This window comes from Mastacembelus armatus, unplaced genomic scaffold (genome assembly GCF_900324485.2).
Source record: "Mastacembelus armatus unplaced genomic scaffold, fMasArm1.2, whole genome shotgun sequence".
Lineage (NCBI taxonomy): Eukaryota > Metazoa > Chordata > Actinopteri > Synbranchiformes > Mastacembelidae > Mastacembelus > Mastacembelus armatus.
Window position 1 is genome coordinate 1,507,241 of NW_022872938.1, and position 60,948 is coordinate 1,568,188.

General features: G+C 40.9%; 2 protein-coding genes and 1 long non-coding RNA gene across 7 annotated transcripts; 2 read left to right on the top strand and 1 right to left on the bottom strand.

Annotated features, from left to right (window-relative positions):
* The first annotated feature begins 14,594 nt into the window (after positions 1-14,594).
* On the top strand, positions 14,595-17,170 carry LOC113129716 (uncharacterized). Its single transcript, XR_003295632.1, has 4 exons — positions 14,595-14,762; positions 15,283-15,405; positions 15,685-15,811; positions 16,383-17,170. It is a non-coding gene; the product is annotated as an uncharacterized LOC113129716 (long non-coding RNA).
* A 14,211-nt stretch (positions 17,171-31,381) lies between these two features.
* LOC113129703 (uncharacterized) lies at positions 31,382-39,847 on the top strand. Of its 5 annotated transcripts, XM_026305754.1 has the most exons (12): positions 31,399-31,504; positions 31,655-31,687; positions 31,946-31,993; positions 32,117-32,140; positions 32,234-32,364; positions 32,522-32,648; positions 33,107-33,273; positions 33,882-34,035; positions 34,141-34,224; positions 34,463-34,633; positions 34,844-34,906; positions 39,161-39,847. In XM_026305754.1, exons 3-12 carry the CDS (start codon positions 31,987-31,989, stop codon positions 39,238-39,240), a joined length of 1,008 nt encoding a protein of 335 aa, XP_026161539.1. In that variant the 5' UTR covers positions 31,399-31,504; positions 31,655-31,687; positions 31,946-31,986; the 3' UTR covers positions 39,241-39,847. The 5 variants fall into 5 exon arrangements, with proteins under 5 accessions (XP_026161538.1, XP_026161541.1, XP_026161539.1 ...); XM_026305753.1 differs by lacking the exon at positions 31,655-31,687 and having other exon boundaries at positions 31,382-31,504; positions 39,161-39,846; XM_026305757.2 differs by lacking the exon at positions 32,117-32,140.
* A 4,796-nt stretch (positions 39,848-44,643) lies between these two features.
* Positions 44,644-50,845, bottom strand: LOC113129708 (phosphatidylinositol 3,4,5-trisphosphate 5-phosphatase 1-like). Its single transcript, XM_026305768.1, has 4 exons — positions 50,453-50,845; positions 49,209-49,272; positions 47,150-47,546; positions 44,644-47,055 (listed from the first exon to the last, which is right to left on the bottom strand). Exons 1-4 carry the CDS (start codon positions 50,596-50,598, stop codon positions 47,012-47,014), a joined length of 651 nt encoding a protein of 216 aa, XP_026161553.1. The 5' UTR covers positions 50,599-50,845; the 3' UTR covers positions 44,644-47,011.
* Between the last annotated feature and the right edge of the window lie 10,103 nt (positions 50,846-60,948).

Consider the following 60,948-nt stretch of genomic DNA (forward strand, 5'->3'; position numbering starts at 1 on the left):
CTGCAGGGTATGGTGCTGTGAATATTTTCGCCCTGGATGGGATACTATGGGCTGCTTCATCCGGATCAAAGCCCAGTAGCCTAGCAAGCCAGCCTTTAAATTTCAGTACCAGTCCTTCAGCACCTGATATTTGAACTCTGTGTGAAATCTGATTGTAGCGCATTTTTATAAACATAGTGTTTGCGTCTAGCGCACACGCATTGTTGAATTCCTGTGTTATTCTGTCTACACTGTCATAGTGTCCTACAGGAATTGTGAGTGTATTTCCTTCCCGGTTCTAGGGGCTCTTACCAATATGGATGCATCATCTTGGGAGAATGTTCCTTTTGATCCCTCAAGCCTTTAAATCACAGTAGGTGTTTATCCACCTCACCCCAACGTTTGATATATGACAGTGGTGTGGCGGTGGTGGCGCTGGGGCGCTCTTGATTACGGTGTGACCATTGTGTCCTATGGTGTTTATCTCTCAGATGGTCTGAATATCTCTGGCATCCACCCAGGTGTTAAATTTTTCAGGTCACCCGAGCCATTTCACCAAAAACTTCCCACGTCGTTTGGCTCTTATTTCCTCTATCTTATAGGGCTTGTCTGGATCTACAAACAGCTGGAGCTCTTGGTGATAAAATGTCCTTTTCACAGTCTCGCCAGCTAAAATCGCACCGTGTGTACACGGTGGGGGTTGTCGGACGGCGTCCTTTTATAGTGAAAATTTCATCTGTGAATGTTTGCTGGTACCCCTTCCTGAAAACTCCTCTGTGTTTTAAAATCCTCACTGTGTCGCCTATCTCAAATTTGAATAGCGCCGGGTGGTTTTCATCCTTGGTCTTGTACAGTGCCTTGATCACCTCCTTCTCATTTTCTCTGGTCACAGATACCGGAGATCTTTTAATTGATCTGTGATACGCCGAGTTATATGACCTCACCAGATCGCGTATTTTATCAATATATCTTCGTGAATTAACATCTGTTAAATAGCGCCACATTCGCCCTTTAAACGTTCTGTTAAACCTCTCCACGACGCTGGCTTTAGTTTCATTATATGCAGAGAAAAGTACAATGTCATGCTTTTTCAACAACCGTTTAAAGTGACGGTTGTGAAACTCTGTTCCATGGTCAGCCTGAAGCCTAGGTGGCACCCTACCTTCATCCAGTATGCTCTTACATGCGTTTGCTACAACAGGTCCACTCTTTGATGTTAGACACCGAACCCATGCATATTTTGAAAATACATCGATACACATTAATAGATAGCGCACTATCATTCTCTGCAGCGTATTCGCTCATGTCCACAAGGTCACACTGATGCTGGCGGTCAATCCCTCCCACCACCACTCGTCGTCTGAGGAAATTTTTCCTGCTGGGTGCGTGTAATGTGTACGCGCATAGATATTTTTTGATATCAGATAATGCAGGATTAATCCCTGTGGTTGCTCTAACTGCATTGCGCAGCTTGTTAATACCTGATAGACCGGCGGGGTGGGATGGATCATGATAAATTCTGTGCATCACCCCCTCCATTGTGTAAAATAATGACTCGTTTCTTTTCAAAACTGTTTTTTATTCACAATCATCAGCATGGTACCCAGACAGTGTTGTACGATAAAACATACATACCATAATGCTTAATGAATGAATACAGAAACGTTTAATGAAAAAAAACATCAAAAACAGATAATGATGGAGAGCTTCACAAATATTTAATGAATACAGAGACGTTTGATGAAAAAACAACAAAACCTTCACAAATACAGAAGTATTTAATGAAAAAACACAATGTCAATACCATAACAAATACAAAAGTATTTAATGATAACAACGGTTAGGCATGGTACAATGCTGTTTTCACACTAGCCCTGCTGCCCAGGCGTCAAGGAGGACTGACAGATTTTCAATTTCCGCAAAATTCTTGAAGCCTCAGACTTCTTCGCCTTTGATGCGTTTCTCTGAAGTCTTCTGGTATTGCAGAATAACTTTGGCAGCCCCTGCGATCCTGGCATTTTCAACAACCATGCCATTCTTGCGCAGGTATGCTGAGAGAGCCGGAATGAATCGAGCTGTCCACAGTTTCTCCATAACAAAGTCAAAACGACGCTCCATGAATTCTGCAGGGAACCCTGTAAGACACTCGTGATTTTCCTGGGACTAACAGTCGATCTCGCAGGCATAGCACCATTTCTCCCGGTCGATCCAGAATTGGGCAAGCGCTCTGCACAGCAGGTGTACCACGGCCTGTTGCATCGTCTTCACAAAGGCCGCTGACTGCTCTTCATCTCTGGGACGCGGCGATGATGTTGGGTAAATCCCGTGAGACAGTTCCTCCTCCTCCAGAGTCAGGGGCCCGTCAATCTCTATTTCAGAAATATGAAATACAACGTTAAACACAGTCGAACACACGCACGCACATACACATACACATATACATACACACCTAACCATCATACTTAGCACCGGCGTAGGACTGCAGATTCTTACCGTCCTGTCTCACAGGCTCTGAGTTGCAGCTTGCTCAGCAGGCGAGTGACACATTTCCTCACCAATTTCCATGTCATCATAAAGCAAGCATCTCCTAACCCCATCAGGATCTGAGATACCCTCGTCCTCTCTGAATGCTTTGTCAATCTTGGCGAACACATGTTGCAGTCCGTACCGGTCAGCCCACTGGATGAAATAAAAATCCTTGAACCATGAGACACTGTCGCTGTACCACACCGGATTGGGGTGTATGCTCCACTCTGTATGATTAGGCCGCGGTAGGATTTGCTCTCTATCATCACATGCTCTTATCAGAATAAAATCTGAAGCATACGCATCAAAACAATTGGCGAATACCCTGAATAACTGCTGACTGTCAGGACTGGCCCACTGTATGACATAAGCATCGTTCTCATCACCACGCTGGTTGAGATCGGTGCATATCTCATAGCAAAATATCAACCAGTCCTCTACACCCATACTACGTGTACCGCCCTGACCCCACTGCTCAACGGTGCACACATTTTCCACATACAACACCACCCGTCCCTCACTATATTTAAACCTGTAAACGTACCCTATCGCACCCTCATACATCCACTCGCGGGGACCTGCAGCACGGCTAGACACATGCCTTCTACAGCAGCACCACATGTACCTAGGTCACACGACGCATGCCATTGTTTCCGCCGCCGCATCCACCCCTGATAACGACGTAGCTAGGGATTCCACTGCTGCCCATGGTTGCTTGAAGTCGAACTTAGACAAAAACATACTGAATGAGACACATACATCAACATTTATACACTGTAACAGACACATCCCACAAAAACGTCATGACCAATAGGAAAATTGCGCCGCCCGGTGGGTGGAGAGCGTGACGATGATTTTATGGTTTTTATTGTTTTTATGGCTGTCATAAATAACGATCATAAAAGTGACCCCTCCTGCTTATGCCCACAAAACAAACCATTTATATACTACTGACTGCTTCTCTCCCATAGATCTCTCTGAATTTACATCAGTAGTTGGTTCATCTAAATCATCAACGTGTCTCTTAGACCCCATCCCGACTAGACTGCTTAAAGACACCCTGCCATTAATTAACTCATCTTTATTAGACTTAGTAAATTTATCTCTAGTATCAGGCTACGTACCACAGACCTTTAAGACTACAGTAAACAAACCCTTACTCAAAAAGCCTAGTCTTGATCCAGGAGTCTTGGCTAATTATAGACCAATATCCAACCTGCCATTTATTTCTAAAATCCTTCTCTTCATTGGCTCCCTGTAAAATATAGAATAGAATTTAAAATCCTTCTTCTCACATACAAATCCTTTCATAATCAAGCTCCTTCATACCTTAAAGACCTCATAGTACCATATTATCCCAATAGACCACTTCGCTCTCAGAGTGCAGGCCTACTTGTGGTTCCCAGAGTTCTCAAAAGCAGAATGGGAGGCAGAGCCTTTAGCTATCAAGCTCCTCTCCTGTGGAACCAGCTCTCAGCCTGGGTTCAGGAGGTAGACACTCTCTGTACTTTTGAGGCTAGACTTAAAACCTTCCTCTTTGACAAAGCATATAGTTAGGGCTGGCTTCAGGCAACCCTGAACCATCCCTCAGTTAGTTATGCTGCTATAGGCCTAGACTGCCCGAGGACCATCGGTGCACTGAGCTCCCCTACCCTAACCCCCCCCCCTCTCCCACCTCATGTATATTCCACCATTGAATGTTACTAACTTTGTGCTCTCTCTCTCCCCTAGTTTGTGCTCTCTCCCTCCCTCTCTCTCTCTCTCTCTCTCTCTGTACCTTCCGCAGGTGTCCCTGGTCCTGGAGCTGTTTATCGCTGATGTGCAGTTACTGGCCCCACCAACTTGCAGTGTCTATTTGTTGTTTATTGTTGCTGTTCTTTTCTCTCTGCTCTATCCACTCACCCCAACTGGTCGAGGCAGATGGCCGCCCAAACTGTGCCCGGTTCTGCTGGAGGTTTTTTTTCTTCCGTTAAAGGGAGTTTTTTCCTCTCCACTGTCGCCAAGTGCTTGCTCATAAGGGATTTGTTGGGTTTTTAGTTTTAGTTTTTGTAAAGTGCCTTGAGATGATTTGTATTGTGATTTGGCGCTATACAAATAAAATTGAATTGAATTGAATTGAATTGAATTGAAAAAGCTGTTGCTAAGCAGCTATCAGACCACTTACACAGGAATGAACTATTTGAAGATTTTCAATCAGGATTTAGAGGACATCATAGTACAGAAACAGCACTGTTGAAAGTTACCAACGATCTTCTCTTAGCCTCAGATAATGGACTTGTTTCGATACTTGTCCTCCTAGACCTTAGTGCAGCATTCGACACCATTGACCACAACATCTTATTACAGAGACTGGAGCGTGTGATTGGTATCAGAGGAACAGCGTTAAAGTGGTTCCAATCCTATTTATCGAACAGATTCCAGTTTGTTCATGTCCATGATGAACCTTCCACACAAACAAAAGTTAGTTATGGAGTTCCACAAGGTTCTGTGCTAGGACCGATTCTGTTCACCCTGTACATGCTTCCTTTAGGATATATCATTAGGAAGCACTCTATTAATTACCACTGCTATGCGGATGACACTCAGTTATATCTATCTATTAAACCTGTTAACACAAACCAGTTAACCAGACTTCAAGCCTGTCTAACTGACATAAAGGCCTGGATGACCAGTAACTTTTTACTTTTAAACTCAGAGAAAACAGAAGTCATTATATTTGGGCCTAAAAATCTCAGACATAACTTTTCTAAAATTATAGCTACTCTAGATGGCATAGCCCTGGCCTCCAGCACTACTGTAAAAAACCTTGGAGTTATTTTTGACCAGGACATGTCCTTTAACTCACACATAAAACAAATTTCTAGAACTGCATTCTTTCACCTGCGCAACATTTCCAAAATTAGGAACATCCTGTCTCAAAATGATGCAGAAAAACTAGTCCATGCATTTGTTTCCTCAAGGCTAGATTACTGTAACTCATTACTATCTGGATGTCCTAATATCTTAATAAAAAGCCTCCAATTAATCCAGAATGCCGCAGCCAGAGTCCTGACAGGAACTAGCAAGAGAGATCATATTTCTCCTATATTGGCTTCTCTTCATTGGCTCCCTGTAAAATATAGAATAGAATTTAAAATCCTTCTTCTCACATGCAAATCCCTTCATAATCAAGCTCCTTTATACCTTAAAGACCTCATAGTACCATATTATCCCAATAGACCACTTCGCTCTCAGAGTGCAGGCCTACTTGTGGTTCCCAGAGTTCTCAAAAGCAGAATGGGAGGCAGAGCCTTTAGCTATCAAGCTCCTCTCCTGTGGAACCAGCTCTCAGCCTGGGTTCAGGAGGCAGAGACTCTCTGTACTTTTAAGGCTAGACTTAAAACCTTCCTCTTTGACAAAGCATATAGTTAGGGCTGGCTTCAGGCAACCCTGAACCATCCCTTAGTTAGTTATGCTGCTATAGGCCTAGACTGCCCGAGGACCATCGGTGCACTGAGCTCCCCTACCCTAACCCCCCCCCCTTCCCTTCCCCTCCTCTCTCTTCTCTCCTCCCACCTCATGTATATTCCACCATTGAATGTTACTAACCTTGTGCTCTCTCTCTCCCCTAGTTTGTGCTCTCTCCCTCTCTCTCTGTTCTCTCTGTACCTTCCGCAGGTGTCCCTGGTCCTGGAGCTGTTTATCGCTGATGTGCAGTTACTGGCCCCACCAACTTGCAGTGTCTATTTGTTGTTTATTGTTGCTGTTCTTTTCTCTCTGCTCTATCCACTCACCCCAACCGGTCGAGGCAGATGGCCGCCAAAACTGAGCCCGGTTCTGCTGGAGGTTTTTTTTTCTTCCGTTAAAGGGAGTTTTTTCCTCTCCACTGTCGCCAAGTGCTTGCTCATAAGGGAATTGTTGGGTTTTTAGTTTTAGTTTTTGTAAAGTGCCTTGAGATGATTTGTATTGTGATTTGGCGCTATACAAATAAAATTGAATTGAATTGAATTGAACAATTCCCATATATGTATAAGTCTATGATTACCAAAATGTTCACCCAAGCCTTTGTGTCCTATACTCTCCTACAAACAATTCTGTTGGAGGAAGAGGACCGAGTGTAAAGGAGATGTGAATGTTTGTCTTTTATCTATGTAACGTTTTAGGTAGCAAGCCATAAGGTGACTGCCCTGGTGAGGGAGTCGGCTGGGAATTTTCCCCTGAAGGAGGGGTTTTTCGCCCAGCCTTGCTACATACATATCTATGTGTGTTATTCATTTTCATTTTAGCATTAACACTGTTAGATTAGGACCAATGTGATTTCCTCCACTCCCTCCGTGGTCTGTCATGAATGATGGTGACTCAGAAAATCTTATGAAGTTGGGTCAGCCTGATGTATGTTTCACAATGACAAACAGGAGGGAAATGTTGGGGTTATAAGGACAAAATTTCAAATTGTTGCCATTGTGGAATTAGATCTGAAGATAGGATGTTTATGTGAGAGGTCTGTTTCTCCAGCTGACCTCCATAACCTTATGACCCATGATGAACTGAAGTTTTATTGCACCCAAGAATCCTGTGTCTGGTTTTGTTCCCCACTATACAAATAAAGGACTGCTAAGTGAAAAGAAGGAGAAGGGTGAAAGTCGCAGGGGGAAGAGAAGAAAGTCTCTTCTCTCCGTTTGCAACTGAGGCGTTTTCACTTGCAGACAGATACTCGGTACAAAGTTATAGTGTGTTTCATTGCCTTCAGGGAAAAGAGCCATGTCAGTGTAGCGTAAACCTGACAAGCTCAGTGCACCGATGGTCCTCGGGCAGTCAAGGCCTATAGCAGCATAGCTACGGGACGGTTCAGGGTTGCCTGAAGCCAGCCCTAACTATATGCTTTGTCAAAGAGGAAGGTTTTAAGTCTAGCCTTAACCCTCTGGGGTCTGATGGGGTTTTGGGGGCCTGGACAAATTTTGACATGTCCTGACATTTGTGCTTTTTTCAGTGTTTTTTAAACATGAAAGTCATCTTGTTCACACATTCACAGTAAACAATACACTGATTTAAATTTTCTAAGACCAGAAAGGCCATATGCAAGAGGGTGTGTCTCAGGATGAACAGTCATGTGATTTACCTGAGAACACAAAAGACGCACTGAACGACCAGACAAAGACGTACGTAATGAGCCTTTCAGTCAATGTAGATGGAAGGGGATTAGTACAGCACAATACAAAACAACGAGGAGCCAAACGTTCCTCATTTGAGTTAAAATCAGTGTTTTTACTCTGAGAACAAACTAAAGTATTTGTCTCTGTGTGGAATACAAGAAGCGCTTCTTCAGGTCCATGATGCGCCATCGTCCAAACGCGCAGAAAAAGTGAGTAAATTCTATGATGAAGTTTGACGTTTTATGCCATTTCTCGGGGGTATGCACATATTTGCCTGGTTCACCTGAGATTATTTACATGTGAACAGTGAACAGAGTACAAGGCGGGGTCGCATTACCTGTAATGAGGTGAGACAGGACTCCTTACGTTCATACGGATTAAATAAAAAGTGATGATTTGTTTTCGACTTGGATTGTTTCATTTAAAAGAAAACATTTCAAGCTTTCTAGCCATATAAATCTTATTTTTATGAGGAAAGTATTCGCTGAGATTCTGGTTGTTTTATTTACGTGTCTGTGAAGAGAAATGACACAGACAGAAAAGACAGACAGCACACCCTGTTGGCTTTCTTTATTTAAAAAAAGCACAACGTTTTGTTGTTATTATGATGGTATACAACTAAAAGTAGACCCTTTACAGATTTGAATCATATATTTCTTTTATCTGTACGATCAGAATTGACGGAGTAATTTAAGCGTGTTTCGGCATTATCAGGAAAAGATGCGTCAAAAAGCGCCGGCACGTGCGTCGACCCCAGAGGGTTTTAAAAGTACAGAGAGTGTCTGCCCCCTGAACCCACACAGGGAGCTGGTTCCACAGGAGAGGAGCTTGATAGCTAAAGGCTCTGCCTCCCATTCTGCTTTTGGAAACTCTGGGAACCACAAGTAGACCTGCACTCTGAGAGCGAAGTGGTCTATTGGGATAATATGGTACTATGAGGTCTTTAAGGTAGGGAGGAGCTTGATTATGAAGGGATTTGTATGTGAGAAAAAGGATTTTAAATTCAATTCTGTATTTTACAGGGAGCCAATGAAGAGAAGCCAATATAGGAGAAATATGATCTCTCTTGCTAGTTCCTGTCAGGACTCTGGCTGCGGCATTCTGGATTAACTGGAGGCTTTTTATGGAGATATTGGGACATCCAGATAGTAATGAGTTACAGTAATCTAGCCTTGAGGTAACAAATGCATGGACTAGTTTTTCTGCATCATTTTGAGACAGGATGTTCCTAATTTTGGAAATGTTGCGCAGGTGAAAGAATGCAGTTCTAGAGATTTGTTTTATGTGTGAGTTAAAGAACATGTCCTGGTCAAAAATAACCCCAAGGTTTTTTACAGTAGTGCTGGAGGCCAGGGATATGCCATCTAGAGTAGCTATAATTTTAGAAAAGTTATTTCTGAGATTTTTTGGCCCAAATATAATGACTTCTGTTTTCTCTGAGTTTAAAAGTAAAAAGTTACTGGTCATCCAGGCCTTTATGTCACGTAGACAGGCTTGAAGTCTGGTTAACTGGTTTGTGTTAACAAGTTTAATAGATAGATACAACTGAGTGCAATCTGCATAGCAGTGGTAGGTAATAGAGTGCTTCCTAATGACATATCCTAAAGGAAGCATGTACAGGGTGAACAGAATCGGTCCTAGCACAGAGCCTTGTGGAACTCCATAACTAACTTTTGTTCGAGTGGAAGGTTCATCATGGACATGAACAAACTGGAATCTGTCCGATAAATAGGATTGGAACCATTTTAACGCTGTTCCTCTGATACCAGTCACATGCTCCAGGCTCTGTAATAAAATGTTGTGGTCAATGGTGTCGAATGCAGCACTAAGGTCTAGGAGGACAAGTATAGAAACAAGTCCATTATCTGAGGCTAAGAGAAGATCGTTGGTAACTTTTAAAAGTGCTGTTTCTGTACTATGATGTGCTCTAAATCCTGATTGAAAATCTTCAAATAGTTCATTCCTGTGTAAGTGGTCTGATAGCTGCTTAGCAACAGCTTTTTCTAGGATTTTAGAAATAAATGGCAGGTTGGATATTGGTCTATAATTAGCCAAGACTCTTGGATCAAGACTAGGCTTTTTGAGTAAAGGTTTGATTACTGCAGTCTTAAAGGCCTGTGGTACGTAGCCTGATACTAGAGATAAATTTACCAAGTCTAATAAAGATGAGTTCATTAATGGCAGGGTGTCTTTAAGCAGTCTAGTCGGGATGGGGTCTAAGAGACACGTTGATGATTTCGATGAAGCAACTACTGATGTAAATTCAGAGAGATCTATGGGAGAGAAGCAGTCTAAACATAACTGAGGTCCTACAGATGATTCAAGAGCTACTGTAGTAGAAGATTCATTTATTGCAGGTATAGGAATTTTGTCAGCCTGGCTACAGTGCTGAAAAGAAACCTGGGATTTTTCTTATTTTCCTCTATTAGTGATGAATAGTATGCAGTTCTGGCTTTACGGCGAGATTTTTTATATGTTAATTGACTGTTTTTCCAGGCTAGAAAAATTTCCTCTAAATTTGTGGTCCGCCACTTCCTTTCCAGCCTTCGTGATGCCTGCTTTAAGGTACGAATAAACATCGGATAAACATCTGCTGTAGTGGGATTTTCTTCCAAACGCTGCATGATCCATCATTTTAAATTCAAAAGTTATTAAAGAATGATCTGACAAAACAGGATTTGGGGGAAAAACTATTAGATGTTCAATTTCGATGCCATAGGTCAGAACAAGATCAAGGGTGTGATTGAAACAGTGGGTGGGTTTATTAACATTTTGAATGAAACCAATTGACTCTAATATAGAATTAAATGCAATTCTGAGGCTGTTATTTTCAACATCTACATGAATGTTAAAATCTCCCACTATAATGACTTTATCTGATCTAAGCACTAAATCAGACAAGAAGTCAGGGAATTCAGTTAAAAACTCTGAGTAAGGGACAGGTGGACGGTACACAATGACAAGTAGAACTGGTTTTTGTGTTTTCCAGTTTGGATGCGAGAGACTAAGAGTGAGGCTCTCAAATGAGTTATAACTGTTCTGAGGATGAAAGTTTAATAATAAGTTTGAGTGGAAGATTGCAGCTACTCCTCAACCTCGACCTGTGCTTCGAGGAACATGATAATTTTTATGACTGAGGGGTGTTGATTCCTTCAGACTCACATATTCATCCTGCTGTAGCCAGGTTTCAGTAAGATAAAGTAGGTCAATTTGGTGATCAGTTATCAAATCATTTACCAACAGAGATTTAGATGAAAGAGACCTGATATTTAATAATCCACATTTGACAGTTCTGTTTTTCTGTTCAATAAGAGGATTGGTCTTAATTTTTAGTTTTAGTTCTTAGTTTTTATGAATAACTCCTCTTCTGTTAACTTCTGATTTATTTGATTTATATGTTCGAGGGGCAGACACAGTCTTAATGTGGTTTGAGGGGGGCGGCGGCTCTAAGGAAACTGCAGAGAGGCGTTTTAGACTGAGTCTTTGCGTCCCGGTCCCAACTCTGGATTGTCAGGCTTTAGGTTGGCTAATAAACTCGGCCAGATTTCTAGAGATGAGAGCTGCACCATTCAAAGTGGGATGGATGCCGTCTCTCGCTATCAGACCGGGTTTTCCCCAGAAAGTGGCCCAATTGTCTATGATCGTTTGCTGGACACCACCTAGACAGCCAGCGACGGAACGACGACATGCGGCTAAACATGTCATCGCTGGTCAGATTGGGGAGGGGTCCAGAGAAACTACGGAGTCCGACATTAATTTAGCAAAGTTACACACCGACTCAACATTAATTTTAGTGACCTCCGATTGGCGTAATCGGGTGTCATTGCTGCCGACGTGAATAACAATTTTTCCATATTTACGATTAGCCTTAGCCAGCAGCTTCAGATTTGATTACATCTCTGTCAGTCATTAAAACAGCTTCATTCATTTTTATACGATTTCTATGTCAGAACTTTATCTGCAGTTTAATTAAATGTAATAAGAGAACCCCAGACCACTTACATAAAGGTTTTTCAAGTGTAAGAGAGTTGGAGAGTGTGTATGTTCGAATCCTCCACAAAGGTATTCCCAGAAACATCTTCATTGGAGTGGAAGAACTGCCAAATGCCACTGCACCTGGACACTACACTGCCATAAAAAATTGTGATATGTAAACACATATATTGCAAGAAATGTGTTGTAATGATGCAATGTTAGTGACCTCTTGTCTTACCTCAACCCTTCAGAAAGCAGATCTTCGAACGCTTGGTTGTATTTGGCTCAGACGTTATGGTGGGAAGCATGGAGGTGTTGCAACATTGCTGAAGCAGGATGTTCCACACCTTGTTAATATCCACTGTTTAGGACATGGATTAGAGCTGGCTGCTCTTGATACAATCAATGCCCATGTAAAGATGAAGAGAGTAAGTAATGATAGTTAATCTCATTTTGTTTAGTATTTCTCTTATATCAATTGACACAGACTAACAAACATTACCTATTGCAGGTGACAGATATGCTGAAAGGGCTATATAAGTAGTGTCATTTTTCTCCAAAAGCTGAGAGTTAAAGGAGGTGGGAAATATGCTAGAACAAAAGGTATGGAAGCCCACTAATTTAGGAGGAACAAGGTGGCTGCCCCATATGGAGAGGGCTCTTAACATGGTGATGAAAAACTACAAAGTAATGTTGACACACATGGAGAACACAGTAGCAACAAGGCAAGTCTTATTAACATATAAAAAGGAAGTAATTATAATAATGGACAGTTGACCAAAAATTAAACATAATCAAATTTATTTATTTCCTCTTACCCTTTCTCCTGGAATTCAATAGGTAGATTAGTTAAAAAGATGAGGGAACGTGATGGTGTCTGTTATGTGATTCAGTTTAGAAATCTATTGCAAAATTATTATTATTATTACAATTTTTTTGTTTTTGTTTTTGTTTAGAGTGAAAACAGAGCTCCTGAGTGCAGTGGTGGCCAGCCTGCAGAGGAGGTTTAAATGTGTTGAATCACAAAAAGTCCTACAGGCAGCATGCTGCATCCTGGATCCAAGAGAGTGGCCAAAGGATGCAGAAGCATTAGCTAGCTATGGAAGCGAAGAGCTCCTGTTGCTAACAAACCATTTTGCTCTAGTCCTGGATCATGTGGGCTGTGACCATGACACTGCTCGACACATGGAGTGGCCAAGTGCTAAGGTGCTCATAAAATTTTGAACCATCTGAACCATCCCTTAGTTATGCTGCTATCGGCCTAGACTACCCGAGGACCATCGGTGGCCCTGAGCTCCCCTACCCTAACCCTCCCTTCCCATCTCTTCACTTCCCTTCCCCTCTCTCTTCCTCTCCTCCCACCTCATGTATATTCCACCATTGAATGTCACAACCTTGTGCTCTGTCTCTCCCCTAGTTTGTGCTCTCTCCCTCTCTCTCTCTCTCTCTCTGTACCAGGTGTCCCCGATCCTGGAGCTGTATATCGCTGATGGGCAGTTACTGGCCCCACCAACTTGCAGTGTCTATTTGTTGTTTATTGTTGCTGTTCTTTTCTCTGTCCTCTATCCACTCACCCCAACCGGTCAAGGCAGATGGCCGCCCAAACTGATCCCGGTTCTGCTGGAGGTTTTTTCTTCTGTTAAAGGGAGTTTTTCCTCTCCATTGTCGCCAAGTGCTTGCTCATATGGGATTTGTTGAGTTTTTAATTTTTAGATTTTGTAAAGTGCCTTGAGATGATTTGTATTGTGCTTTGATGCTATACAAATAAAACTGAATTAAATTTAATTGAATAGGGTAGGTTAGGGAAGCGGTCGGTTTAGGTGTCACTTTGTGACTTCTGTGCACTGGTATCAGGGGTACGTGCCCACTGTTACCCCACTTCAATAAAAAGGGACAAGTTTGGATGGGGTGGGGGTAGAGAGTAGGATGGGATAGGGTAGGAAGTTTAAGTGGGGTAAAGGCTAGAATTAGGGAAGGCTATTTGTCAGGTTAGGGTTAGGGATGGGAGGGGGGGCAGGTTAGGGTTAGGTGCTGAGGAAAGTTAAAGTTAGGGTTAGGAGAGGTACAGGGTTGGGGTAGAGGGAGGAGTGGGGGGTTAGGGGTTGAAACGGGTTGTCTGTGATGGAGGGAGGGAGAAACAACATGGAGGCTGCAGATCTCCTGTTTTCCACAGGCCACTTATTGGTGACTGAAGGGGAAAGGGGGTTAGTAAGTGCTTGAGGCATACATGAAAACAATACAACATATAAAAGAAAGCCACTTAAGGTAAGGAAGAACATTATTAAAAAATATTTTTTTAAAAACCAAACTATGCAATTCGTAAGTATAAAATAAATATACACTATAAAGTTAATAAGAATAAATATTTATTTATTAAAAGTTAATGTGCTATATAATAATATAAAATAGGACCAGGTGACCAAGTTCTGCTTTTCAATGTGGTAAGTGCTCTAAAATCAGATAAAAAGGGAATAAAATAAAGAACAATCAAAGAGGAAGGAAAAAGAAGGGATGAAGAGAGAAAGGTTATTTTATTCCACATATCTTATCTGTCTATGTATTAATTTTAGGTTGTTATTTAAGCCCCTGGATCTTGGGATACAAGAGATCCTCCATCAATCAGTCAGATTGAGTCCTGCAGGAAACCTGGCTTTGAGTCTCCTGATCCACCATCTTTTCTGTCTCCTCCGCTGGCCCACCATCCATGTGGGACAGGTTTGTAAGCCTGTGATGATCAAGTGTTATGTTGAATGAATTTGAAAATGTTGGATCAAATGTGTGTTCAGTCAGCCTTCCCTAATGTTATATAAATGCTGTTTAAGCCTTGTCAATAAAGTATTTACCATCTCGCCCACATAAACAAAGAGGCAGCATTGGCAGATTATGCCATAGACGAGGTTCCTACTTGAAGAGTGGTCTGTAATTGGAGCAATGGCTCCCCCGTGTGGATTTGAAATAAAGTGCATGCGTTTAAATGCCCAGTGGCTGTCCTGTTGTGTACACTGGACCTGTCTGTTAAATGTGGCTCTGACCAGCATATCTTTGATATTTTTTTTCCTCCTCAAAGCGGAGATAACCTTATAATGTCTGAATGGGATGTGATGCGACAGTTCTCTGAAAGTTGTTTTTAAAGACAACTTGTAGGGGAAGGTAAGTTTTAGAAAAAGTTGTCACCAAGGGGATTAATTGGTTGGGATCAGCGGTGTTGTTTACTTCCTGCAGCTGCTGCTCGGTGGCTTAGTTGGAGTGTCTATCAGGTGAGTTGGTGGGAGAGAGAGACGCCAGAGTGGTCCGCTTTATGTGACGGAGAAATCGTATGGAGTAGCCCCTCTGCCGAGGCTACGGAAAAGAGTGGAGATGGAGTTCTGTAAGTCTATTGTATGGGAGGATATTCTGTAAAACCTAATGATTTGGGACTTGACTATACCACGGAATGTATGTTTGGGATGGTAGCTAGTTTTATGGAGTAAAGCGTGTGTATCTGTTGGTTTGAAATAGACCGTGGTAAGTAATTTCTTATACTCCTTGTACTGTGGGTGGTCGAAAAACACTCTGGTGTCGAGAAAAGTGACTTCATGTGGGTCTAGTTTGAGTTTAATTTGAATTTGTTTATGATGACTGTTGAGGATTGTGATGAATTGGTTGAAGCTATTTTCGTCATGTCCCCAAGCACAGATGATGTCATCCAGGAAGCGAAGGTAGAAGAGGGGCTTCAGCGGACATTTCTCCAGCGCCTCTCTCTCCCACTCACTCATATACAGGTTGGCGTAAGACTACAGGTTGGCGTAAGACGGTGCGTATCTGTGATCCATCGATGTGCCTTGTACCTGTAAATATTGTTTATTATCAAAGGTGAAGTTGTTATGTTTCAAGCAAATTTGCAGTAACTGTATGATTTCAGTGTCTGGCCTATGGTTATCTGGATTTTTATTAAATATATTCCTGACTGTCTGGAGTCCTGTTCTGTGTCAGTGTTAGTGTATAAACTGTCAATATCTATTGTAAAGAGAAATGTGTTGAGAGGTAATTCCATAGGACGGATGGTATTGAGGAAATGATACGTGTCCTTCAGGTAACTGGGATGCCTGCAGGAGAGGGGACCTAAGAAGAAGTCTATGTACTAGGAGACGTTGTAAGTGACGCTACTACAGTTGGAAACTATAGGTCTGCCAGATGGAACTGCGCCAGGGATTGTCCAGGTATGTGGTTCTTTATGAATTTTTGGTAGGAGGTAAAACTGTCTGTTTCGGGGATTGTCCAGGCCAAAGAGAAAGTCACGCTGTTTGGCATTTATGAATTTTTTAATGTATAAATTTTGAATAATATTTCTGATCTGGGACTGGGATTGTGCTTAAATACTTTCTGTTAGAGAAATTAAAATGTTTATTCTCCTGTGACCTCCTATGACCTGATCCACCTTACTTTAGTATAACTGAAGCACTTCTGAATAGGGCCTATTGTGTATTGTAGAAATATAATTGTTGCTCTCAGTGAGCACAGTTTGCTCTAACCTTGACTGTTTGATAAGGGCCCAGATGTCTTTCTGTGAGAAATCCCCTCCCTTTTGTATTTCCATGAAAACTGATGTGTTAGGCTGCAAGCAGCCAGTGATCCTCATGCTGTACCAAGGTGCTGTGTGATTGTTACTCCTTGCAAGTAAAACTTCTATATAATCTTACCGAAGTTCGTCCTCTGAGTCTATTTGTTAAAAGGATTTACCTAACAACTTGGGGGCTCGTCCGGGATCGCAATATCTCCTCTTCCTTCCAGGTTCGGACCTAAAAACCGTGCACGGGGGAGTCTAAGACTCCTGACTGAAAGCCCTCCGCCCCGGTCCCGTAAGGGAACGGTTTGGAGCATTGAGAGGCTAGGATCTGCTGTGAGGGGAGAGGAGTGACGTGATTGAACTTCGAAAAGAGAGACTAGAGACGGACTCCTGTAAGGTAAGAGAATTTTAATTTGCTTAAACTGAGTAGAGTCTCAGTGGGTCTAATTCGAACAAAACCGTCACCTGAGTAGAGTCTCAGGGAGTCTGTGAGATTCAAACAAAACCGTCCCCTGAGTAGAGTCTCAGGGAATTACAGCCAAACAAAACCGGTGCGGAGTCCCTGGGAGTTTCTGGCTCTCTGGGAGCCCCCGGGTCCTTCGGGTCACGCAAGCTGAGTAGAGTCTCAGTGAATTGCGGTCTCATATCAGGCTGAGGGGTTGGTGATTACAAAACGGATCACTGACTAAAAATATCATTGACTTGACTTGAGTTCTGAAATTCAAACAAAACCGAAATTTGTGTAGCCTACGGGACACTGGGTCAAACGTATTCGGGTAAAACCGAGCAGGGCTTTCAGGAAATGAGAAACTTGGGATGAACCCGTGGTCTGTGGGAGACCCAAAGTAAACTAATCCCGCGGTCTGTGGGAGACCCGGAACAAAAAGAACCCCGGTGCGCGTCGATAGTGCTTTTGAGCATAAGGTCAAGAGAGAGTATTGGTACCATAAAAGAATATAAAAGCATAGAAATAATTAATGTGACATAAAGTGAGTTAATCAGCTGCTCCATCTCCTCCAATCAGATCAGTAACTAAACAATAACAGTAATTACAATAATTAACAAAAAAAAAAAAAGGGGGGGGGGATAAGGAGCCTGTTAAAATAATAAAGTGTAGGCCTACAATAATTATAATAATAATAAAATGGGTAATAAGAATACTAAATTAGAAGAACTAGTCACCGGTGACTCAAAATTGATGCATCAAAAGGATCCTAAAAATATAGAGAAATTAGGAGAGTGGAAAAACAAATATGGGTTTTCGGGGAAGTTAAACTGTGAGGACTGTAGAAACTTAGTGAAGGACATAAAAAATAAGACTAAGGGAAATCAGAAGGATCAGAGAAAAGAAGGGCTGTTTGCAGCAGAAGAGATGGTTAAAGTTTAACGTGGTTAAAGAAAGTTAGAGTGGGACAGAGAGAGAAAGGAAAGAGAAAAGAGACAGAAGCAAATAGAAAAACAGGTAAAAACCTCTTCATCAACATTGTATTTAAGGCAAACTGTTGAATTTACAGATGAACAAACTATGTCATGCTGTAGACCACCTCCTCATCCTAATAATCCACCACCGGCTTAGCTTCCTCCATACGCCCAGGGAGAAGAGGGTGCTGTCGGTGGGGCAACATCACCTCCCACAGCTCCTTCTGTTCCTGTGCCTCGGCCTCAACCTCCTTATGCAGAAGACAGTGAGGGAGTGCTGGCTTATTTTAACAGACTGAAAGAGCCATTTAACACTCATAGTGGAATATTGGTACCTGAAAGTGCTGCAGAAAATGGGGATGGGCCTTATGCACAGCAGTTAAGAAATGCCTTCTTTAATGGTTCAAACCTGAAATTTCAGGTTTTATTCAAAAGCACCAGATTGGTTGGCAAACTTGTGCCCTGACAGGTACAAAAAATTATGCTGCGCATGTGACCACTGTTCTCCAACAAAGAGCAAAAGCACAAAAGAAAGTTAGAAAAACAGCTGAAGTGTTTTTCACTGACTGTGATAATGAAATGGTTTCTGAGTGTTATTTTCAGGGGGACAAGCTATGGCTTGATGGCCGGGGCAGGGGGCGGGGACGAGGTCATGGCTGGAGACCTGGCAGACAGCAGATAGTTAATCATGACTACTGCTACGTCTGCGAAAAAGCAGGACACTGGGCCAAGAGCTGCCCACAGAGAAAGACACACCCTGAACACCAGGATGGAGGAGCAGGTTACTCTGCATGACTAGACAGCAAAAAAGGTCAGATGCAAAATACACACACTGAACAGAATAAAGAGATACGAGACACACATCTGACTGAAGCTAAGATTTTGAGCTTAGAAGGAGTAACTGAACTCATGCTTTATGAAGAAAAACCAAAAGTGACATTGTTGGTGCAATGAGTTAAAATAAAATTCCTGTGTAACACAGGAGCTTGTAGGTCAGTTCTTAGTAATCCACCAGACAAACTCAGACTGACTACAAAAGAACATATTTTAGTAAAAGATGTAGGAGCAGCATGCGGACAACAACCTGAGGAAGAGAAACTGTTCAAATTGTGGGTGAGCCCACACATTTCACTTGCTAAACATTCAACAGCTGAGTGGAAAGATTTAGGAGCATTTGTAACCAGGGCTGAAGAGGTGGGGACCGCCTGGGAGCCAGTCCCAGGTGACCCTCATGTTTTCTACAACCGCACTGTAGACACATATAGCAAAAAGTTGAACTGGTGTACAATCACAACAAAAGCTAAACATCTAAGTGTAAAGAATGAGTAGAAGTGTTCACTCTAACAACAGAGGAAGAAAATCAATTAAAGGAAGTTCCCTCATATTTATGGTCTACAGGAGCAGCAGACGTAGGAGAATCAAAGGAGTAGAACCAGTTAAAATAACACCAAAAGCTACCTTCAGGCCCTTTCAAAGACAATATCCACTAAAACCTGAGGCTGCTGAAGGAATTAAACCAGTATTTGACTCTACTAAAAGCAGGCATTATCAGAGATACCTAGAGCTCCACTGGTACCAGACCCACACACCCTGCTGAATGACGTCAAGCCCAGCTCAAAGTGGTTTACTGTCATTGATGTGGCAAATGCATTTTTCTCTATTGAAGTTGACAAACAATGATAATTCTGATTTGCATTTGAGTTTTCAGGCAAAAGATGGACTTGGACATGGATTCCACAGGGTTATTGTGAGTCTCCTACCATCTTTTCCCAAGTAATGTCTGCTAACTAAGCTAAGTTTTCACCTCCTGCAAGAAGTCAAATACGTATTTGTATGTAAATGAAATTTGGATATGCTCTGAAACACAAGAACAATGCAAAACAGACACCATAGCTCTGCTTAAGTTTCTAGCAGAACAGGGACACAGAGTGAGTAAGAGCAAATTAGTTGTAAAAAAAAAAAAGTTAGTTAGATATCTAGGTCACGACCTTTCACAGCAAGGGAGAGCTCTAGACTCAGACAGAAAAGAAGCTATACTTAAAGCACCAAAACTACAAACTAAAAGACAGATGATGTTTTTCTTAGGTATGACAAACTTCTGCAGAGCATGGATACCAAACTATTCAGAGTTGTCTAGTCCATTGTTGAAATTGATTTATGACACAGCACCTCTATTTTAGGACTGTCTAACTATGAAAACTGTTTTATGCAAACTGTTGATTGTAAAAATGGTCACATGACTTCAGTGCTGACAAAACAGGCCTATTGCTCATTATTCTGCCCAATTGGATCCAATAGCAATGCCTGTGTGTATTCAAGCTGTTATTGCAGCTTCCATGATGGTCCAAGCTTCAGCAAACATCAAGTTGTTCCATCCTCTGACACTAAAGGTTCCACATGCAGTCTCTGTCCTGTTGTTGCAAAACAAGATAGCATATATGTTACCAGCTAAACATCTGTCCTGCATGACTACATTGCTTTCACAGCCACATCTCACTATTGAACGATGTACGACCTTTAATCCTGCTACATTAATGCCTATAGCTGAGGATGGTGGGCCACGATTGTATTGCTGAAACTGAGAATAGAGTGTTGCCCAGGCTTGACCAAACTGACACACCTTATAAAGATGCTGAAATGACAATGTTTGTAGATGGATCTTGTAAAAAACAAGAAAGAAATCAGATTGATCTAATTCTACAGGAGATACTGTTGTAACCCTTAAAGATATTTTAAAGCTGAATCACTACCATCTCATTTATCATTGCAGGCAGTGAGACTTATTGCCTTAACAGAAACTTCTATATTAGGAAAAGGAGAAGTAGATAATATCTACACTGATAGCAATTATGGATTTTCAACTGTACATGTGTTTGCTCAGCAGTGGAAGAACAGAGGAATGATTACATCATTTGGTAAGCCTATCACACACAAAGACTTTCTTTTCCAGCTGTTAGATGCTGTGCAGCTGCCTAAAGAGGTTACTAATTGTGTGACATAAATGTGAGGACTAGATATGATTTCTTTTGTTAATTGTAAAGCTGACGAAGTTGCTAAATCAGCAGCACAGAAACCACTGCCTTTCCAAGCTACAGTTATAGTTGAACATCCTGATGAGCAAATACTTAAAGACATGCAGAACAGTGAACCTTAGAAATGAAAAGACTCATGGGTAACAACAAAAACAAAGGGAAAAGTGTAAATTATGTAAAGATGAAAAGTAGTGTTAGCTAAAAGTTTATTTAGATATGAAGCTGTACTGACGCATGCTAATGTGCATACGTCAGCAGGAGGGATGGTAGATTAGTAAACATAGTGTTTACAACATATGGTTTTACAAACTACTCAAAAAAAAAAAAAAAATTTATTAACAATGTGAAATATGTGTAAAAATAATCCACAGGGAGAGATTGTGACAAGAAATAGTGGAAAGTTTCCACTATCTGAATATCCATTCAACACATTTGCATGAATTTTATTGAACTAAATAACTGTGAGGGAAAGAAATACTGTTTAGTGATCATTGATGCATTAACTAAATGGACTGAAGTGTTTCCAGCAAAGCATCCTGATGCACTGACAGTAGCTAAAACACTGACAACTACTATTATTCCTAGATTTGGAATTCCAGAGAAAATCTATTGTAATAATGGTACATATTTTGAAAACCAGGTAATTAAACATCTTACTGCAGTGTTATCATCCTCCTGAGCTAAAACCATTTATTAAGGAGGATGCTTACATGACTGAGACCATTGCTGATTACATGGCAAAAATGTTGAATAATAAAAATGTTGTCAATGTTGTATTAATGCACAACAGGAGGGTCCTGAGCCTGAACCTGACTCTAGAGTAAATCCAGGAGACTGGGTCTTTGTAAAAATCATCAAGAGGAAGTATTGGTTTTCTCTGTACTGGGAAGGACCTTACCAAGTACTGCAGTCTATACTCATGGTTGTGAGAATTGTTGAAAGACCTTCCTGGATTCATTTAACACACTGTAAAGAGGTAAAAGTACTGTCTGAGTAATTCTGTCAAACCAGCAGGGACTCACTCTAAACTCCAACTAACCTGTGGTGAAGTCTGGCTACAAAGGGGGGTGGGACCAATAGGGACCACTCGTCTCAAACCAGTGAAGAAACCAACCACACCCAGGGGAATTAGGTGAGTGAGGAGTAGAGTGACCTGGGGAGAAGACTGCTCAGAAGTACATTTTGCCATGGAGGGTCCAATATATCGACCCTGGCACCCCTTTAGACTATTTTGTGGGGTGACACTGACAATAAGCGTATTGACTGTCATATCACTGACCACAGTTATGTTGATTTTGTTTCTCTTTGAGAAGGGTGTGCAACAGCCGGAGAATGCTACTCACTCCACTGAGATAAGACCTGGTATCTTTTCCTCCCTTGAGAAGGAATTGCTACAGCCAGGTAATGAACAACACCAAAACCAAACCTAGGCCAAAGAGAGCTAATGATGTGCCCACTTTTATCTTTTGGGCAAATGAGACTCAAACTGCCCAGTTTGATTTTTGTAAAGTAGTTAACTGTGGTAATGTGTGACAGGAACAGCTGACATGAGCAGACAAGTATATTTATGTCACTAAAATATGTAGGTTACACTGATAAGACTCGATCCACACAATGATCCAACAGGCCTGGACTGCACACTGCAGCTGTTTACTTCCACCTGCCCTCCAGCCAGTAAACAATGTCTTTGCATTATTTGATGCCACCTATTCCTGCTCTTACTCCACCTTTCTTTACACCTTATAGTACTAATTATACCTGTTTTTGAGAAATTCCACTTCAGGGAGAAAGGTCGGTGATCTCCACTGGTGCAGCTCTACCACCAATGTGACCACTCCTGGGGCAGGCTATGACCCTTCCTGGTTCAGGAACCATGTTACTGCACGTGCTGACCTGTGGTGGTATTGTGGTGGAAACCAATTGAGTGCTCTCACCTGACTGGCAGGGAACCTGTGCTCTTATACAATTGGTGATGCCATTTTATGTGTTACCGCTGTCTGGTTCTTCCCTAGACAGCCCACACCGTGTGAAAAGAGACACTGCAGCAGCCGGTAGTTTTGATAACTGAATGTACATTGATGCCATCAGAGCCCAGAGGAGTTCCTGACGAGTACAAAGCTAGAAACCAAGTTGCAGCAGGGTTTGAATCTTTTCTGTTTTGGTGGTCAACCATTTATAAAATGTTGATTGGATAAATTATTTGTATTATAACCAGCAGAGATTCATTAACTACACTAGAGATGCTGTCAGAGGCTTAGCAGAGCAGTTAGGTAAAACTAGTCTTATGATCTGGCAGAACCGGATGGCATTAGACATGTTGCTGGCTAAGGAGGGAGGTGTTTGTAAAATGTTTGGATCTGCCTGTTGTACCTTTATTCCTAACAACACTTCCCCAGATGGATCTGTCACTCGAGCTTTACAAGGACTCCAAGCCTTATCTGAGGAGCTCACTGAGAATGCTGGTATTGACAACAACTTCACTTCTTGGCTGGAGGGAATGTTTGGTAAATGGAGCGGCCTGATCCAGTCCATACTCATCTCAATGGCTGTGATGACTGCTATTTTGGTTACCTGTGGTTGCTGTTGCATTCCATGCATTAGAGGCCTTTGTCAACGCCTTATTGATACAGCAATTAACAAACAAATGTATCAGTCCATTTCACAGGATGACCAGGAACCCTGAAACTCTTCCAGAGCCAGTGGAGAAAGACATGACTATGACCTTCACGGACTATGATAGATTTGTCTTAACTTCTGAACTGTAAGGCATGAATGACTCCAACGTTGAAAATTCCTTCAGAAAGTGATGTTGTGATGATGACTATTTGCCCATAAAGACAGAAAGTTATGACGATTGTTTTTCATTTTTACAAGTTATATTTTAGCATGCTAATCATTTTAGATTTGTGATTGTGATCTTGTTTGTTTGATCATAGTTATGATTTATGATTTTACTGTTTTTCCTATAATAGTAATAATTCTCATCTTTCTGTGTTTTACCAGAATAATAATCATTAATGATCTGCTAAACATTTTCATATAGTAGTTATGCTAAGCATAAACAGGAGGGATGTGTTAGAGAAATTAAAATGTTTACTCTCCTGTGACCTGATCCACCTTACTTTAGTATAACTGAAGCACTTCTGAAACCAGTGAAGAAACCAGTGAAATATAATTGTTGCTCTCAGTGAGCACAGTTTGCTCTAACCTTGACTATTTGATAAGGGCCCAGATGTCTTTCTGTGAGAAATCCCCTCCCTTTTGTATTTCCATGAAAACTGATGTGTTAGGCTGCAAGCAGCCAGTGATCCTCATGCTGTACCAAGGTGCTGTGTAATTGTTACTCCTTGCAAGTAAAACTTCTATATAATCTTACCGAAGTTCGTCCTCTGAGTCTATTTGTTAAAAGGATAAAAGGAACACTTTCTTTTATGGGTTTATAGTACATGGTGTTGTTAAGTTGCCTCTTGGCCTCTAGGGCATATTGATGTTTGTCCATGATGACAATTTTAGCTCCCTTGTCAGCAGGTTTTATAATGATGTTTGGGTTTAGCTGCAGTTGCCTGATTGACCCATGCATCCAGCTGGTCCCAGGTCAGTTCCCAGATGGATGGTAGGGTAAAGGGCACCTCGCTGTTGGGGGAGTCCTGAAAATGATATATAAGTTTTATCCTCCTATGGTATTTATGTAAATCCCTCCATAGTTCACTTCTATTAAAATTATTGGGGGTGGGGATGTAAGTGAGTCCCCTCTCTAGCAGGTGATTGTGTCTGGTCTGAAAAGGGTGGAGAGGTTGAGAATACTGGATTTTGAGCTCCAGGTGAGGTCCACTGGTGGAGTTGAAGTGGACAGACCATCGGGAGTTGAAGGGCCAAGCGGGGTCCCTGTTCGTGGTGAGACCTGAGGAGGAAGGGATGAGGGAATGGTGATCAGCCCTGCATCTGTCGAGGTCACCCAGGGGCCACCGATCAGCAGGTCAGCTGTCCAGGTACCCAGATTGGGTTGTGTAGAAACTATAAATTTATATGTAGTTGTGTGCACCACAATTTAAATATTGCCAATGCTGTGTTGTGTGGGAGAGTGAGAAGGTCCAGCAGGGTGGGGGGTGTAGTAAGGGGAGAGATTCCGGTTCTGATTGGGGTAACGGGCTGGAAGGGGGAGGAGGCTGACATGGAATCATTAAATTAATCATTAAACCACCCTCTATCTTCCGAGGGAGTTTACCACAACAATTATAACTGCTGCATACATCCCACTGGATGCTAATGCTAGGACAGCTATCAAAAAACTGCATGAAGCTATTAGCAAACAGCAGACAGTTTATCCTGAGGCTGCTTTCATTGTTGTGGGGGATTTTAATCACTCTAACTTGAGAACAGTACTCCCAAAATTTTATCAACATATTGAATGCCTTACAAGAGGAAGCAAAACACTGGATCGTGTCTATACAAATATAACTGAGACATAAAGAGTTTTAACCCTCCCCCACCTGGGACAGTCTGATCATCTTTCATTGTTCTTACTGCATCCCGGTCCAGGGTGGGGTCCGGGATGCAGAGACTCAGTCTAAAACGCCTCTCTGCAGTTTCCTTAGAGCCGCCGCCCCCCTCAAACCACATACAGACTGTGTCTGCCCCTCGAACATATAAATCAAATAAATCAGAAGTTAACAGAAGAGGAGTTATTCATAAAAACTTAATAAAAATTAAGACCACTCCTCTTATTGAACAGAAAAACAGAACTGTCAAATGTGGATTATTAAATATCAGGTCTCTTTCATCTAAATCTCTGTCAGTAAATGATTTGATAACTGATCACCAAATTGACCTACTTTATCTTACTGAAACCTGGCTACAGCAGGATGAATATGTCAGTCAGGAATCAACCCCCCTCAGTCATAAAAATTATCATGTTCCTTGAAGCACAGGTCGAGGTGGAGGAGTAGCTGCAATCTTCCACTCAAACTTATTATTAAACTTTCATCCTCAGAACAGTTATAACTCATTTGAGAGCCTCACTCTTAGTCTCTCGCATCCAAACTGGAAAACACAAAAACCAGTTCTACTTGTCATTGTGTATCGTCCACCTGTCCCTTACTCAGAGTTGTTAAGTGAATTCCCAGACTTCCTGTCTGATTTAGTGCTTAGATCAGATAAAGTCATTATAGTGGGAGATTTTAACATTCATGTAGATGTTGAAAATATAATAGCCTCAGGATTGCATTTAATTCTATATTAGAGTCAATTGGTTTCATTCAAAATGTTAATAAACCCACCCACTGTTTCAATCACACCCTTGATCTTGTTCTGACCTATGGCATCGAAATTGAACATCTAATAGTTTTTCCCCCAAATCCTGTTTTGTCAGATCATTCTTTAATAACTTTTGAATTTAAAATGATGGATCATGCAGCGTTTGGAAGAAAATTCCACTACAGCAGATGTTTATCCGACAACGCTGTTAATAAATTTAAGAAAATGATTCCATCTTTGTTTACATCTATGCCAAGTATAAACATAGTGGAGGGCAGCTGCTTCAATCCCACTCCCTACCAAATTGATCATATTGTTGACAGCGCTGTAACCTCACTGCGTGAAACGCTTGATTCTGTGGCCCCTCTGAAAAAGAAGTTAGTGAATCAGAGAAGACTAGCCCCATGGTATAATTTACATATTCGTACCTTAAAGCAGGCATCACGAAGGCTGGAAAGGAAGTGGCGTTCCACAAACTTAGAGGAAATTTTTCTAGCCTGGAAAAACAGTCTACTAACATATAAAAAAGCTCTCCGTAAAGCCAGAACTGCATACTATTCATCACTAATAGAGGAAAATAAGAACAATCCCAGGTTTCTTTCAGCACTGTAGCCAGGCTGACAAAAAGTCACAGCTCTGTTGAGCCCAGTGTTCCCTTAGCTCTCAGCAGTGATGAATTTATGAGTTTCTTTACAAATAAAATCACAACTATTAGAGATAAAATTCAGCAGATGCTTCCTATACCTGCAATAAATGAATCTTCTACTACAGTAGCTCTTGAATCATCTGTAGGACCTCAGTTATGTTTAGACTGCTTCTCTCCCATAGATCTCTCTGAATTTACATCAGTAGTTGCTTCATCAAAATCATCAACGTGTCTCTTAGACCCCATCCTGACTAGACTGCTTAAAGACACCCTGCCATTAATTAATAGTCTCATCTTTATTAGACTTAGTAAATTTATCTCTAGTATCAGGCTACGTACCACAGGCCTTTAAGACTGCAGTAATCAAACCTTTACTCAAAAAGCCTAGTCTTGATCCAGGAGTCTTGGCTAATTATAGACCAATATCCAACCTGCCATTTATTTCTAAAATCCTAGAAAAAGCTGTTGCTAAGCAGCTGTCAGACCACTTACACAGGAATGAACTATTTGAAGATTTCCAATCAGGATTTAGAGCACATCATAGTACAGAAACAGCACTGTTGAAAGTTACCAACGATCTTCTCTTAGCCTCAGATAATGGACTTGTTTCGATACTTGTCCTCCTAGACCTTAGTGCTGCATTCGACACCATTGACCACAACATTTTATTACAGAGACTGGAGCATGTGACTGGTATCAGAGGAACAGCATTAAAATGGTTCCAATCCTATTTATTGGACAAATTCCAGTTTGTTCATGTCCATGATGAACCTTCCACTCGAACAAAAGTTAGTTATGGAGTTCCACAAGGTTCTGTGCTAGGGCCAATTGTGTTCACCTTATACGGGCTTCCTTTAGGCAATGTTATTAGGAAGCACTCTATTAATTACCACTGCTATGCAGATGACACTCAGTTGTATCTATCTATTAAACCTGTTAACACAAACCAGTTAACCAGACTTCAAGCCTGTCTAGCTGACATAAAGGCCTGGATGACCAGTAGCTTTTTACTTTTAAACTCAGAGAAAACAGAAGTCATTATATTTGGGCCAAAAAATCTCAGAAATAACTTTTCTAAAATTGTAGCTACTCTAGATGGCATAGCCCTGGCCTCCAGCCCTACTGTAAAAAACCTTGGAGTTATTTTTGACCAGGACATGTCCTTTAACTCACACATAAAACAAATCTCTAGAACTGCATTCTTTCACCTGCGCAACATTTCCAAAATTAGGAGCTTCCTGTCTCAAAATGATGCAGAAAAACTAGTCCATGCATTTGTTACCTCAAGGCTAGATTACTGTAACTGATTACTATCTGGATGTCCCAATATCTCCATAAAACGCCTCCAGTTAATCCAGAATGCCGCAGCCAGAGTCCTGACAGGAACTAGCAAGAGAGATCATATTTCTCCTATATTGGCTTCTCTTCATTGGCTCCCTGTAAAATATAGAATAGAATTTAAAATCCTTCTTCTCACATACAAATCCCTTCATAATCAAGCTCCTTCATACCTTAAAGACCTCATAGTACCATATTATCCCAATAGACCACTTCGCTCTCAGAGTGCAGGTCTACTTGTGGTTCCCAGAGTTTCCAGAAGCAGACTGGGAGGCAGAGCCTCAAGCTCCTCTCCTGTGGAACCAGCTCCCAGCCTGGGTTCAGGGGGCAGACACTCTCTGTACTTTTAAGGCTAGACTTAAAACCTTCCTCTTTGACAAAGCATATAGTTAGGGCTGGCCTCAGGCAACCCTGAACCATCCCTTAGTTATGCTGCTATAGGCCTAGACTGCTCAAGGACCATCGGTGCACTGCGCTCCCCTACCCTAACCCCCCCCCCCCCCCTTTCCCTTCCCCTCCCCTCCCCTCTCTTCCTCTCCTCCCACCTCATGTATATTCCACCATTGAATGTCACTAACCTTGTGCTCTCTCCCTCTCTCTCTGTTCTCTCTGTACCTTCTGTATCTGTCTGCAAGGGATTTGAATTAGATTTCTCTGATTGGACAGTCTAAGTGTCACTCTTTTAGCCACTCTGCGTGTTTTGACTGGAGCTATAGCACTAGGGGAGAGTGTTCTCTCCCTGGGCCTCAGGTCGATAAGCTATATGTCCTATGGCTATAAGTCCTAGAACAGCAGAGGCCCTGGGTGTCCTAGTTGCTGATAGCAGCATTGATGCTAGTCAGGATCTATGATCCGGGAGGGGGGGGGGGGGGGGGTCTGACAGGGGTGCTCTGAGGAAAGACAGGTGTAGGTGTTGGCCGAGGTGGTCGAGATGGGGGAGTTTTAATTGATTGAGGGACAGAAGTCATGCTCCTGGGTGGCAAAGAAGGTGGTGTTTGCCGGGGGGATGAATTCACTGGCGTTGATGATAATACCTGTGACCTTGCCAGGTTAGGGGTAAGAGGCACCATTTTAATTCCTGATTTCACCAAGGTTTCCAAATGATTTGGAAATCCCATTGGTGAAGCCGGGGATGGGATGGTCAATGATGAGTATGCAGAGGATGTGGATGCAGCTGGGGGGGCCCAGGGCAGTGGAGGGAGCACAATTGAAGGTGCTGTTGAGGGGGGATCCTTGGTTGATGAGGGGTCCGTTGCTGGTGTGGTGTGAGTGTTTACTTCACTCCTCTCTTCTCTCAGAGGAGCCTTTGGCTGTTCAGACGGCCATCCAGACCCAGTGTGGTGTCTCAGAGAGTGGAGGAGGTTATCCGTTAGCCGTCTCACTCCACTCCTGCTCAGATATGGGCCCTTTCCCTTGAACAGGTTGTCGCGTTGCCAAAGCAGGTTGAAGTTATCAATGAAGTGCACTCGTCTTATCTCACAGGCCTTGGACAGCCATGTGTTCAATGCAAGCAGCCGGCTGAATTTATTAATCCTCCTGTCGATGTTTGGGAGAGGTCCACTGACAAATGACTGGATTTTCAGTTTGTCAGGTTTCTCTAATAATTTAGAGAAGTCCTGTTTTAAAACCTCTAATTCTCCCTTTCTGGTGTCCACTGCACCCACATGCAGGATCAGCTGTTTGACTCCATGGTGTTTTGAGATGACCTGGGGGAGGAGAGCTGCTATATCGGTGACCATGGCACTTGGGTAGCTACATGTAATAATTCTGCTGTTGTTTATGTCACTGATAGCACCGTCTCCAAGCAGAAGGATATCTCTGTCCTTCACATTTGTCACAGATTCTTTGTCTCTGTTTCTCTGACTGGCTCCATGGCTCCTGTTTTTAAAGTTATTGCTTTTTTGGTTTTCAGGCACAGCAGACATTTCTTGCTTAATAAGATTTAGTTCAGACAGTGGTTGAAACCTGTTAGTGAGCTGTATGTTTGTTGATGCTACATGTGGTCCTGGGGTGCCACCATTCTTTTTTCTAATTCTGTGACGCTTTGGCTTGGCACCAAGTTTATGCCAGGTGGCTTCATTTTGATCAGTTCCCACTCTTGAAAGTTTTGGGAAAGACACTGTATCGTCCAGGTCCAGAGTAGCATTTTGGTCAACATAACACTTATTATTGATAGTAGGTTTTGGCTTCTTACCACTGGGTCTGAACAGAAGCGTGTCGTGAAGTCCTCTTTCAGATTCCAGAGCAAAAATCTTCATTTGTAACACATTGATTTCCTGAAGATATATCCAGCAGTTCTGGCACAATTCTTTTCCAGACATGTTGAAATATTCGTGTTGAAAACAATCCATGGCTTTAGTCCCTCAATAGGTCATATTAAGTGTTAAAAAGAAAAATAAAATCCTCACTAAAATTCCAAATGCAGTTAAAAAAGGGGTAAAAAAGTGTATCATAAAATCATTGGGTAAAAAATAAATGAAATAAAAAGGAATAAAAGCAAAGCAAAGCTGGCAGAAGCAGAAACAGGCAGAAAAGCGTCTGCACCCTTCAGAAGCAGGAAACTACTCTTGTGACCTTTCTCTCCCTGTGACCTTTCTTTCCCTGTGACCTTTTCCTGCACGACACGTTAGTAGTAAAGTTAAATGGTTAACCAAGCATCAAATCGTTTACATTAATTTCCATACATTCTATAGCATTGCACACCCAATCATCAAGTCATTTGCATTAATTTCCATTGCATTCTGTAGCATTGCACAACACACATGTAAGTATAACATTTCTCAGTCATTCTCCTAACTACTTATGTGTGTGTGTGTGTATGTGTCCTGCCAAAGACTCTCCCTCACATCAGATTGCCTCTTCACACTGAGGACAATGCTTGTAACCCTTGATCCCTATAACTAAGTCTTACAACTCTTTGCAACAATGTATAAACATTAATAAGAGTAATGAAATGTATAAGCTTTATTTCCCAAACAATTATGAATGAAATTAGTAAGATTTATTTCCAAACAATCATAAATGAAATTAGTAAAGGTGTAAGATTTATTTCCCCAACAATTATAAATGAAATTTATTTCCCCAACACTACTTAATATTTATTTTCATTAAAATGATTGTCATTAAAATGAAACCACAATAGTAAAAAATGTTATTATATTAAATTAATAGTCGCACAATACATCAATAGTCGCCAACAGTTTTAGTATTTCAACTTTAGTTCTGAGACATCATGTTTTTTCTGTGATATTGGCATGGCGGTTAGCTAAGAGTACTACATTACCCATGAGCATCGGCCGCTGTTGCTATGGAGAAGAAGCCATTGGCGCTACTCAGAGCGCCGTTGAATGCAAAATGTTTCTTTGTTAAAAGATATAAACCTTAAATGCAAATGTTGCTGAATTTACTCATGAGATTGTAAAATTATTTTTGTCAACGCCTTAATCTTTATTTTCCACCGGTCGATGTTCCACTCGTATGCTCGGTGATTGGCTGTTTCTTCCCGCAATGCACCTTGGGAGCCGTAGTAACGTCAGCCGTAAGTTGGAGCCCTGTAACGTTATTCTGCCCAGATGGTTTTATGAACCTGCATGTTTGGCTAGGAACGGAGTGTGTCTGATACAGTGTCGGTTTCATGCACTGAGTGGCCGCTCAAACTGTGAGTCACAAGTCGTTGCCTATGGGGAAAATGAATGGGATTTTTACTTGCGAAACTAGGGGCCTGAAATCATTGAATTTGGCTCAGAGTTGAATTCAGTTATTGTGTATTTTAATTCTTACTCTTCGTCTGTGCATACTTGCATAACAGCAGTGATGGACTGTCCACACATCCACCGACACCGTATGTTACCAAATACATTTTATATATGCATATTTTGTTTATACAAACAGTACCAAAGGTCGACGATGAAGGCACTGAGGTTAGCTGCTAGCTTTGAGACAAAGGTGTCTTAAATAGTTACCGCAGTCTAATGCGGTGATTTCTTCTTCAGTGTGTGCATATCAGTGCTGTGCTGTCCCAGTAAGCCATGATGCTGGTTAATCACTGTGTGCTTACATGTGTCTCATTGTTTTTATTTATTCCCGCATGTCTCTACAGACCTAAGCTGAGAACTGCCTTATCTCTACACTGTCCCCTACATGTGTGGTGAGCAGTTCCTCTATTATTCATCTGTACATTTCATACATCACTAACAGTAAACATGTGCAGTAAACTCAGCTCTTACATGCGCAGCATTAAACACTTATTCTAGTTATATATTTCTCTCAGCTTCTGGCCCGATGGCTAGAAGAGGTAAGCCCTATGGTTTCATATGAAGCATTATGCTGTGTAATTAACAAGATGACATGCACTGATTGTGTTTTGTCTTGATCATTCCTTAACAAGAAAGGACAATTATAACAAAGGAGCAAAAGGAGACCCTGAAATCCTCATTTGAAGAGGGAATGACAAGTGTCGGCTCATCGTTAATACCAGCAGCTGCTGAGGCCACAGGTTTGACACCTGTTGTCGTAGAAGTAAGTCTAGTTTGGTGTTTTCACCATTACTGATTCACGTCAACATCCTGCCACTATAGCGATCTATTATGGTTTGGAATTAAAAATATGGTTTGATGTTATATTACATAACATTCGTTTATTTTCTTGTTGTTAATGTTTGTTTTTGTCTTTTTAGAACTGGATTGGAAACTATAAAAGGTCGCTAAAAGCACCCTCTGGCCAGAGGCCCCGAAAACCCAAACTTCACACACGGGATCTCTCAGCTTACAATCTTTTTTGCAGAGATCTTCTGCGAAACAAAGGTAAGAGAATAATTGTTCTGTCATATTAAACAGTATATTGCAGTAAACCTTTCAGTATTAGGTTCCATTGGTTGTGTTGTGTTACTTTATGCTCAGTTCCTTTATATTAATGTGTAGTGACAGAGTCGTAAGTGTAAGTGAAAAAGTAGACATCACCTTTAGCCTCCAGTCTTGTTTCCATGTCACATGGTTATTTTAAAAAGGTTGTTTTCACCACCCATATTTGACTAGAAAAATAGATTATGCTTGCTTATGTTGCTTACCCTCCACCTTCCTTCAAGGCTCAGATAATTTCTAACAGTGTAGGCAAACCCACTGGTGACAGTGAAAAGAATTCTGTTCCAGCTTTGCTCTTGTGTTTCTGTATATGTCAGAATAAACACAAATAGAGGTCCCATAGAGATGCAGACATCTTCACTAAATATTAATTTATTTAAATTCCTTTTTCTCATTCTCAGGAACACTCAAAGATATTAAGCCCAAGTGGTCCTCATTAGGGGAGCAGCAGAAGAATTACTACCTTGAAGAGGCAGCTGCTCTTAAGGCTGAAGGAAAAACTCAGCACCTTAGCCCTGAGATGAGGGAGCTTAAAATTAAAAAGCACCTGAAGCAGCTCAAGTTAGAGGTTTGGAATAAAGGCTAGGAACTGTTAGTATAATAGTGCTAAAGATGCTTTCTCAGCAGTTGTGATATGAATAGGACGTGATGTTGTCATTTACAAACTTTTGTCAAATCATTCCAAAGTAATTGACCCAAAATATTGTGCTTATATTTCAGTCGATTTGTGTATTGACATGATTTGAACATTTAGTTATCTCAGTTTTCTTTACAAGGCTGTGTCCAAAACTACTCATTTTAATAACTAATTCCTATATGTAATACACACTCAGTACACTAAGTACTGTATAATAGTAAACTGTAAGTTTAGATTGGTAATCGTCATTGACAAGTGTCATCATGGACAAAACTCTCAGATTTGACACATTACATTGTGGCATTGTTTTTATTTTTGAAAGCACACCGAGCACATATTTACAGAGACACTCGTAAATTAGCAAGTAGTTAAATTTAGTGAACTGCGTAGCAAACAGAAAGTGATTTTGAACACAGCCCACTGAAGCAGCAGTTATCTGTGTAGTACTCTGCACATTTATCTTTAAATATTTGTATTTGTTAAGATTTCCTTCCTTTCATTTATTCATGGATCTCATTTTTATCTAATCATTTCGAAAGGTGTCCAGTCTCGAGGCGCTGGGTGTGGAAACAGCCATAATGTCATGCGACCTCCAAAAGTCCAAGTTAGATGTTCATACAGTAAGCAGCAAAGGAGCTGCTAGTTTTCTGGACTCGACGGACACAGTCAGCAGTTTTGCTTTGCATTTTAAAGGTTCACACAGATGGACATTCACACAGATGCACACAAACTTGTCTTCTAGCAGAGTTACTTGGAATTGTTGGTATTGTTAAATGTTTTTCTCTATTCCATTTGTAGCTGACGCCTCTGCTGCTTCTCCTACAAAAATGCCAGTTGGTGTCATGGTTAAAAGAGTGCAGGAAATATTCAACCAAAAATACAGTACGTACCTTTTTAGACTAATTATAAAAGACTCATTAATTCAGCTTTAACATTTTCAAATTGAAGTAGGTCGTTTTATTATATATTAATAATGTATAATATTATCTTATGTATAATGTATAATATTATTGTGCGTAATGACCCACTGCAGAGGTCTGACTGTCTGAGCTGAGTGGTTGTCAGCTTCACAGAAATTTTAACATATATAAAATTTGGTGGAGCATGTATCTCATTTCAGAGGAGGCCGGCGGTGATGGGAGGCTACCGTACCAGTCTCTTCAAAATCAAAGTATCAGCATACACGTTGTTGGACTGCCTAATGGCCTTACACTAAAAAAACCATCCTTCTACGGACGAATACAGTTGGAAGAAATACTGAAGGCTGCAGACAAGATTTCTTTTCGAATAGGTTAGTTCAAATCAATCACTTGCTTATCAAACAGTATTCATAATACAGAATGTGTGTAGCTGACTGTGTATTGTCGTTTTTTTAGGCATTAGATGTAGCAACAGCTTCAGATATCAGGCCATAAGGGAATATAATATATACAATAAAATATATAGATAGGCATGTATGGCTGCACTAAAATGTAGTGATTTTGTGTTTCCTCCTGAATAGGTCCAGGCAGATGTATTCAGACACAGACTGTGGATGAGATACTAGAGGCAATGTGTGAAAGTGGTATGTTGCTTTTGTGTCCAACATAGTATTTGCAGTTTTTTCGAATTTACTTATTCAGAGGTGTTGAAGGGGGTTATTATTGGTTTTAACAAAGTATAGGAGGTGGCCTCAGATGTCTTTAGATGTTTACATAGGGAAACACAACATTTATTGAATTACAATAGTTATAATATTTTCACACAAGATGGGCTGTATCATCACTGATCATTATGTGAGTAACATAATGATCACACTGAACACACTAAAATGAGATACATGCTTTATCTTAATCTGCAAACACCCCCACCCCACCCATACACACAGACAAAAAGACCCCAGTGGTACAGTGGGTATGGAAAGTATTCAGACCCCTTTAAATTTTTCACTCTTTGTGTCATTGCAGCCATTTGCCAAAATCAAAAAAGTTCATTTTATTTCTCATTAATGTACACTCAGCACCCCATCTTGACAGAAAAAAACTGAAATGTAGAAATTTTTGCAAATTTATTAAAAAAGAAAAACTGAAATATCACATGGTCATAAGTATTCAGACCCTTTGCAGTGACACTCATATTTAACTCACATGCTGTCCATTTCTTCTGATCCTCCTTGAGATGGTTCTGCTCCTTCATTGGAGTCCAGCTGTGTTTAATTAAACTGATTGGACTTGATTAGGAAAGGCACACACCTGTCTATATAAGACCTTACAGCTCACGCATGTGCATGTCAGAGCAAATGAGAATCCTGAGGTCGAAGGAACTGCCTAAGGAGCTCAGAGACAGAATTGTGGCAAGGCACTGATCTGGCCAAGGTTACAAAAGAATTTCTGCAGCACTCAAGGTTCCTAAGAGCCAGTGGCCTCCATAATCCTCAAATGGAAAAAGTTTAGGACGACCAGAACTCTTCCTAGACCTGGCCGTCCAGCCAAACTGAGCAATCGTGGGAGAAGAGCCTTGATGAGAGAGGTAAAGAAGAACCCAAAGATCACTGTGGCTGAGCTCCAGAGATGCAGTAGGGAGATGGGAGAAAGTTCCACAAAGTCAACTATCACTGCAGCCCTCCACCAGTCGGGGCTTTATGGCAGAGTGGCCCGACGGAAGCCTCTCCTCAGTGCAAGACACATGAAAGCCCGCATAGAGTTTGCCAAAAAACACATGAAGGACTCCCAGACTATGAGAAATAAGATTCTCAGGTCTGATGAGACCAAGATTGAACTTTTTGGCATTAATTCTAAGCGGCATGTGTGGAGAAAACCAGGCACTGCTCATCACCTGCCCAATACAATCCCTACAGTGAAACATGGTGGTGGGAGCATCATGTTGTGGGGGTGTTTTTCAGCTGCAGGGACAGGACGACTGGTTGCAATTGAAGGAAAGATGAATGTGGCCAAGTACAGAAATATCCTGGAAGAAAACCTCTTCCAGAGTGCTCAGGACCTCAGACTGGGCTGAAGGTTCACCTTTCAACAGGACAATGACCCTAAGCACACAGCTAAAATAACAAAGGAGTGGCTTCGGAACAACTCTGTGACCGTTCTTGACTGGCCCAGCCAGAGCCCTGACCTAAACCCAATTGAGCATCTCTGGAGAGACCTGAAAATGGCTGTCCACCAACGTTCACCATCCAACCTGACAGAACTGGAGAGGATCTGCAAGGAAGAATGGCAGAGGATCCCCAAATCCAGGTGTGAAAAACTTGTTGCATCATTCCCAAGAAGACTCGTGGCTGTACTAGCTCAAAAGGGTGCTTCTACTCAATACTGAGCACAGGGTCTGAATACTTATGACCATGTGATATTTCAGTTTTTCTTTTTTAATAAATTTGCAAAAATTTCTACATTTCTGTTTTTTTCTGTCAAGATGGGGTGCTGAGTGTACATTAATGAGAAATAAAATGAACTTTTTTGATTTTGGCAAATGGCTGCAATGACACAAAGAGTGAAAAATTTAAAGGGGTCTGAATACTTTCCGTACCCACTGTATATAAAGTGCTTCAAATTAGTAGTATATAAGGTAGTAACATCAGCTACTCAGCGGTGGGGCAAGTACTTCAAATTAGAAGTATATAAGGTAGTTAACATCAGCTACCCAGCAATATGGGAAGTACTTCCAATTAGAAGTATATAAGGTAGTTAACAGTAGCTACCCAGCGGTATGGAAAGTACTTCAAGTTAGAAGTATATAACGTAGTTAACATCAGCTACTCAGCAGTATGGAAAGTACTTCAATTTAGAAGTATATAAGGTAGTTAACATTAGCTCCACCTTTACCAGCTCCAACATTGAAGTGATGAACACAATAATTCATCAGTTAGAATCCAATAATATCATCTAGATTAATGTAAAAATTTGAATACAGACTTTTCAATTCAATTCAATTCAATTTTATTTGTATAGCGCCAAATCACAATACAAATCATCTCAAGGCACTTTACAAAAACTAAAACTAAAAACCCAACAATTCCCTTATGAGCAAGCACTTGGTGACAGTGGAGAGGAAAAAACTCCCTTTAACGGAAGAAAAAAAACCTCCAGCAGAACCGGGCTCAGTTTGGGCGGCCATCTGCCTCGACTGGTTGGGGTGAGTGGATAGAGCAGAGAGAAAAGAACAGCAACAATAAACAACAAATAGACACTGCAAGGTGGTGGGGCCAGTAACTGCACATCAGCGATAAACAGCTCCAGGACCAGGGACACCTGCAGAAGGTACAGAGAGAACAGAGAGAGAGGGAGAGAGCACAAACTAGGGGAGAGAGAGAGCACAAGGTTAGTGACATTCAATGGTGGAATATACATGAGGTGGGAGGAGAGAAGAGAGAGGAGGGGAAGGGAAAGGGGGGGGGTTAGGGTAGGGGAGCTCAGTGCACCGATGGTCCTCGGGCAGTCTAGGCCTATAGCAGCATAACTAACTAAGGGATGGTTCAGGGTTGCCTGAAGCCAGCCCTAACTATATGCTTTGTCAAAGAGGAAGGTTTTAAGTCTAGCCTTAAAAGTACAGAGAGTGTCTGCCTCCTGAACCCAGGCTGAGAGCTGGTTCCACAGGAGAGGAGCTTGATAGCTAAAGGCTCTGCCTCCCATTCTGCTTTTGAGAACTCTAGGAACCACAAGTAGGCCTGCACTCTGAGAGCGAAGTGGTCTATTGGGATAATATGGTACTATGAGGTCTTTAAGGTATGAAGGAGCTTGATTATGAAGGGATTTGTATGTGAGAAGAAGGATTTTAAATTCTATTCTATATTTACTTTTACTTGTGACAGTATTTTCACACTGTGGTATTTCTATTATTACTTACGTACTTCTTCTATCAATGAACCACTAATAAAGTAATAATAATAAAATGCATAAATACATTTACAAACTGTTCCACAAAAGTAATACAGTTATACACATAAATATAAATATGCATATGTGCACATGATACCCACGATTAAACACAAAACATGCATGTGTTAATACAATGTCCACATCTTTGTACACACACTACCTGTGTACCCAGACACACACACACACACATACACACTGGTATATAAGTACACACATGTTGACCACTGTATGTGCCTACATGAATTCTGTATACTGAATACAGATGTAAATCACATAATACCCATTTACAGTTAAACGAGTCGGCACAGTAGTTCCCCATGGCTGTGCCTCAGGAAGTAGAGTGGGGGTCCAGTAACTAGCAGTGATTTAAGCCTCATCTTCTCTAGTCTTGGGCGAGACTTTGAACCCCAAGTTGCTCCTGATCCTGAAGGGGGTTACATTGGTGTGTGAATGATTGTGTGCATGGATGGATGAGTAGGCAAATAGTGTAAATAGTGCGTGTTTGAATTTCCCTTTGGGGATTAATAAAGTTTCTCTTATTTTATAAGTCAATATACTGTTAATATAATGTAGTATGAGTTCATGTAGAGTATTAAAAACAATCACTAAAATTTTAAAATCAATTGTTTAAATAACCGGTAACCATTTTACTGAGGTGAGAATATCAGTAATTTGTTCTCTCTAGCAGTTTGTCAGCAGTCTAGCAGCTGCATTTGGAACATGCAGAATACATACTGTACAAAATGGCTGTCATAGCGGATCATACATACCAAAATATTACTTTTTCCCCACACAATACATTTGACTAAGAGCCGAATATGGGTCTGTCTTCAAATGGAGTCATTTAATATGTTTCTACAGGTTTTATATTTAGCACATTGTGATATGTATACTAATACTGTGTATATAGTGATATACTTCAGATCCATTAACCTGCTTTTCATATGTTGTAGAATCATCAGACCTTTGCTGCGTTTGCTACACTCATTTCAAGGACGATAAGAAGAACTCTGTGAAAAAATGGCACAAGTGACATCAGTGCATCACGTGTCAGCTGTGGTCACATGGTTTGCTTTCAGAATGAGTATATACAGTACATAAGTGATCCTGCAGTGTCAGTTTATGTTCAGACTGACGAAGAACCTGTTACCTTCCTACCCTGTAAGCCAGTTTTATGCTCCGGAGGCACATATGTGAAGGTACCTATCTGCTGATCGGAGAAGATGTAAGTTTCATTTACATCTGTGCGAACATGAACATCATCGTTTCACCTTCAGCCTCACAGCAGGAACACAGATAAACCAATCGGCTCTACCCACATTGCGGTGTATATCATAAACCCCTTCACTGTGTTGGTACATATGCTTACATGTAGTTATAGAGAAGTGTAGATCGGCCGTCATACGTTCTCTAACACTACTGTACAGCTCATTGTACTTCCTGGCTGCACACAATACACACAGTCCCACTTTCCATCCTTTCAACACTGCTGCCATGCTGACAGATGAAAATCAGCGTGGACATTCATCATTTTCCAACCTGTTAAAGTGTTTATGTAAGTTGCACTCTGAGTGGCTGCATATTTGTTATATTTTTCAATAAATGGAACTGTGTTGAAAGTGAACAGGTTGTTGAAATAAATTTGTCATTAAATATTGAGGATAGAGACCCATGTTCAATAAAAATTGGATACATATAAAAACAAGATTTTTACAGAGATAGTACTGTATTCAGTCTGTCATTAATTATAATAAACAATTTTTTCTATATAAAATCTGTTTAGGGCAAAATGTACAAATGTGGTCTATTTCTAGTTCATATTTACTTTTGTTTCAGTCCATTTAAATATGTAACTTTTACATTTATGTACAAATATGTAATTTACATTTTTTCCTTTACTATATACAAATTTTAATTTGGATGAATCATGCAATTTTGTTGCTCTTAAATAATTACACCACTGGTCAGGAAGTTTTAAATTGACATTTAAACAATTCAAGTCCATTGATTCACCTTAAAACAAAGTGTTAAACTACCGAAGGTAAAGAAAAGGTTAGAAAAAACTAAAAATATACATACAGATGAAGTCATGTGTTAGCCTCCATGTTTTCTGCAGCAGTAGAAGTAAATGAAGCCTTGAAACTGGATGCAAACTGTTTCTACAGGTGTCCCAGCTTGTAAGTGTATAAAGGCAGTGTTGGAAAAGACTGTTACTACACTACACTGAAGTATTATTTGGACAATACAGCCCAGCAGGTAGTAGTACTGGATTTTACTATTATAATGGTGAGGAAAAGACAATGAACACAGGGAGTCAGGATAATGAGACAAAAACTACTTCCAGGCTGTGGAAGAAAAGAACAAATGATGAACAGCAGCACAGTCTCCAGACTCTCCAGGTGAAGAGTGAAAGCAAAGAAACCTACAAGTGCAAAACATTTGTGGGAACTTCTGCAGCAGTGCGGTCTATCCCAACAATATTTGGTTTCAGCTGGAGAGACAATGACACAGTGTGTTAGGCTGCTGGATGACAAAGATTACATTTACTGAGACAAAGAAATTTCCTTTTTATTATTTAAAAATGTTGTTTTTGTGCTTTAATTTCAGATATTGACACATTACAGTAACCTACATACTGTACATTTCAGCAACAACATGGAAACTGTTGACCCCAAACTGTAGTAAGTGACTGTCAAAACACTGCACCCCAAGAAGCTTAATCAAGAAAATATATTGCCAGTTAAGCAATCATGAAAATAATGAAATGGGATTTTTTAGTATGTGACATGTATATTAAAGTGTACTGTATAAGGTATTCTTTTCTCTGCAGCAAAAGTCATGTTATTTTACGTTTTGGTTATGGCCTTTACTATGGCATGCTGAAGTCCAGATTAAAAGAGACCTATGTATTTTAAGACCCCTGGCCATCATTACAAAGGGATTTCCACTAAACATTGATTATTTTAATTTAATAACTTTAAATGAGAATAACTGCTGTAACAATTTAATTTCCTCTTGGGGATTAATAAAGTACTTCTTCTTTTATTTGATTCCCTGTCCAATGGCTTTTTAACCCCTAAGCTTACACCATGTTTTATAAGAACAACAGTAAACATACCAAATATTTCTTGAATTGAAGCTGAAACTTTGGTCGTCAGTGTTATATTTCAGATTGAATAAAGAAAATGTAACCCTCCACTTTTGGCATGAGCCTTTTGCCCTTGAACACCAGTAGATGTCAGTATGTACTAACATTAAACATCTCTAAAATACATCTCTTTGGGACAGCCAGGGGACACCCCATCTCTCTATTTATTCCTTGTCACAGCTTGAAAGAATACTTTCAACATTACTTCACAGTCATACTGTCTTGGGTCCTTCAACAGCTCAACAGAGTGATTTCCCTTACAGTCATGTTTCCAGAAATGAGCTTTGGCTCAAAGCATTTGTCAAAACTTCTACATACAGCACAACACTGCACACAGTTCATCAGCAAAAGGATAAACCTCACCCAGACTATTTAGCTCATGTTTCAAAACTAGAGAGCGGTCAGGGAAGCTATATATGTTCAAGTGGAAAAACCCTCCCTCAACAGGGGTGGAAGGCTCAGACATAACCTGTCTTCAATCTACCAGGCTGCCCTTTCATCTGGAAATTAAGGAACAAATCAAATGTCTTCCAGGAAGGACACATTCTTGATGAATCAGAGGGGTCACATGAGTCTGCTATTAGATCCTAATAGTGATGGGCAAATGATACCGAGGCTTCGGAGCTTGTGTCACTCTTCCTGAAGCGGAGTGATTCGAAACACTGTGTCGGAGCTTGTATCAAAACACCAGTGTCGCGTGACTGTTTCGCTTCGCGCTTCATTGCTTCAAAATGTTTCAAAGCTTTTCATTGGCTGTTGCTGTTCTTTTCTCTCTGCTCTATCCACTCACCCCAACCGGTCGAGGCAGATGGCCGCCCAAACTGAGCCCGGTTCTGCTGGAGGTTTTTTTCTTTCCACTGTCGCCAAGTGCTTGCTCATAAGGGAATTGTTGGGTTTTTAGTTTTAGTTTTTGTAAAGTGCCTTGAGATGATTTGTATTGTGATTTGGCGCTATACAAATAAAATTGAATTGAATTGAATTGAATAGTCTTTCAGTGTGTGTCATTGGCTCATGGCGTTTCAATGCATTCTCATTTTGATCTCAAGAGGTCTGAACTTTTATTGCTGTCATGGGATTGAAACAGTGCCAGTGCTTCATTCGTGCTCTTTAGAGGTTGCTATGGCATCAGTTGTCCATCAGATGTCACCGTCACTGAAGTCTCGAAGCTTTGAATCTTTTTCGGCACAATTGTCAGGAAAGCCTCAGTGCTTCATGAGGCTTCACTTGCCCACCACTAGATCCTAACAACCCTCACCTGAGCTCACTTCTTTTGTTCACCTAACAAGTCTATTTTTACATAGATCACCTTATGAACCTATGTGTCTAGGGGTGGAGTGAAACCAACTCAGGAGTGTGGGTCTAAAGACTCAATTGCCATGACTCAACCTCTTGATGCATTAACTGATGTACATGGGATGATGTGAGCAATGAAATAAAAGTGAGATGATCTGTTTTGATCAAAAATATATATGTGATTGATATTCATTCTATTTGTAGACTGCACAGAATCATTTGTTGAAATGTATTAAACAAAGGCTGTTTGTAGGAATGTGGAAATGTTTCCAAACGTGGAAAATGAAATACTTCTGCTGAAACGTTTGTTATAAGAGATCCAGAGCTACAAAAAGAACAGTAACTTCTAGATTTAAAAAAATAGATTCTTTCCCATTGCAGTAAATAAAAACTGAAACGAAATGAGGAACCAACTTTTTTTTTTGGTGTTGCTGAAATAGAATTAGCTTGACTCTTCAAAGAAACCCAACACATAGTAAGAGATAAAAAGATCAGATAAGCTTTGCTAACCTGTGAGAACCCATAATACAGTTGTCACAAACACTGGAAAGTTCATTATACATCTACTAATTGAACATCCTGGTGCAGCCATGTGAAATTATTTGAACGTGTGAACTCATGGCATAATTTCCAAAACTGTGGTGTATGTAAAGCACTTACTCTGATGTGTTAATTCTTGAAAAGCAATTCAAAAATGACGCTAGTTCTGTTTTCTACATTATCCTGTTTTCAGAGTATTAAAATATGTTCCAAGTATTAAAAACTTTTTCTTCAAATTGACAATCAAGAATACTCCAAAACCATACTTGCATATGGAGTTGTGTGTTTAAGACACCCTTTCAGTATCAAGACTGACTATAACAAGATCAAAATTTAAGAGCTTAGAAAAATCAACAATAGACAGTTGTCTATCATTTTTGCACACAATGCAGAGCTGTAACATTATATACTTTCTTTCTGAAATATACATATATAACCATGTTATGTGAATTTGAATTTTCTGTATAATTTCTGGTCACATTGCTGTTTATTGTTTGGTCCTATAGTTGATCTACTATCCCATTTGTACTACAGTAGTTTATGAAATGTGACTTTTTTTCATAATATGATGACAGTGTACATTCTGTTCTTATTCTGTATTACATCTTGTAAAGTGCCTTGAGATGATTTGTATTGTGATTTGGTGCTATACAAATAAAATTGAATTGAATTGAATTGAAGTGCATGTTACAATATCTCTGCAGCAGTTGTTCTATGTTGGGAGTCTCGTTTACTCATGATTACTGCACATAATGAAGTCTACAATTGATCTGCAATAAATTGCTTTTAGTATATAGCTTTTTTCTTTAATTTATTGTAATGTTTGTTCTCTGTTCATCTGTGTATTGTTTTAGTAGAATTTAGATTTAAATTTGACTTGTGTTTTTTACTAAGAATTGTGACCAGGACATGGGAGAAATGCCAGAGCTATTTAACTTTTGAGTTGTCAGTTGTCTTGGGAGGACAAACTACATGAAGGAGACAAATATCTTTGAATGAATGCCATTTATTAGTTTTTCAGTTTTTTAAAATTTCTTTATTTCTTTAAATTTTGCATCTATTAGATACTTTGCATTGGAAATGTAGACAGGAAACAGGGTGGTAGATGTGTGATATGTGACAAAAGGTACCAGGCCAAGGTAATACCAGTGGCTTGAGGGTACACGACATGCACATTACTCAACATTACTGTTAGCTATTTAACCTGATGCATCAATAAATTCGTAATAAGCTCATATAGCCTAATAATGTCTTTGTCAACATGCATCTCCAACAAAATGTAATATGTCAATGCACACATCACTCTACACATGCCTACCCACCAAATAATAGTTTCCAGAGCAGTAGTTTTTTGGTTGCATAGGTATCATATATGCATAGATTCCTCTGTAGTTTATCTGTATGGAAACTGTGGTTACGCGGTCTATGTTGTGTAAAAACCAACAACATTTTTTTCTCACGCATTATTGTTTTCTGCTGCATATGGAAGAGGTATGGTTTTACTCTAAATTTGAAATATTCATTAATGAGCCAGACTAAATTATTTTCTGCCCATGCTTTGACTTAGCAATGAATGTAATGCTCATAGAGTCCCAATGAAATAGAGTGTGGCTCGCAGTTAGTTTGTACTAGGTAGGTGTGAAAACAGACACAGCAGACACAGGATGTCTGGTGACACTTGTCCATATAGACAGAAAAGTTCATGTGGCTTGTGTGAACTAAACCATAGCTTCAATTTTCAAGGCTTAATAGATTTGTGCAAAGCAAAGAAATAATAGACAATTTCAGCATGTACTCACAGTTCTTCTGCAAGAGTGACATTTATAACCGCGCAGACATTATAGCATCTGAAGAAATGTAACAAGTGTTATCTCAGTTTATCAGCCTGTGTAAATGACAACCAAACCACTCACGTCAAAGTCAAAAACTCATATATAAATTCAAATGGGAAAAATGCATATGATAATATGGAAGGTTTACAGTACTTTATTTTATGTTAAGTTAAATCTATGGTAAAAAGTGACACACTGACACTGTGCTTTAAAACATGAGGTAACTACAAGTTGACAGGAAAAAGAAAAATAATCCCCAGTAAGAAACAGAAAATAACTACAGAGAAATGAAAAAAAAAAAAAAGACGTACTCTGATTGTGGTCTTATAATGCATCTACAATAAAACACATGCAGGTTAGTGCTAGTCTGTCATTCTAAATTGTGTGTGGTGATAAGTGTTTCTGTCTCTGTGTGTCAGCCCTGTGATAAGATAAGAGGTATGGATAATACATGGGTCAAACTACTAGATTAAGATTTTCCTCTTTTGCAAAAAGTCATCACAGTTTATCAAATTTTTGCTTACATTTTACAATATAACATTAAAATTGAATTTTGGGGTTTTCAATTCAATGCAATTAAACAGTTTTATGTCGCAATACTAATAATATAGTGTAATATACTAACAGATGTTTATGTGCTGCTTGTTATTTAAAAAAATTTAATTAGATAAACATAGGTTTTATTTATTAAGTGTCAGACACTAATAATAAACACAAACAAAAACTCAAATATTGCTAAAAGCTGATTTCTGCATTAAATAATTTGCATGATTTTTTAAAACACAACCAGTCCAAAATAAAACCAGTGAAAAGTGCAGAGGTAGAAATTTATTTAAGAAGTGACCCAAACTGTTTTAACTTTGACAGAGAAAGCTGTGTATAAGAGCAGACCACTTTATGACCTGATTAAGAGGTTTTCCTTAGCTGGTTCACTGCTGCTACATGCACAGATGCCCTATACTCTGTCAATGTATGTTTCACAGTGAATCAGTCACTGCAGCTTCTCGCTGCATTCAAATGAAAAGAATCATTTAGGCCTTCAGACACCAAAAAATTAAATGCATCCTGGCAGCACATACAATATGTGTTAAAAACCAGATGTATCTCATTCCTTTGTCATAAAGCTCACTTATCTATCTTAAAATTGTTTTAAAAATAATAAATACCCATCAGTAATCCACACATTTAGACTGGGTGACATGTTCCATAATTACTATGTATATAGCAGTTTATTTATGTCAGACCTACACGTACTTCCTGTTTGTCCAGATGCAGGAAATTACATATCCTTTAAAGAATAATAATATTTTTTTACAGAGCATGTTTCACAACTGTGTCACAAAGTGCTATTTATCAAACAACCACAAGAAAATACACAACATAGCAACAAAACAGGTATAATCACACAAAAAAACCCAATCAAAGCTAGAATCAGTCAAATGGACAGTGTAAGCTTCTGAATCACAATGTTAGGCCAATGACACATCAAGTCGACACTCGGTTGTCAATAGTGGGGTTGTTGGTAAGAGTCTCTTTGATGGTGGCGCTTCTTTGTACCATTGTCTGATCGCCATCGGTGCCTTTTTGGTCTTTTCAGGCCTGATGTGTCAGTGAGAGAGACTGCTCTGATTGGCTGCTCAGCTTCGCAGCTCAGAGCCATGATTGCCTCTTTATTTTTCATCTCTACCTTTTCCCTTCATCAGAAAAATTACTGAAAATATCAAAATGTTGAAAGTTAAAAAAAATAAGTTCCAGGCTTAGACCTAAACATTTCTAATAAAGCAGAGTGTCTAAAGTTGACAGGTAGAGTACAAGCAGATGGCGAGCTTTTTTCTTAAGCATTTGTCTATTGTCCAAGTTCCTTATTCACTATTTTCAATTTGACTCAGTCTGTGACCCTGTTGTATTTTTTTAAATCCATCATTCCAACTGCTTCCTTCCAAGTGACTTTTTCATTGTCTTCATGTGATTGATCTTATGTCAAATCAAAGTCATTCAGGGAGCACTTCGACATATTCAGATGACTCAGGAGCATCTAGAGAAAAACACAGAAATATTTAAATATCGCATGAAACCAAGAAGATGCTGTGAAGAAAAGACAAAAAGCTCAGTAAAAATATATGGCTTACTCTCATAGTCATGCTCCTCTTCATCAGGTAAAAGTGCTTGCCTCCTCGGAGACTGCGCCTGAATCCTTGGTGACTGCTCCCACATCCTCGGAGACTGCTCCCGCATCCTTGGTGACTGCTCCTGCATCCTTGGTGACTGCTCCTGCATCCTTGATGACTGCTCCTGCATCCTTGATGACTGCTCCCACATACTCAGAGATTGCTCCTGCATCCTTGGTGACTGGTCTTGCATCCTCTGTGGCTCTCGGTCAGGTGGTTTTTCGACTTGGATCAGTAGGGCAGTCTTCCTTTTGACAGAATGGCGCAGGTGCATGGCCAGGCCTTGGTTTCTTTTCTTATAATGATGAATCAGATCATCCAGTGTCTTAAAAAATATCTCCTCCAAACCTCCAGCCGTCTGAGAGAGTAACAGCAGCACAGAGTAAACATCAAGCAATAAACCCGTCAACAATCTTATATTATTAATTATATCAAATAATAATGTGGTTAATATTTGATTGTAATTCTGTGCTGCATCTGTGAAGCTTACCACTAAATTTGTATTAAACTGGTCTTTTTGCACATGACCATATCACTATTTGCACAAGACAGACCTGAGTGCCTTGTCTTTGACTATATTAGTGTCTTTTTTTCCTTTTTGATACATGTAACAAGTTCTGTGCTACTTTATTGTTCAGTGCATTTAATTTTCACAGTGTAAATCCTCTCTGTTACAAATGAAAGTCTTATAGTGCTGAACAAATTTATTATTATTTTGGAATTATTATTTTGTTGCTGTTCTCATAAAGCAATATAAATCATAAAGCAAATCATTATTTTTATTGAGATGCCAAGTTACAGTTGTTTACTTGCAAATAACTTTTAATGCCAGCTACAATGTAAGCTGTTTACGGCCAAAGGAGGCCACACAGAGTATTACTTATGTTACTGGTTATTACATATGAAACAGACTATTTCATTGTTTTAGTTTATTTACCTAATCAATGACAATAGTATTTTTGTTTTATTCATCTATTTAGTAACTAAAGTTATCAGATAAATGTCCAGAAAAAAGGACATTATTTCTCTCTGAAATGTAGTGAAATCCAAGTATGACGTAGCACAAAATGGAAATACTCAGGTAAAGTACAAATACCTCTAAATTGCTTTTGAATACAGAACCTGAGTGAATGTACTTAGTTACTTTCCACTGCCTGAAAATTCTGCTATTTTCATTCAGCCTTTTGTGCATAAGCTGTCTTCAATTCATTCTTTGGGTGGAAAAGGAGGAGGCGTAGTTTCCTATTTTTTATGGTGTATGCTGATAACAACTGAGTTTCCATTTTGTGGGTGAAATGTTTCTTTAAACTCACCAAGGCTGTTTTGGTTTGTGGTATCTGTTTAAAAATTTAATAAAGGCCAAAGGTCAAAGGTTAACCCTGTAAAGCCCAAGCCATTAAATAATTGACAGAAAATTCTAATTCTTTGAAACTGGAGCCTTTATTGGTCATTCTGAACAAAAAATAAAATTTCAAATATTAATTTCTGTACATGAGTTTCAATTTGTATCATATGTGATACAATGCAATTTTTTAGTAATTTTGAGGGCTCAAAAACTCATGTATCATATATGATACATTTGGCGTTATTTAAAAAAAGATAAACTAATCACGATGTAAGGATTGGTATCAATATCAGCGTTCCTCATTTCAAAGAACATCAACACGTTTTGGCTGTTTTTTCTGCTGAACTGCTCAGTGCAGAGTTTCAAAAAATCTCATGATTTAAATCAGGGGATAGCTTAGAGAACTGGGAAATCTCAGTCTTATTATTTCAATACACAGTTTTACCAATTTTTTTTTCTGGCAGATTAGTGGCTTTCAAACAGACTTTAAACCCTCATGCTTGGGAAACAGAATTTATGGAAAATAAAAGTTAACAGTTAACTGAACAAATACATGCCCACATGTTCTGAAAGGACGTGAATTCATGACTTTATTATTTAAGAAATTGTGAATGAATGGCCCTGAAGACGTGTGTGTGTGTGTGTGTGTGTGTGTGTGTGTGTGTGTGTTGTTACCACAAGAGTATAGTGTCCATTGTGTGTTTGAAGCAATCTGTAGGTATACACCACCTTCTTTTTACTGCAAAGATAAACACAAATTACATGTTACATGTTGATATATAATGTCTAATAAAGCATAAACCACTTTATGAAACTGTAGAGATGACTTTAATTGTGATACAAATGAGAACAAAAGTAAAAGATGTGTAAGTTTAGTAACCAGAGAAAACAGGAACTGATCACATGACATCGTTTCACACTTGCAGTGTCACTGCAGATAATACAAGATAAAAAGACATTTACCAGTTTACCAGAAAATATCTATATATGTATATATATGTGTGTGAAATTGTTGGGGCACACAATTCACTTTGTATTTTGATCTGTGTGGAAATACTATACAAACGTAATGGAAAATTGCAAAGAGGAAGCGGCCAAAAATAGCCACAGTGGAATCTCACTAGGCGGTAATAAGTAGTGCAAGTAGTACTAGTAAGCAAAAACATAGATAAATGAAAAATATCCATGTCAATGTGATAAGAAATCCATTTTTGTTATAAAGCATGTACTTTTAATCAGTACTGTATACTTTAATTTCTATTTTGACTATGACTGTTTCAAAATGAAAGAAAAGTAGATTGAAAAGGAAGTTGTTTTCCTTTATAGGATATGTTATTAAATAAATCTGCATGATTACTTAAACTAGCTTTTCAAGATTGTTTGTAATAAAACCTTTCTCTATAAATCTCTTGAATGAACATCAGTGAACACTGGAACCAAATGAGGTATAAATATTTTAATATCAACCCTCCGTTTTATGATGATTGTTACTGTTACTGCTGCTATTTGTATCACATTGCTTACTTTGCACATGGGCAAATATTGCACACTTACCTTGCACTAAAATTGTACATAGCCTAGTGCCTATACTTAGTATTTATCTAGTTTATACCTTGTACTTTTACTTGGCATTCACAGTGGACAGTAAAAAAATTCATTGTACAGGGAAACATGCTTTTCCTTCCTGTGCATATCACAATAAACACTTTGAATCTTGAATAAACGCATTGAATCTTGAAATATCTTTGCAGCATGCCTTTACACTTTAGCAGATAGTTTTCCTCTAATCAAAGCAGGTTTCTCTACTGAAATTTTCAAATATTTTACAAGCACAAATAAACTCATAATAGTTAGTAATACTAATACTAACACTAACACATAACATCTAATAGTGACTTGATGGAGTACATAATACTCACTAGACACACAGACACATGGCTCCCTGGATGGTCTCACTGTCTCGAATTAGGTAAGCTCCATCCTTATTCTTCTTTCCCAGCAAATCCTCACACTCCTTCCTGCTGATGGCCCCATGGTAGCACACCGGCAGAGCTGCTGCTGCCATGGTGAGGACAGACAGCAGCCGACCGACATCCACCGCACTGGACTTCACCACTGTCTGCTTTCTGTATCTCTAAGAACTCTGTGCTCCAATTGAAACTTCATACAGGTGCCACAGATATCCAATGCTCATCCTGCGGGCTGATTTTGTCCCTCGATGTGTGGTGAAGAGGCAGCAGGACAGGGTGAAACTAAAGAGCAGACCAAGAACATATGACAGTGTGGAGGAACAACAGTGACAGAACAAAACCACTGAGCTGTTTCACAGGAAATATCTTTATGTCTATGTCACCGTGTGCGTGAACAGTTAGAGAAAAATGAGCAAGAGAAACATCTTGTGTAAATAATAATAACAGGAGTAGGTACAGTTGCACAGTGCACAAATATGTTCAGTATCATTAGAACAATTCACAGAGAAACTACATATTAAAGAAAACATGCAACAGAAAAAATGTAAATTAATTTTATTTATTAATTTTTTAATTTTTTATTTATTAATGCTTTTGAAAAAACATCAGTGCAAATTCAGCACATGTTTCTCCATAGACTTTGAAGACTAGGCCACAAATTAGCATGCTTTTTTCATTTCTCCTAGTTATTTGGGAAAAGTAGAGTCTGATAAAATAAAAACTGAGCATCAACTTTGAACAGGAAGTAACTTTGAAGAAAATTCAATTCTGCACATAGGGACATTATTTTATATAACACAATAAAGTGACCTGTGTGTAATAGAAATTATAAAGCTCTTTATCTCAAATCCTTTTTGCAAAAACAAAATCGCAAACAATGCAATACATCTCACCCCATGGTGATTTGTTCAGTATTTTCTAATACCAATTCTAAAGCCCATATATGTGGACACCGGCTCTTAGGAGTACTGTGACTTGAAACATCTGTCAGGGCTGTTTTTCATTTTTTTTACATCAAAACATCATCAAAATCATTTCCTGCTCCAACCCAGGAAACGCCTACCACAAGTCCAGTTTCATAAAGAAATGACTTTCCAAAGCTGGGAAAATAGGTTTTGTTTTAGACATAATCATTCCCAGGTTTATTTCAAATTGTTGCTGAGGTCAGCAGTAGCTGACTTTGAGCATGCATTGTGAATGCAGTGTGTGGAGAAAGCAGTCAGATGTAAATGCACACCATTTTAAAAACCCATGTTTCAACTTTTGTTTGAGTATAGTAGTACTTTAACACTGCAGGTATTCAAAATAAAACAAATCAGAAACAGTCAAGATTTATTCTTGTATAGTGGACCTAAGGCAGGACTATATGTTGACTTTCCAAGACTGATGAAGGACTTTTACCCTTCAGGAACTTATTGTTCTGAAACAATAAAAACCCAGGCACACAGTGACCTGTGAAGGCAACAGCAGGCGGTGGCACAGCTATCTCAACCAAATACTGACCTGTTAAGACCTTTGCCCACTGCAGATACAAAACCTGGCCTACACATCACCTCTAACTAGGAGGCAATTACGGCCAGAGGAGCCCCAGGCTATAAATGCCTTGAAACTATTCCTGCTTCCCCTCCAGACAGGACCTGAAACTTATGCAGTGACTTTTGGACTGTTCTTCTTATATTTCTGTTTTGATTTCTAAATATGTAGCATGTCAGAACATCGCTGTCAGATTATATACTGCATGTTTCTGACAGACAGGGACTCCCAGGAAAAGAAGAAACATGAAGTAGAGCCTGCTTTTTGCCTCTCACCCAAAGAGAGCTGGAATAGGCTCCAGCAGATCGCTGTGACCCTGGTTAGGAATAAGTGGGTATAGATAATGGATGGATGGATGGATGGATGGATGGATGGATGCTCTATATCAGGGGTGTTCAACTAAAATTTAAAGAGGTCCAGTTAGAGAAAATTTCTTGAAGCAAAGGTCCGGAAGATCATAATGTCTAACTAGTTAGTGTGATATATAAGTAGTATAGGAATGGTTTGGGCTGCGGGATATGCGGAGGGGTCACTTTTTATGACATGTTATTTATGATGTTATTTATGACAGTCATAAAAAATAATAAAACCATAAAATCGTCGTCACGCTCTCCTCCACCGGGCGTCGCTATTTTCCTATTGGTTATGATGTTGTTCTGTGGGATGCGGCGTGCTGACGCGGATGCCGCTGTGTGTGTGGGTGTATCATGTGTCGCGGGGTATTTAAATACCTGCAGAAGGCGTGTGGGAGCGTTTTCTACCGCTTGTTTTATTAGCAAGAACTGTAGGGAACAACAGTGATGATCTTTCCATCAGGTACGTGCGTCGTTTGTTCCTCGATTTAATAGCGTGTATATCATGTCGTCTGCATTGAATACAATGTATTTCAAAATAGCGTGACTCCGGCAGGTACCGCAACCATTTTGTTGTTGGATGAGGATTCTCCACAATCAGCAGCATCTGCTGGAGGTATGTATCCGTCTTTTATATATTTTTTATAATAAATGTTTTATCTCGGGGTGATGCTGTTACTGACGGCTTCTAACGGAAATATGGGTCCGCTCAACAGGGACCATCGCTGAGTCGGATAAACGTGGCGGTGCACACCTGCGTAATAATGGTGAGAGTTATTCCTACATGTAGGCTATCCCTGTTTTAAAGCAGGATCAGAAAGTTAGCAGAAAGTTGTGGTTTTTTACAAAATGTTGGTGTGCTTTACAGAAAATCCTGGAGGGCCGCAAAGAGGCCGTCTGTCTTTAAAGAGACGCAGAGAGCACGCTATTTTAACAGGAATAAACAGTCAGGGTGAGTATGCATGTGACGGAGGGTTTATATTTAAAATAGATGAAGTATTGTTTTATTGGGGGTGTGTAGCTGATTATCTTTTATTCAATCTGGCGATGTAGCGGGTGTCGAGAGCTCGGTGAGCGGAGGGACAAGAGGAAGCCCCAGCGGCCCTGTGCTAGCCAGCCGCTCGAGAGTCGCTGAGCGTCCGCTGGCGCCGGTCGGACTGCTGAGGAAGGACGAGCTCCCCGGGCCGTCGAATCTGTGTCGTGAGCGTGTGATAGTGATAAGCAAACAGCTCTGTGATTACGATAGTGAGGGTATGAGATTGATATAAAATGCATTTCAACACATTTAAATAAACGGGTTGTTTATCAGGAGGCAGACACTCTCTGTACTTTTAAGGCTAGACTTAAAACCTTCCTCTTTGACAAAGCGTATAGTTAGGGCTGGCTTCAGGCAACCCTGAACCATCCCTTCGTTAGTTATGCTGCTATAGGCCTAGACTGCCCGAGGACCATCGGTGCACTGAGCTCCCCTACCCTAACCCCCCCCCCTTTCCCTTCCCCTCCCCTCTCTTCTCTCCTCCCACTTCATGTATATTCCACCATTGAATGTTACTAACCTTGTGCTCTCTCTCTCCCCTAGTTTGTGCTCTCTCCCTCTCTCTCTATTCTCTATGTACCTTCTGCAGGTGTCCCTGGTCCTGGAGCTGTTTATCGCTGATGTGCAGTTACTGGCCCCACCACCTTGCAGTGTCTATTTGTTGTTTATTGTTGCTGTTCTTTTCTCTCTGCTCTATCCACTCACCCCAACCGGTCGAGGCAGATGGCCGCCCAAACTGAGCCCGGTTCTGCTGGAGGTTTTTTTTTCTTCCGTTAAAGGGAGTTTTTTCCTCTCCACTGTCGCCAAGTGCTTGCTCATAAGGGAGTTGTTGGGTTTTTAGTTTTAGTTTTTGTAAAGTGCCTTGAGATGATTTGTATTGTGATTTGGCGCTATACAAATAAAATTGAATTGAATATCGCTGATGTGCAGTTACTGGTCCCACCAACCTGCAGTGTCTATTTGTTGTTTATTGTTGCTGTTCTTTTCTCTCTGCTCTATCCACTCACCCCAACCGGTCGAGGCAGATGGCCGCCCAAACTGAGCCCGGTTCTGCTGGAGGTTTTTTTTCTTCCGTTAAAGGGAGTTTTTTCCTCTCCACTGTCGCCAAGTGCTTGCTCATAAGGGAATTGTTGGGTTTTTAGTTTTAGTTTTTGTAAAGTGCCTTGAGATGATTTGTATTGTGATTTGGCGCTATACAAATAAAATTGAATTGAATTGAATTGAATTAACAGTTTTTAAATGGTTTTCAAACGGTTTGTCTGTGTTTATATCTAGATGATTTTCATCCGACCAAGAGACTGAGAGCCGCCCCAGCAAGAAGTGCAAAGAAGAAGAAGAAGGAGGAGCAGAAGAAGACCGATACTTGTGTTACAGTGACACCGCTGGTCGATAAGGAGACCGAGCTGAGGGGGTCGGAGTGGGCTGCGGAGACTGCCGCCTCCACACGCTTTCTGGAGCAGCAACAGGTGGAGCCACAGTTCACGTGTCCTCAGGTGGAGGACGCTACAGCCTGGCCACTGCATCTTCAGGAGGATTCCGCAGCATCTGACTCAACTCGAGGCGTGCAGGAGGATGTGGCTGTTTCATCTCAAGGTGATGTGGCTGTGTGTTTTCCTACCATGAACTTTGACGATTTGTTGCTGTACAGTCAGGACACCACACCGTCGGCTGAGGCGGTGCGTGAGAGGTCACTGTTGTATACGCCTAATGTTACTCCTCCTACTCCTGTTGATCCAGTCCTGAAGGGTGGCAAACAGTTTTCTATGCTTAAGTGGCCAGCTGATGCTGCATACAGTAGTGACTCTGAGAGTGGTCCTCCTACTCCTCCTCCTGTTGATCCAGTCCGGAAGGGAGGGAAGCAGTTTTCTATGCTTAAGTGGCCAGCTGATGCTTCATACAGTAGTGACTCTGAGAGTGGTCCTCCTACTCCTCCTCCTGTTGATCCGGTCCGGAAGGGCGGGAAGCAGTGGTCCATGCTTAAGTTGCTAGAGAGTTCTGCATACACTAGTGACTCTTTGAGACTTGTTCCTCATCAGATAGTGAGTCAGACGGTGATTGTTATTCTGTGGCTTCAGAGATTAGCGGTGTGTCAGCTCTAGATATTGATTCTGCTGATGTAGCACCTGCTGGTGGTGCATCAGATGCTAGCACACTGCCCAATGGTGATAACACGGCCCTGGTAAACCAAGCAGTGTTAGAACTATTGTCAAATCTCTGTGCTGCAGTGAAGCACAATGACTCACACGTCTAGAATCGTATGTTACACATGCAGTACCTGTGTTAGCCGACTGCATAACAAACGCACAAACTCTGTATTCCACCTCTCTAGACAAAAATGGCACGGTGTGATAACCTGTATGGCGGTGCTGCTGCTGCTGATAATGGTTCAACAATGAAAGCAATGACACATGATCAATTCTCACACTGGGCTGTTGAGATGCGTGCAAAAAACACACAGTTCATGAACATGATGAACATCCATCCACCACCAAAAACAGAATGTCTCAATGCCTCATTAAGCACCACAGATTTTGACAGATGGGCTGAAAACACACGCCAAAAGTTTGTGCAGCTCAAGAGAAGAATTGGCCTTCTTCCACAGGGCGGCACGTTTAGCCGCGCCGCTCTGTCGCCTGATGTCCCCGGTGTTGCAATCATTGTTCAGCAAGCATACGATCAGAGGGCTGTATGTGACATTGCAGATGATGATGAAGTAGCTGATGTTGTTGTTGATGCTGATTCAGAGCCTACTTGTCTGATGCATGTCACTAGTCCTACATACGAGCAGGGACAGCAGACCCTAGTACCTGCTGCGGATCCATATGATCATCGCATGCTATGTGATGATGAAGCTGTTGCTGGTGTTGCTGATGTCGCTGGTGCTGCTGATGTTGTTGCTCGTGGTGGTGATGCTGATTCAGAGCCTCCTCACCTGCTGCAGGGCCAGCAGGCCTCTGTGGCTGGTTCACTGGTTTCAGACCATCCTCTGACAGACGGGTCTACAGATGATACTCCCTCCAGTCCAGCTAAAGAACTACAGGTCTTTCCACCAAACAGCCGGTGGGTTTTAGTGATGTCACTAGATTTGAGAGGGAAATAGAAGCAAAGATCATTTTTCATTACGGTGGCGGTGGTGCTGGTGCTGTTAGAAAACGGCCAATCTGTTTCCAGACACATGGAACCCCACACCCCCGCACCATCTGGCTTTATCTACATGCTGAGCACTATTACCTGATAACCAACCCTAAAGGTTTTTTTGGTGGCTCGTATGTCTGTGAACTTTGTTATAACACATACGAGACACCCTTGCTGCATAATTGCTCACACAGGTGTAATGTTTGCTTCACCACATGTGAACAGCAACCGCAGCAACCTGGCCCCACAATCAAATGTGATGTATGCAAGCGCATTTGTAAATCAATGCTGTGCTTCCAGAATCACAAATTACCTGACCCTATGCACAATATGATTCCCTGTGCTACAGTTAAATATTGTGAGGGGTGTGGAAAAATTTACAGGATATGTAGAAAGAGCCCTAGACACAAATGTGCAGCCCCGCGGTGCAGACACTGCGGTGCTCTTAGAAGGGACACGGTGCATCAGTGTTATATCCAGCCTCTGCCACCTAAAGAGGAAGAGGAGGAACCCCTTGAAAAATACATCCTGTATGACTTTGAAACCAGATACCGTGATGGGAGACATTAAGCAAATTATGTCTGTGCCATGGAGATGGATGAAAAGGCCCGTACCCGTTTTGTTACACCGGTGCTGGTTGTGTGGCAGCATTTATCAGGCAGTTTAGACGCAACAGGTACAAGGGCTATACGTTCATAGCACATAATGCAGCAGGTTTTGACAGTTATGTTGTGCTCGAGTATCTTGTGAGACAACGCATTACTCCCCTAGTCGTCATGAAAGGTAGTCGAGTCATTATGATGTATGACGAGGACTACAGACAGCGGTGGATCGATTCATACAGCTTTCTGCCTATGAGTCTGGCTAAAACACCAGCCGCCTTAGGCTTTGATGGCATGGCCAAAGGGTACTTTCCTCACAAATTCAACACTGTTGAAAATGAATTTTATGAAGGCCCCTATCCCTCGCCAGAGCATTATGGGTATGACAAGATGCCCCAGAGTGAGCAGGTGAAATTCATGCAGTGGTATAATGGAGTTAGATGCTACTTTTAAAATGCAGGCTGAGCTGGCTTATTATTGTCGAAATGATGTTGCGGTATTGCGCAAGGCCTGCAAGATTTACCGCACAGCATTCATGCAGTGTAGAGAGACTGACCCTTCTGCGTTCACGACTCTGGCATCAAGTTGTATGGGTGTTTTTAAGAAGCTCTTCCTGCCTCAGGACACACTGCCGCTCACCTATGATGGGATGTATCTGGAATGTAATAAAGCATTCTCAGATGTGTCTGTGCAATGGCTCGAATACGTGGCCTATTCTAAAAAGAGGGTGATCCTTCTTCTCACATACAAATCCCTTCATAATCAAGCTCCTTCATACCTTAAAGACCTCATAGTACCATATTATCCCAATAGACCACTTCGCTCTCAGAGTGCAGGCCTACTTGTGGTTCCCAGAGTTCTCAAAAGCAGAATGGGAGGCAGAGCCTTTAGCTATCAAGCTCCTCTCCTGTGGAACCAGCTCTCAGCCTGGGTTCAGGAGGCAGACACTCTCTGTACTTTTAAGGCTAGACTTAAAACCTTCCTCTTTGACAAAGCATATAGTTAGGGCTGGCTTCAGGCAACCCTGAACCATCCCTTAGTTAGTTATGCTGCTATAGGCCTAGACTGCCTGAGGACCATCGGTGCACTGAGCTCCCCTACCCTAACCCCCCCCCCCCTTCTCTCCCACCTCATGTATATTCCACCATTGAATGTTACTAACCTTGTGCTCTCTCTCTACCCTAGTTTGTGCTCTCTCCCTCCCTCTCTCTCTCTCTCTCTCTCTCTCTCTGTACCTTCTGCAGGTGTCCCTGGTCCTGGAGCTGTTTATCGCTGATGTGCAGTTACTGGCCCCACCAACTTGCAGTGTCTATTTGTTGTTTATTGTTGCTTTTCTTTTCTCTCTGCTCTATCCACTCACCCCAACCGGTCGAGGCAGATGGCCGCCCAAACTGAGCCCGGTTCTGCTGGAGGTTTTTTTTCTTCCGTTAAAGGGAGTTTTTTCCTCTCCACTGTCGCCAAGTGCTTGCTCATAAGGGAATTGTTGGGTTTTTAGTTTTAGTTTTTGTAAAGTGCCTTGAGGTGATTTGTATTGTGATTTGGCACTATACAAATAAAATTGAATTGAATTGAATTGAATTGATCAGACATGCTCTGAGAGGTGGTGAACACAAGATTGGCTCCTACTGTGTTGATGGATTTGATGCAGCCTCAAACACCTGTTTTGAATTTGCAGGCTGCTATTATCACAGATGTATAAAATGCTTCCCAGAATCCGCTGCCGAGAATAATGTAGGGCTCTACGCACAGTTTAACAAAGTTGAAGCTCTACGGCTCCGTCACGGTGTCAGTGTGGTTGTGATGTGGGAGTGTGAGTGGAATCTGATAAAGCAGACAGATCCAGACATCAAGGCCTTTCTTGCAGGCTACAAGAAGCCTGAGCGCCTGAATCCTAGGGATGCACTATTCGGCAGGAGGACAAATCCTATGAAGCTCTTGCATGTGACAGAGTGTGCAGAGGGAGAAAAAGTGCATTACTATGATTTCACAAACCTGTATCCTACCGTCCAGGCTAAGAAAGATTATCCAATTGGCCATCCCGAAATAATTGTAGGCAATTTTGACAGCATTGAAAATTATTTTGGCTTTGTCAATTTGTTTTGCCCCCTAGAGTTCTGTACCATCATGTTTTGCCATACAGGTGCCATCACAAGCTCCTGTTCCCCCTCTGTCGCAAGTGTTGCGAGGAGCTGAATCAGGGCAGTGCCTGGAGTCACACCGACTGTGAGAGACAGCTGACGGGGACGTGGGTGTCCTTCGAGCTTGAAAAAGCTATTGAGAAGGGCTACCAGCTTGTGAGCATTGATGAAGTGTGGCATTTTCCGAAAAAGACTAACACATTATTTCGGGAATATGTTAAAACCTTTTTGAAATGTAAGTAGGAGGGCTCGGGGTACCCCAAAAATGTCAAGACAGAGGAGGAAAAGCAGAAGTATGTCCAGGACTACGAAGCCCATGAAGGTATAAGACTAAACCCTGACAAGATTGCTGTCAATAAAGCCGTAAGGAGTTGCAACAAGCTTCTTTCATGCGTTTCAGCATGAGGACCAATATGGGCACATGTGAGTTGATCACTGAGGCTGAGCGATTCACAGAGCTCATGTTTAGTGATCATTTTGATGTCAGACAGTTTTGCTTCATATCTGATGAAGTAGCCATGGTTCAGTGGCGTCATAGTGATGACTGAGACGGCAGGGCCAGTGATGTGAATGTGTTTATTGGGGCTGCGACAACTGCCCATGCCCGACTGATGCTGTACGATCTGTTGGACAAGTTGCAGGAGCGTGTGCTGTACTGTGATACTGATGCTGTCATTTTCACATCTAGACCCGGTGAGTGGATGCCGAGTCTAGGCCCATACCTAGGTGACTTGACAGATGAGCTGTGTGATGGTGATTCAATTCAATTCAATTCAATTCAATTTTATTTGTATAGCGCCAAATCACAATACAAATCATCTCAAGGCACTTTACAAAAACTAAAACTAAAAACCCAACAATTCCCTTATGAGCAAGCACTTGGCGACAGTGGAGAGGAAAAAACTCCCTTTAACGGAAGAAAAAAAACTCCAGCAGAACCGGGCTCAGTTTGGGCGGCCATCTGCCTCGACCGGTTGGGGTGAGTGGATAGAGCAGAGAGAAAAGAACAGCAACAATAAACAACAAATAGACACTGCAAGTTGGTGGGGCCAGTAACTGCACATCAGCGATAAACAGCTCCAGGACCAGGGACACCTGCAGAAGGTACAGAGAGAGAGAGAGAGAGGGAGAGAGCACAAACTAGGGGAGAGAGAGAGCACAAAGTTAGTAACATTCAATGGTGGAATATACATGAGGTGGGAGAGAAGGGGGGGTTAGGGTAGGGGAGCTCAGTGCACCGATGGTCCTCGGGCAGTCTAGGCCTATAGCAGCATAACTAACTAAGGGATGGTTCAGGGTTGCCTGAAGCCAGCCCTAACTATATGCTTTGTCAAAGAGGAAGGTTTTAAGTCTAGCCTTAAAAGTACAGAGAGTGTCTGCCTCCTGAACCCAGGCTGAGAGCTGGTTCCACAGGAGAGGAGCTTGATAGCTAAAGGCTCTGCCTCCCATTCTGCTTTTGAGAACTCTGGGAACCACAAGTAGGCCTGCACTCTGAGAGCGAAGTGGTCTATTGGGATAATATGGTACTATGAGGTCTTTAAGGTATGAAGGAGCTTGATTATGAAGGGATTTGTATGTGAGAAGAAGGATTTTAAATTCTATTCTATATTTTACAGGGAGCCAATGAAGAGAAGCCAATATAGGAGAA

Coding starts and splice junctions, on each gene's coding strand:
- LOC113129708 (XM_026305768.1), bottom strand. CDS start 50,598: ATGGCAGCAGCAGCTCTGCCGGTGTGCTACCATGGGGCCATCAGCAGG. Junction 47,547..49,208: donor ATGGACACTATACTCTTGTG/GTAACAACACAC, acceptor TTACTCTCTCAG/ACGGCTGGAGGTTTGGAGGA. Junction 47,056..47,149: donor AGAGGAGCATGACTATGAGA/GTAAGCCATATA, acceptor GTTTTTCTCTAG/ATGCTCCTGAGTCATCTGAA.
- LOC113129703 (XM_026305753.1), top strand. Junction 34,225..34,462: donor AATATTCAACCAAAAATACA/GTACGTACCTTT, acceptor ATCTCATTTCAG/AGGAGGCCGGCGGTGATGGG. Junction 34,907..39,160: donor AGAGGCAATGTGTGAAAGTG/GTATGTTGCTTT, acceptor CATATGTTGTAG/AATCATCAGACCTTTGCTGC.